The sequence below is a fragment of the Tiliqua scincoides genome, chromosome 5 (assembly GCF_035046505.1).
Source record: "Tiliqua scincoides isolate rTilSci1 chromosome 5, rTilSci1.hap2, whole genome shotgun sequence".
NCBI lineage: Eukaryota > Metazoa > Chordata > Lepidosauria > Squamata > Scincidae > Tiliqua > Tiliqua scincoides.
This window is the reverse complement of record NC_089825.1, coordinates 138,222,399-138,294,026: the sequence shown is the minus strand read 5'-3', so window position 1 is coordinate 138,294,026 and position 71,628 is coordinate 138,222,399. Positions and strand designations below refer to the sequence as shown.

The 71,628-nt window shown below is 45.8% G+C and overlaps 5 protein-coding genes across 5 annotated transcripts; 2 read left to right on the top strand and 3 right to left on the bottom strand.

Annotated features, from left to right (window-relative positions):
* Positions 1–10,518: 10,518 nt before the first annotated feature.
* LOC136653841 (olfactory receptor 4Q3-like) lies at positions 10,519–11,535 on the bottom strand. The gene has a single exon (XM_066630721.1). The coding sequence runs from the start codon at positions 11,533–11,535 to the stop codon at positions 10,519–10,521; it is 1,017 nt and encodes a 338-aa protein (XP_066486818.1).
* A 24,563-nt stretch (positions 11,536–36,098) lies between these two features.
* Positions 36,099–37,025, bottom strand: LOC136653840 (olfactory receptor 4Q3-like). Its single transcript, XM_066630720.1, has one exon. It carries the CDS (start codon positions 37,023–37,025, stop codon positions 36,099–36,101), a length of 927 nt encoding a protein of 308 aa, XP_066486817.1.
* Positions 37,026–42,709: 5,684 nt separating this feature from the next.
* On the bottom strand, positions 42,710–43,648 carry LOC136653839 (olfactory receptor 4Q3-like). Its single transcript, XM_066630719.1, has one exon. It carries the CDS (start codon positions 43,646–43,648, stop codon positions 42,710–42,712), a length of 939 nt encoding a protein of 312 aa, XP_066486816.1.
* Positions 43,649–62,322: 18,674 nt separating this feature from the next.
* Positions 62,323–63,255, top strand: LOC136651976 (olfactory receptor 4D5-like). Its single transcript, XM_066628764.1, has one exon. It carries the CDS (start codon positions 62,323–62,325, stop codon positions 63,253–63,255), a length of 933 nt encoding a protein of 310 aa, XP_066484861.1.
* Positions 63,256–70,103: 6,848 nt separating this feature from the next.
* LOC136653838 (olfactory receptor 4M1-like) lies at positions 70,104–71,090 on the top strand. Its single transcript, XM_066630718.1, has one exon. The coding sequence runs from the start codon at positions 70,104–70,106 to the stop codon at positions 71,088–71,090; it is 987 nt and encodes a 328-aa protein (XP_066486815.1).
* The last annotated feature ends 538 nt before the right edge of the window (positions 71,091–71,628 follow it).

Sequence of the window (71,628 nt, the reverse complement as noted above, 5' to 3'; positions counted from 1 at the left end):
TGCCAGCCTACCTGAGCACCAAGGGGAAATACATGGTGGCTGTGGAGGTCTTCTCCATCTTGGTCTCTAGTGCTGGATTGTTGGGTTTCATCTTTCTCCCCAAATTCTTCATTATTGTGTTGAGGCCCCAGCTGAACACCAAGGATAACTTAGTAAGGAAAAAGAACTTTGTTACCTGACTGAATTGCTTGAGTACCTTCATCCGTAGCCTTGTGCATGAACCCCTTGAGATATGTCCATTGTTTTATAGGAACTTATGTGACTTCCTTCTATAGTCCCAACTGTTCCACTTGGACATAATCCTGAGATTCATTTCAACTTTCACCAATCTGACATTTCAGGGTCCATCTAATTTCTCGTTCCTTCCTTCTCCTCCAAAGTGTAATCATCTACTTTAGTTATCCTAAGCTGTTTGTAACTGCTCAAAAAATAATAAATGATTATGATGATGGTGAACTGCTTCTTTAAATTGATTGATTGATTGACAGCCTTCATGTTCTCCAGCACCAAGGGGAAATACATGGTTACCGTGGAGGACTCCATCTTGGTCTCTTGTGCTGGACTGTTGTGTTTCATCTTTCTCCCCAAATTCTACATTATTGTGGTGAAATCTGAGCTGAGCACCAGGAAGCAGATTATAAGGAAAAATAAATTTGGTACCTGACTGGCCTTCTGTTTTCTTTTCATACTTCTCCTCCTACTCAAGTTTCTGCCTTGCAATTTTGTGCAATATAAACTTATATTTGTATTGCATTTAGCAGGTTGAAACCAGTGAGAATAGATAATAAATGAGGGTGAATTCACTCATTTTCCTCCCAGGTGCAGTAAAATGTGTTCTCTGCTGATCCCTTTTGGAGATGAGACTTAGATATCCTTCTGTCATGCACCTGACACTGACATCTGACCTGACAATAGAGAAAGATATCTCTGTCCAGTAATGCAGGACGCTGAGGAGGTGCAACATTCGTGCCATCCTAATTTCACTTATGGCAGTGGATAGCTAAATGGCACCCATTGAGGACCAGGGATGAGCGATCATGGGCCCACAGGTCACAAACGAAGGTGTCTTGATAAGCTCACTCCACAAAAGTTCTCGCAGGATTCTAGGGGAAGAACAGGCCTAGATTTTGGGTCAAAGGAAACTTGATGTCTTTCCTGTGACAATGAGCTCCAGGTGACATTGGTTCATTCCTTCCCAGTCGGAAATGTGATGTTTTAGTTGACCAACAGCCTCAAAATCTCAATGAGTCATGGATGGCTCCTCTCCACCTGCTTTCTACACCAGTATAACATGTCTGTCAACGCCCCCCCCCCAAAGTTATCTTCAATACTCAGGTTATTCTGAATCCGCTGAATTCCCCATCGGGGGGGACAGATACACAACCACTTGCTACGGATCAGACAAACATATTTTCTTTACCCCTGCAGATAGTCAAAAAAGTTCTGGTCTGCAATGACCTGTCCTATAATCATAATAATCCCTGCCTTCAGCTCTTGAAAGCACCAGGGGCAGACAGCAGCCACTTAAGGATCTTTTAACTAAAACCCTTGAATTCTCCTTGGGAGCTGGTGATCTGCTTCAATCCCTTTATAAAGCCTCTCTCCGAAACAATGTTCATCATTTAGATTGAGGAGGCTAAGCCTGCAAACCTGAGCTCACTCCACAAAATTTCTCACAGGATTCTAGAGGAAGAACAGGTCTAGATTTTGGGTCATAGGAAACTTGATGTCTTTCCTGTGACATTGAGCTCCAGGTGACATTGGTTCATTCCTTCCCAGCCGGAAATGTGATGTTTTAGTTGACCAACAGCCTCAAAATCTCAATGAGTCATGCATGGCTTTTTCCACCTGCTTTCTACACCAGTATAACTTGTCTGTCAACACCCCCCCCCCCAAAAAAAAAAAAAAAAAAAAGTTATCTTCAATACTCAGGTTATTCTGAATCCGCTGAATTCCCCATGGGGGGGAACAGACACACAACCACTTGCTACGGATCAGACAAACATATTTCCTTTACCCCTGCAGATAGTCAAAAAAGTTCTGGTCTGCAATGACCTGTCCTATAATCATAATAATCCCTGCCTTCAGCTCCTGAAAGCACCAGTGGCAGACAGCAGCCACAAAGATCTTTTAACTAAAACCCTTGAATTCTCCTTGGGAGCTGGTGATCTGCTTCAATCCCTTTATAAAGCCTCTCTTCAAAACAATGTGCATCATGTAGATTTAAGAGGCTAAGCCTGCAATCCTAACCACACTTTCCTGAGAGGAAGCCCCATTGAACAAAAGAGAACTTACTTCTGAGTAGACCTGGTTAGGATTGTGCCCTAACTGAAGATAACCTTCCTCAGTGGATGTTTGAGAGTCAGACATGGTGTGAAGGCCCTGTTTCCCTCACCCCTTTGGCTATCAAGGTGGGTTCCATAGTTTTGTTTCTTTGTTTGCAAAGGCCGATGGTTGTGTGGCCCCAGCACTGCAAGTGTCCGTGTCACCTTGAGAGTCTTTGAGCGCAATTGAGACTGAGACCAAGATATGCTCCTGTTCAGGCTGTTCTCGTTGCTGCTGCTGCTGCTTTTGTTTCTGCCTCATGTTGTCAGCAAGAACTCTAAATCCAGTTGGGGTCTGCTGCCCGACATTCAACGCAGCCGCCAAGATTCTTCTTCCGATGTTCTTGTCATTGGCGAATTTGTCCCCCTCCATGTTGCTGAACTGAAGGAGGTTTCTTTCAGCAAAACTCCGGATGTGTCTTCACTGGAGGCTTAGTAAGTAGCTCTCCTCTGCTTGAAAGATATACCAAGGGCCACATTGGCAGTCTGGTTCTCCTGCTTCCCATGTATGGTTGTGTGGTCATAGCGCTGTGAGCATCCATGTCACCACGATTGCCTTTGAGTGCAGTTTGGATGGTGGCCTCCTTTTCTCAGCCCCATCCGTGCAGCTGTGTGTGTTCATTTTAATTCTCCTAGTTGCCCTGATAAGTAGCCTGGAGTCCATGTGGTTTCTCTGAGGTGATGGGGAGAGCTTTGTAACTAATCATAGATTTGAGTCTGGGCTACTGGTATCCAAACACAACCCTGTAGTATCTGCTTCATGCTGGATTCCCAGTTTTTCTCTTTCTTTGAGTGGGAGGCAGAAACATCCCCAATTATTGAGTTGAACTGATAATCTGCTCTTCATTAAAACCAAGGCACAGTTTCCAGTGTGGTAGTGAACCTGTGTCTGGTCAGTTCCAGTGCAGACTGGAGGTTGGAACTGCAAGATAGATTCTTGAGATATTCAAGAGAGTCACACCACATATTGAAATCCGTACGGACATCCTATTAGACCAGATCATCACTTAAATATTTTTCTCCTGACAGGGATGTTTCCAGATCATTTTCTTTCCCCACTGATTTCTGAAGTAAAGAAAAGGTGTAGAAGGGAGGGGGGGACGTCCTATTATTTTATTTTTGTACAGAGGAGCATATGAAGTGGCACCGCCAGGCACAGAATTATTTCTGTACTGAGAAATACATCTGGTCTAAGAGGCAGGAAGGCAGTGAGGATCTGTCAGGCTGCTGTCAGAACAAAAACCACCAACAACCACCCACCCCATAGGTTGGCATCTTGAGTGTGTGTGTGTTTATTGATTTAATCACCTGTTCCTTAATTGTAAAATTTACTGATTCGTTTGGACTCTGGGCAGATTACAGCAGTGACCAACAAATGTACCTGATCAACTGCATCCCTCTAAAGTTCAAAATCTGATTTAGGAAATGGAAAAGATGTGGGGAAACAGTGGCAGACCAAAGTAATATAGTCACCATTTTTGAACATTCAACGCAGCCTCCGAGACTCTAAGACTCTAAGACTCTAAGACATTAAAACTAAGGCACAATCTGGCTTATCAAGTCTGTGCCAGCTATTTTGCTAGTGCAGACCCGAAAAACTCTGTGTCAGGCTTTCCTACTCCATAAGAAAGTCAGGATATGGTGGAGCAGAGCTCTGCCAATCCCGCCCCCGGCCCCAGTTCCTCCTCCCTCCCCATCCTCCCCCACACTTGTTCCTTCCTCTCCCCAGAGGCTGCACTGCCACCCGGTGGTTTCAATCACCCATGGCAGCGGCACGTCCTCCTTCTGCCAGTACTGAGTTGATGCCTGACTGGTGCAGGCCCAGTGCTGGTGCTCCTTAATGGCCAGGTACCATAAACATGCTTTACAGCACGTTTACGGCACCTGGTGCTAAAGTTCAGAGCTGGCGCTGGGCCGTTTCAGGATTGGGCCTGAACTCATATCCCTGTAGCTAACTATTCAACTGGTTAAGCTTCCCTGTCAAGCTATTGGTTCATCCAGCCCATTATAGTCTACTCTGTTTGCTTGCAATTGAGAACCAGAGGCGGTTCTCAGGAGGTGAAGGAGGTGGACTTTGAGCTTTGTGCATCAAAACATGTGGTCAATTTGGAGCAGTGTTCCTTCCCCCTCCAACCCACTTGGATTTCTGTAGAATTTATTTTGAATATCTATCGCTTTTGTCATCAACCATTGCATTATACCCACAGGTATAATGGCAGAGCCTGAGGGGCACATGCCCTGGGTGTTATGGCGGGGGGGCGCATGACTGCCCCTGGGTTCCATGCAGTCATCTCCAGGTTCTCCCAAGGGGGTGAGGAGCCATTAGCTTTGCGTGCTCCATTCTGGCTTCTGTGGTGGCTACCAGTCTCCACAGAAATTGGAATAGAACGCTCAAAGCTGGCTGAGCCTCAACCCCCAGGCAGAACCCTGAAGTGACATCATGACATCACAAGATGTCATGATGTCACTAGGTGTCATGACATCATCATGTCACAACATCACATGGTGTCATGGCGCCATTGCCCCGGGAGCTGGGGTGAATTGTTTTGCCTTTGTCTATGCCCACAATGATGAGAACTCAAGGAACAGGAGAGTACTGCTGAATTCCCCCCTTCCCCTGGAATTGTGTGGAGAGCGTCCCATATTCGGACACCGCATGCAATCAAAACTTTGGATTGTCAGACATCATGCACTCTGATGCTGCTGAATTTGCAAACAGAATGCATGAATTGAACATTCCAACAAATAAAGCACAACACTGTGTAACAAAATTCAATTTCATGTTTATCTGAATATTTTCAAGCTTTTTATGAATTTTGGTGAGGTTTTTTGAAAATGCTACTATTTTGGCACAGCATCAGTAGTTTAGCTCAGTGGTTCCCAGACTTTTGGGCACCACAGTCCTCTTCATGCTTCATGGTGGGTCACAACCCAGTGCTCAGTGCTGCACTGAAGAGCCTTACTTGGAGTCCCTGGAGGCTGCTTGTGGGTTGTGCCTGCCCATGACCCACTCATCTGGCCCCTGCAGGCCTCAGGAAGACTCCTGGATGTGACAGGAAGTCACAGAAGTGAACAGGAAATAAACCAGAAGTGGCTTCTGAGAACTGAAAGTTGCTTCTGATCTCATCCAGGAGGCATTTTGAGGCTGGTGGAGAGAGCTGTGGGTCAGCAGGGTCAGGAATCAAGCTCCAGGGACTCAGTGCAGCACTGAACATTGGGATGCAACCCACCCACGTCCCACAGTTTGAGAAACACTGGTTTAGCCACAGTCTACACTACACAAGTCTACGTAGTTGTAAAATACTGTGTGTATAATACTGCATTTGGCAATAGGATGGGGGATGTAAGAGAACTACAAAAGCTTTGATGATACCAAAAAAACTAAGGGTGAAACCCTAACTTGCACTGGAACTGGCAGGACAGCATACATGCACTGTATCCAGCACAAGTTTCAGGCAGCCAGAGGCTCCGCCAGGGGCAAGGAGAAATATTTCCCTTACCTCAGGGACAGCCACTGCAGTCCGAATGGGGCTACTCGGATCTGCTCCACCTCTGGAAGCAGTGCAAATCCGAGCAACCTGGGACTGCCCTGGGCCATCCGGGAATGGGACTAGGATCTGGCATAACTGCAGGATCCTGGCCCCGCCTCACGTGTCTTGCCCACTGTCCCATCTGCCCTCCCCCTGCCCTCCCACACATCCACCACCCCCAGTTCCACCCTCCCCCACCCCATTACACCCCCTTTCTGCCTCTTTCACTGCCTCTGCGCCACTCAGAGCCTTACCTCTCAGTGCAGGTTTCTGTTAGTTGGAATGCAGCACCAGCCTTTCCATCTGTGCAGACTACGTTAGAGTAGTCGCAACACAGCACATTTATACACAGCATTTATTATTTATTATATGTGTATTTATATACACATTTATTACAGCACTATAGGCTGGAACAGAATTGGCATTGGATTGTGCTCAGAATTGTAAAATAAATATTAAAAATTCCATATAAACAATTTTTTGTGTTACACAGTGTTATTTGTGTATGTTCATAACTATATGATTATGAACAATTTGAAAGAATTTAGTATGACAAACACGTTCAGTAGTAGCCAGTTTCATACTGACTCATGTATTGGCAACCTTCAGTCTCGAAAGACTATGGTATCGCGCTCTGAAAGGTGGTTCTGGCACAGCGTCTAGTGTGGCTGAAAAGGCCAATCCGGGAGTGACAATCCCTTCCACACCGGGAGCAAGTGCAGTCTGTCCCTGGTCTGTCTCCCTGGCTATGGGCCTTCCTTCTTTGCCTCTTAGCCTCAGACTGTTGGCAAAGTGTCTCTTCAAACTGGGAAAGGCCATGCTGCACAGCCTGCCTCCAAGCGGGCCGCTCAGAGGCCAGGGTTTCCCACTTGTTGAGGTCCATCCCTAAGGCCTTCAGATCCCTCTTGCAGATGTCCTTGTATCGCAGCTGTGGTCTACCTGTAGGGCGCTTTCCTTGCATGAGTTCTCCATAGAGGAGATCCTTTGGGATCCGGCCATCATCCATTCTCACGACATGACCAAGCCAACGCAGGCGTCTCTGTTTCAGCAGTGAATACATGCTAGGGATTCCAGCACGTTCCAGGACTGTGTTGTTTGGAACTTTGTCCTGCCAGGTGATGCCGAGGATGCGTCGGAGGCAGCGCATGTGGAAAGCGCTCAGTTTCCTCTCCTGTTGTGGGCGAAGAGTCCATGACTCGCTGCAGTACAGAAGTGTACTCAGGACGCAAGCTCTGTAGACCTGGATCTTGGTATGTTCCGTCAGCTTCTTGTTGGACCAGACTCTCTTTGTGAGTCTGGAAAACGTGGTAGCTGCTTTACCGATGCGCCTGTTTAGCTCGGCATCGAGAGAATGAGTGTCGGAGATCGTTGAGCCAAGGTACACAAAGTCATGGACAACCTCCAGTTCATGCTCAGAGATTGTAATGCAGGGAGGTGAGTCCACATCCTGAACCATGACCTGTGTTTTCTTCAGGCTGATTGTCAGTCCAAAATCTTGGCAGGCCTTGCTAAAACGATCCATGAGCTGCTGGAGATCTTTGGCAGAGTGGGTAGTGACAGCTGCATCGTCGGCAAAGAGGAAGTCACGCAGACATTTCAGCTGGACTTTGGATTTTGCTCTCAGTCTGGAGAGGTTGAAGAGCTTTCCGTCTGATCTGGTCCGGAGATAGATGCCTTCTGTTGCAGTTCCAAAGGCCTGCTTCAGCAGGACAGCGAAGAAAATCCCAAACAAGGTTGGTGCAAGAACACAGCCCTGCTTCACTCCGCTTCGGATGTCAAAAGGGTCTGATGTGGAGCCATCGAAGACAACAGTGCCCTTCATGTCCTTGTGGAAGGATCTGATGATGCTGAGGAGCCTGGGTGGACATCCAATCTTGGGGAGAATCTTGAAGAGGCCGTCTCTGCTGACCAGGTCGAAAGCCTTTGTGAGATCTATGAAGGCTATAAAGAGTGGCTGTCGTTGTTCCCTGCATTTCTCCTGCAGTTGTCTAAGGGAGAATACCATATCAGTGGTGGACCTGTTGGCTCGGAATCCACACTGCGATTCTGGATAGACGCTCTCTGCAAGTACCTGGAGCCTCTTTAGTACAACTCGGGCAAACAGCTTTCCTACAACGCTAAGGAGAGAGATGCCGCGGTAGTTGTTGCAGTCACCCCTGTCACCTTTGTTCTTGTACAGCGTGATGATGTTTGCATCCCTCATGTCTTGAGGTACTCCACCTTCTCTCCAGCAGAGACAGAGGATTTCATGCAGCTCAGTGACGATGATCTCTTTGCAGCATTTTAGGACTTCAGCAGGGATGCTGTCTTTTCCAGGTGCCTTGCCAAAGGCAAGGGAGTCCAGGGCCACGTGAAGTTCTTCTAGGGTTGGTTCACTGTCAAGCTCTTCCAGCACAGGCAGGCACTCAATGTTGTTCAGTGCTTCTTCGGTGACTACATTTTCTCTGGAATATAGCTCAGAGTAGTGCTGCACCCAGCGTTCCATCTGCTGCGCCCGATCCTGGATGACCTCGCCTGTGGCAGACTTCAGAGGGGCAATTTTCTTCTGTGTTGGACCTAGGGCCTGCTTGATACCATCATACATCCCCTTGATGTTGCCCGTGTCAGCTGCTATCTGTATCTCGGAACAGAGCTGGAGCCAGTAGTCGTTAGCACATCTCCTGGCAGTCTGTTGGACTTTGCTGCGAGCAGTTCGGAGGACCTGCAGGTTGCGCTCACTGGGACAGACCTTGTATGCTGCTTGAGCTCTCCTCTTTTCCTCAATGACTGGTGTCAACTCCTCAGAGTGGGCTTCAAACCAGTCTGCCGCCTTGTTGGTCTTCTTGCCGAATATGGACAAGGCGGTGTTGTAAACGGTATTCTTGAAATGTTCCCATCTGCTGGATGCGTTTGCGTCGGCCGGGCCTGGAAGAGATTCCTCAAGCGCTTGTGCAAATTCCTCCACTTTTCTCTGATCCCGGGTCTTGCTGGTATCAATGCGAGGTCTTCCTTCCTTTTTCGTGTGATACAGTCGCTTTGTTTGCAGTTTCACTCTGCTGCACACCAGGGAGTGGTCAGTGTCGCAGGCAGCACCATGATAACTGCGTGTGATCTTGATGCTGGGAAGGCTGGAGCGTCTGGTGAGGATCAGGTCGAGCTGGTGCCAGTGCTTTGATCTTGGATGTCTCCAAGAGACTCTATGTTGGGGCTTTGTGTTGAAGAATGTGTTGCTGACACAGAGACCGTGATGACAGCAAAACTCTAGCAGGCGTTGGCCATTTTCGTTCATCCTCCCAGTGCCAAACTGACCTAAGCAAGTGGGCCATGAACTGTTATCAGCACCAACTCTAGCATTGAAATCGCCGAGGATGAACAATGGCTCTTTTACAGGGATTTTCTTGACAGTGGTGGCCAGGTCATCATAGAATTTGTCTTTGGCTTCTGCTGGAGACGACAGAGTCGGTGCATAAGCACTGATGAGAGTGATAGGTCCTGCTGATGACTGGAGCTGCAGGGACAAAATTCTTTCACTTCCCACAGTAGGTGGGATGATGGATTTCAGCAGGGTATTTCTGACCGCAAAGCCAACGCCATGTTCCCTGGTTTCGTTTGGTGGTTTTCCCTGCCAGAAAAATGAGAAATTTCTCTCCTTGACAGATCCGGAATCTGGCAGCCTAGTCTCTTGAAGGGCGACGATGTCCATCTGCAGTCTGCTCAGCTCCATGTCGATGACAGCTGTTTTGCGTGCGTCGTCTATTTCTTGCAGGTCATCAGAGAAGCCAGGTGTCATTGTCCTAACGTTCCAGGTGCCCAGCTTTAGGGCAGTAGTTTTCTGTTTTCTGTTGCATGGTGCAGAGTTGTCGATCCGCTTGTCGGTTTTCACCCTAAACCCCACGCACCCCATGAGGTTAACGGACCGTGGCGAGGCAACACCTTACTGGCTGGGGACTGCCCAGCTTAAGGCGGGCGGTAGCTGCCCAATGAGATGCAATGATCTCTCCCACCGTCGGAAGCAGCCCCTGGCGTCATGCTCTACGCCAATCGAGCAAAGACTTATAACCGGTAAACTGCTGCTTCCCGTGTTGTGCCAACGCCGTATGGTGAAGTTGGAGTGTCCTCTCCAGTGCGCGAAGCCTGGGTAAAGAAGGTATGGAGGATAGGCTGTTACCCATGCAGCAAATCCCCCCTCTCCACGTCGCTGGAATGGTCCAATGGAAAGGCAGAAGCCAATACGGTTGGTTCCAGCGGCGTCGCAGGAGTTGCCAGAACGTGACTGTGTTCAGCCATGAACTGCCTAAGGGACTCCGGCTCCTGATTTTGCCTCGAGGTTGACTCCTGAAGCCTTTTCCAGAACTGGATGTAGCCACAAGGCAGTGGAGGTTTGGGATCAGAGTTTCCTTCTCTTAGATGAGCTGCCTTCCTAGGCTGACGAGTCCCATCTACCCGGTGGCTGTTTAGTCGCCTCTTACGACAAGTACAGCCAAACTGTACTTACAAACAAGTACAGCCAAACTGTACTTACAAACTGTATTGTACAAACAGCCAAACTACAATATATCCACAAGCAAACAATCAGCGATCAATTTTTACATAACAGAGAAAAAAAATTTAAGTTTTAAAACGATTTTAAAATTGCAAATAATTCACTGGAATGTAGGGTTCATTTGCACAACAATGCAACTCTTTCACTCCCTTTGATCAAGAAAGAGGCGTGTAAACTTTTGTTTCATCTTCCCCATGGCTCCCTTCATTTCTTGGTTTCTCAGAGTGTAGATCAGAGGATTGAGGGCAGGTGTGATGACCGTATAGATAACAGAAGCCATCTTGTCCACCTGGGAGTTGGAGGAGGGCTTCATGTACACAAAGATAACGGGTCCATAGAAGAGGCAAACTACAGTCAGGTGGGAGCTGCAAGTGGACAGAGCCTTCCTACCACCCTTCCCAAAATGGCCACAGAGGGTGGCCAGGATGGTGGCATATGAAACCAGCAAAGTTAGAAAGCCGGGTAGGGTTATCACAGCATCACTAACAACTATGACCATCTCGGCAACATAGACATCTGAACAGGCCAGCTTGATCAACTGTGGAATTTCACAGAAGAAATTATCCAACACATTTGCTCCACAATATGGTAGCTGAGCCATTATTACTGTCTGACAAATGCCATGAATGAGTCCCCCTGCCCAGCAAAGTAGGAGGAGACTGAAGCAACGTTGTGGGTTGATGATGGTTGTGTACCTCAGCGGGTGGCAGATGGCTACATAGCGATCATAGGCCATGACAGCAAGGAGGAATATTTCCGCACTGCCAAAGAAGTGGAGGCCAAATATCTGGGCCATGCAGCCCCTATAAGAAATGGTACTGCCACTGTTCAATAGATCGGTTGCTAGTTTTGGGGCAGCCACTGAGCCCATGGTCATGTCAAGGAGGGATAGATTGGAAAGGAACAAATACATGGGGCACTGGAACAGCCTGGGCTCAGACCACACAGTCACCATAATTAGCAAATTACCCAGAAGAACGGTGGCATAGCAGGTCAACACCAGCATTAAAAGGTAGAACTGAGCAGAGCGGGAGAAGGAAAAGTTCAAGAATACAAACTCTGTAATGGAGGACCCATTCATCTTGATGGCTGGTGCTAGAGGAAAAGCAAATGGGACACTGTTAACACTCCAGGCACTGGTCACATCTTCCCACACCATATTCTCCTCCTGAAACTATTAAGAGAATCAACAAGTTCTTGCTCTTGCAGTCCAAACCTCTGCTGGGCTGGGCTGGCCTGGCCTGCACAGTGCATGGCTGGTGACCCAGAGTCTGGTTCCTCCTGCTTACTAGATGGAAACTAGGCTAGCTGGGAGAGATGAGAAAGGTTTTATTAACTTGTCCCCAAGTTACACTGCCCCCCACTTATGCTGTCTTTCTGGCCTAATTTTTTAGCTTTTTGTTGGATTTGTGATGGGGGCACAGGATCCAGGGGGTACCACTGCCCCTGAGATCTGTCTCTGTTCCATTTCTTTCTATTTGATCAATACCTGTGTTTTGTTTAGGAGTGTGGAAGTGATGCACGGTGAGCCTGGTAGTTATGGTATAGGATGCTTACCTGAAATGTAAACAGCATGGTTTTTGATCTCTCTCTCTCTGAATGTCCAAGCAAGTTCAACTTGAGTAAAAAAAATGGTTCTCCTACAAGTCAAGCGGTGGCTGGATTTGGCAGCATGCCGCGCAGTGTTCTCATTACAGCAGAACAATGTTGATACATTTGAATGAAGTATTTGACTTCAGAGCACAGGAAAAAAAAATCCAGCAGTTTGAATTTGGCTTGAAGTTTTAACATTGCTTTAATGTCCAGTTTGAAGACTTTTGGAGCACTAGGCTGTGCACACACATGCTAGAAAGCAAGTATTCACACCAGCTCTCCTTATTGTTCTTGTTCTTCATTTCAGAAACCAGTTTTGGTGCATTAACACATGTGACTAGCAAGTAGTAATATTTTAAGTTGTAGTAGTCTAACAGCATTAGAGGTTTAAGACAACATATCAAAAGCTACTTCCAGGTTCACAGCAAAGCATTTCCGGATTAACACATTGCAAAGGTCAGATTCCCAGAGAAAATCATTTCACTGCGGTTTTTAGATGAACACACACACCTTGATGTCAATGGCAAGTATGTTGCCTTACGAAGGCCACAGTACATCATCCGATGGTTATGAGGTGAGGTAACTTGTGTGTGCAGTGCCATCGGCTAACTGCTGGGGGTATATTGCATATGATGGATGTATAAGATGGCCTACTATAAAACAACAGATGTTTTAAACCCACCAATGAATTATCTCCAAAGAGAAATCTATGTGTCTCAAGGAGGGAACCCCAGATTGTCATAAAAGTGTGCTGCAGAAGGCACTCTGGGCTTTGCTTCTCTACTTCCACTTCTGACTTGTACACACACACTCTCAAAGCTTTGCATAATGTTGGTGTGATTTCTCTCACTTTGGATTTACAATAAAGGCCTGGATTTGATCACCTTTGCCTCCTGAGTTTGCTTTGGTACCTGGGATATGGTGAACTTTTAGTTGAAAAGCGGTATATAAATACTGTTGATTGATTGATTGATTGATCACAGTGCAACATCTGAGATCTCTTGTAACATCTAGGATCCCTTGCAACATCTTGGTTTTTGCACCTTGCAACAGAAGGAAGACAGTCTTTGTATCTGTTCAGTAAGTTTCTGTTCTATATAGGAAGCAGTGGCATAGCTAGAGGGGTTGAAGTAAAAATATTTTTGCTTACCTCCACCTAAGTCCTAGGCCACCTATGGGTTTCCTCAGACATACAGCACCCATTTTGGAAAAGAGGGGAAATGTTTTATAAGAGGGGGTGATTTGCTACAAATCCACCCTTCCTGCTTCCTCCCAACCCACTGCTTCCTCACCTGCTCTCTTCCTTCCCCGGCCTGCGCATGAACCACTGTGCTGCTGACATACTGACCCTGGGGGATCTGGAGGGGCTGCTGCAGCACAGCCGGTACCACTTGCTTTCTCTGGCAGAGACCCAGTGGAGCACTAGAGAGCACCCTGATTTGCAATGTAGGAAGGCTGCAATCCTAACCACACTTTCCCGAGAGTAAGCCCCATTGAACAAAACAGGACTTACTTCTGAGTAGACCTGGTTAGGATTGTGTTCTGAGTTGGGCTGCTGTGCTGTCAGAACCTGAGTTCCAGCAGCATAGCCTGGTGATAGGATTGGCGGAAAGGCTGCAATCCTATCTACACTTACCTAAGAGTAAGCCTCATTGACGATAATGGGCCTAACTTTTGAGTAGGCATGTGTAAGATTGGGCACGGAGTCCAAAGTTTTTGTTACATTTTGTTTGATCAAGACCTATTTCAGTAACAAATTTGGCCAATGTTTAAAAATTTGGAAAACAGAAATGGAAAGTTTGGTGTGTTTTTTTCCATTACTGTATTAACATACTTAAGGCCCGATCCTATCCATGTTTCCAGCACTGACGTAGCCATGCCAAAGGGGCACACACTGCCTTCTATGTTGGTGGGAACAGTCACGGAGACCTTCCCAAGATATGGGAATGTTTGTTCCCTTTTTCAGGGCTGCATTGTTCCTGCATCGGTGCTGGAAAGTTAGGATTGCTGGATAGGATTGCACCCTGAATTCTTGTAAACAGGTTCATAGTTATATTTATATAGTCTCTCTATTTCTGGAATATATATGTATATATGGTACAGGCATCTTCGTGAATCAACATTCAATTTTCTTCTTAATAAACTCATTAGTTTCTCCTTTATTATATGGATCCACTCAAACGAAACATCTTTGCTTTTCCCCCCTTCATTTAATCCGTAGACTGCAAATTAGATCAACGGTCTCATGAGTGTTTAAGAAAGTATGTTTGAAATGGGGTTGGAATGAAATTTGACAAAGTACAACATTCAGGCATTCAGAAATGCATAAATTGTTGTTAAAATATACCTCCACCCTAGAACATCGCTATGATGCTACGGCAAATGTATGCAAGATATTGGGCAATAATATTCCTTTCTACTACTCAGGTAAATAGAAATAAAATTAACAACTGCTTTCAGTCTTTGTTGGCAGTGCCAAGTTTCTGAAGGAGATTCTTATAATATATGATTGAATTGTCCTGGATCCAAGTGATATCAGAAGAAAAATATAACAATAATTTTTTAAAAAAATTACATTATGGTGCTTTTTTAGTGTTCCCAAGTTGAATTTATATTGGGCTGAGCAATTTGTGTACCAGAATCCTTGGGAGTTACACTGTCTGAGTTAATGATATTATAAATATGCACTGATATCAATAGTGAAAAAGAAAATAAACTCCTTCCTCTACAGCTCAAAATATGTTTAATGAAAACAAAACACAACTTCTAGGGTTAGATTTTTCAGCTATCATTTTTATCAGTTTAAACATTTCAATCATTTTGTTGGTTTAGGATCTATTTAAAAAAAATGAAAATTATGTGAAGTGTTGCAAACAGAAAAGTAGCTTCTAAATGCAATAATTGATCCTTACACCAAAAACAATAATTGATCCTTACACCAAAAACAGCACTCTTAGGGCACAAGCCTAACCAGGTCTACTCAGAAGTAAGTCCTATTGTGTTCAATGGGACTTACTCCCAGGAAAGTGAGGTTAGGATTGCAGCCTTGGTGAGTCATGGACAAACACATACACATTTAGACTTTAAAACAACCTGTAGCTGCAAAAAATGGCTTAAGCAAGAAAACAGAAGCAACAGATTAAAGAGTTTACAAAGTCATAAAAATAACTGCAATACTCACTCTTGTCACAATCTAAGTAGGTTTGGGTCAGGTCCTATCCATCTCAGTGATCATTGCAAAGCAATCCTGCATCCTCCAAATATTGTGGTCTCTCCAGAAGGCTCAGAAATGATGAAGAAAGGGAACTCAAGAAATCCAGGTGAGCAAGGTGAGAGATGGAGGTGGAAGTTAGTGTACTCGAGGATGCTACTCTTAAGAAAAGGAGAAAGCAGAGAACTAGAATAAGACTAAGGACGCAATCCTAACCAACTTTCTAGCACTGACTTAGCCACAATGCAGCCCCAAGGTAAGGTAACACACCTGCCCTTACCTTGAGGAGGCCCCCTTGACAGCCTTCCACTGCAAGATGCACAATGGCACAGCTATGTCAGTGCTGGAAGGTTGGTTAGGATTGAGCCCTTAGTTTCTCCATACAAGGATGCAAAGGGAGAATTAGAGTGAGAATACTCTCACCCCAGTATCTTTCAACACCTCTGGAAAATGGGAGGACGCCGCCCTTCGAGGTTCCCTGGATATAATCCTCCTGCAATCTGAGGACCTTGAATTTCCCACCTTCTATATTCATAGCCTTTTCTAAAGGCCTTTTGCCCTTTTTCTAAAGTTGATGACATCAGCATGATGGACGGTGCTGGCTGCTGTTCAGTCCCCAATGGGATAATTAGAAATGAATGAGATTTTGAAGTTCTTGTAAACAGTAAAAATTTAGAGGGCCTGTTTGCTTTTTTTCCAAGTGCATTTTCTCCTTGCAAGAAGAACCAACATGAGCAGAACTTCACGCGGTTTTTTTATGGGCAGCCTAGCTCTATGCTGACCTCTACCAATGGTATGAGTACATGCACTGTCACAAATGTGCTATATAACCTGTTGCACCAGCAGAAAGGCTTTGCACTGGTCTCCCACTACCATTTGCAGACCAGCGCCTACTGGAGAAGGACAGTGGGAGGGTGGAAGGGCATGGGAAGGGCAAAACTGGGTTGGGGAGGCGTTGTTTCTGGGATGGGGGAGGGCAGGGAGAAGAACTGCTCAGGCCTTTGGAGGAGGGTGGGGATGGCAGAAGAGGCCTCCACCATATCCTATCCCCCTTCCAAACCTGAAGGCCTGACACAGGGCATCCCAGATTTATGCAAGGTATGGAACTGGTGTGGATCCAAGCAGCCCCACTGAGGCTACTGGGGCTTTACCCAGGGTAAGGAATGAAGGTACCCCCGTACTTTGGGGAAACCTCCAGCAGCCAGAGTTCTCCTGCTGGATACTGCAGAGGCTGCACCAGCTCCATTGCATGACATCACAGGAATTTAATTTGAACTGGCCTATTAATCTGTATCCCAACTGTCTTGCACACTTCTGCAGCAGTCCCCATACATACATAAATGGGGGAAATCGTGCTGATGAGTTAGTTTGAATCTTGTTTTTCTACATCACAAAAAGTAAAGCAGATGTAGGGCGCAATTCTAACCCCTTATGTCAGTGCTGTCCAGCATTGGCATAGCAGTGCCAATGGGACACGTGCTGCATCCTGCAATTGGGTGTCACTCACAGAGGCCTCCTCAAAGTAAGGGAATGTTTGTTCCCTTACCTCAGAGCTGCATTGCCCTTATGTCAGTGCTGGAAAGCACTGACATAAGGAGTTAGCATTGCACCAGTAGTATCTTTATATGACCCTCTATATATTATCCTCACTCAATCCATGATCCTTTCATTTCATCCATTGTGAAAACTGATCCCATGCTTCTAATCCTGGGACTGGGGGTTGTTTGGCCAGTCCAGGAATGTGAAATTCCTCCCATGTGGACCTCTAATTTTGCAGGTAGTGCAGGTTCAAAGGCAGGAGCATGACCATTAGTGCGCACCTTGAGGTCAGCGAAGGCAGGGCTGAACCACCCTTCAGTGGCCTAACAGTCTGAGGGGTTGGATGGTTTGTCCCTAACCTGGATTGCAGAAGCTGCCTGCAAGGCTCAGTGACATGGAGTGGCCCTACAAGGTTCGGCAGCCTCAGCCCCTGTGTGAGGTTTTCAAGAATGACCTGACACAGCCTGAACAGGGGTGTGGCTTGGAATCAGGTGGTAAGACTCAGCCCTGGGGCCAGGTGTATTCAGGCAGCTCTCACAGGATCCAGCCTCTGCACTAGAGTTCATTAGCTGCATTAAGAGCTGCAGGTCTCATGATTTCTATGCATCCTTATATGTATTTGCTAATTGATAAAGTGGCCCATTCTCCCGTACCTGTTGTCTCAAGTGCTCATTGGGAGGTGCACAAAGTCTGTGGTCCTATCTTGGCATGGACCAAAATGTCAGGACCCTTGACAGCACTTCCTTCCTTCCCTCTTGCAGGCCTTTTGATTGCCCCTGCCCCAAACATAGTATGCAGCGAGGCATCCAATGTGTGGCTCCATACTTCACCTTGGTGGGGGGCGGGGAATCTGATTGGGTTGTTATGTAAATATTGGTTCTCCTTTGAGTACTGATCCTCTCCCCCCCAGCCCACTTCTACTTCTTTATTTAGAAAAAGCAAAGATATCACTCTGCATACAGAAGGCAGACAAGTTAGAGCAGGGATGTCAAACTCCTCAAACTCTTTTCATAGAGAGGGCCGGTTAGCATTCATGGTGCCTGCTGAGGGCTGGAGGTGACATCACTAAGCATAAAGTGACATCATGAAGCAGATGAAATCCAGAAATAAGTACGTAGGCTATGGTGGAGTGGTGCAATGCCCCACTGGACAGCCAATCAGAGTGGGTCACAAGATGGTCTTGTGACTATGAGGTCACCCTATTCTGATTGGCTGGCCCTGGTATATATGAGGGCAAGAACAGACACCAAATGTGGGTTTGCTGTGGTGGAGTTCTGAGTGTCGTGCTGCTGGTTTTTGTTCTGGCTTTGGCTGCCTTATCGTGACTGTGCTGTGCTGTGTCCCTGACTTCTGGTCCGTTTGACTGACTACTCTTCTGCCTGCTCCTTTTACCAATACATGCTTCTGCAACAAACAAGCCTGGGTCTGTGTCGTTGGCTCTGTTTGGGATTGTCCGCTTCCTGTGCTACCTCCCTACGCTCCGGTGCCTCTCTACTACTGGGAAGGCAAGGGTCATCCTCCCCTGCCATCCTGACAGACACTATCAACACAGATGCAAAGATTAACATCCTGCAATCGAAAGACGTTGTGCTTGACAAGGTGGCATGGAGAGTTCTTGCCAACAAAGTCGCCAAGAGTTGGGCACGACTGAATGGATAAAACAGCAACAATATTTAGAATGCATCCAGTACTACTTTTATCATCAACCATCACATTTTACCCAGGATGAACTCAAGGAAAAACAGAGTACCACTAAAATAGTGTCCTTCCCCAGTCCTGGGAAGAGCTTCCACAATCAAATCAATGAAACTACACACATTTACTCCCTATGAGGCAGTAGGAGGAGCTGACATTTGTTGTTCAACCTTCTCATGGCTCCCTTCATCTCTTGGTTCCTCAGAGTATAGATCAGGGGGTTGAGGGCAGGGGTGACTACCATGTAGAACACAGAAGCTATTATGTCCACCTGAGAATCAGAGAAAGGCTTAAGATACACAAACGCAACAGGCCCGTAAAGGAGGCCAACTACCGTCAGGTGGGAGCTGCAGGTAGACAGAACCTCCCTACCACCCTTCCCAAAGCGGCCACAGAAGGAGGCCAGGATGATGGCATATGAAACCAGCAAGGTCAGGCAGTTTGGTAGAGTTATCAGGCCACCACTGATCAGCATGAGTTTCTCAACCACATAGATTTCTGCACATGATTCTGAATGAGAGTTGAAATTTTCATGATGCTGAATTATATAGAGAGTCGTCTGGCCTGATTCTGTCCTGGGTTAGTACTGGTCTCCTACACACTGCCTGGGAGACAGCCATCACAAACATGCTGTAAGACATGTCACAGTGACCAGGAGAAAGAAGGCACTGATGCAGAACCCAGCACTGGTAGGTGCTGGGCCTTCATGCCGCTCAGAAGACCAGCAGTAGCCTGCAGCAGGAAGTTCCACACCTCTCATGCTCATGCTGTAGCACATGCTCTGCATTCCATGTACTCTTCAATATCCAAGCATAGATTAAAGGGAACTGGAGGCACCGGGGATGTTTGGGCTGTTCAGCCAAGGCAGGTAGGAGTTTCCTGGAAGCCTCTACTCTGTACGGTCACAGATGGAATTGGATCCACTGTTGCAATGCAACTGGACTGAGCGAGAAGTGAGACAACATTTTCAGTTTAGTTTGTCTAAACCCAAGTCCTTTCCATTTGGAAAGGGACTGGCAGCCCAATCCTCTGCATGTCTACTCAGCAGTAAGTCCCATTAGAGTCAATGGGGCTTACTTCTAGGAAAGTGTGGATAGGATTGGGTTGTTAATTGCCTGCAGCATCAACCATGTATTAACCGTTTTTAAGCTCATTATTAACAGTGAGGAACCCAGTTGAGACAGGTTGTCCCTCAGTTCTGCCACTATGTTGATTGCCTCTGAACTGAATGTCACAATGTTAGTATGTCTACAGTGGATTAGCTCGTGGGAGGCAGGCAGTACCATGTGACACACTCGGGGAAGGTGATACTGTGAGTGGCCTAAGCTATGGATACTTTTGTATTTTTGAATCATGCCGTCATGATATATATCCTTCGATAGGTAACTTAATGCAAAATGTAATGAAACAAACCGTGTTATCTGTTTTCTGTCAAACATTCTAGCCAAATAACCAGAAAAGGAAAACAGAACTGCCTTATGTTACAAAAAGTGGATTTCTTTCACTCAAAACCAACCAATGAGACTTGGGGTGCAATCCTAACCAACTTTCCAGCACTGACTTAGCTGTGCCAATGTGGCGTGCAAGGCATCCTGCAGTGGGGAGGCAGTCAAAGGGGCCTCTTCAGCATATGGGCATGTTTGTTACCTTCCCTTGGGGCTGCACTGCAGCTAGGTCAGTGCTGGAAGGTTGGTTAGGATTGTGCCCTAATTGTTCCAAGAGCAAATGAGGTGTGATAAAACAGCATGGAACCCATAAGTGTTAGTCTGGGTCAGCTCTAATTTCCATGGATCAGAAATCACACTAGCACTCCTATTCTTTTGTGTGTGTCAAGTTTGCCACTTGTTCTTTGTTGGTTAGTAAATTGTTGGGTGACCTGGAATGTTTTATAGTAAAATAAATAAATAAATAAAGTTAATGGGGGTGACACTAACCCTAGTCATGTCACTAGTGGGACGTTTGGGTGCTGTTAGTCACTGGCTGAGTTGAAGTTAGTTTGTCATTTTTAAGTTATTCACTCTTAAAGTGGACCCCAGAAGCTGGTGGGGACAGGATCAAAAAGAGGGGGAAATGTGGGGGAAGGGATAACATTGGGGATGGAAAGTTTCTTATCTTGGAAGGACGGAGACGAGTAGAGGAGCAATAGACTGAAGGATTACTATTGGGGGTTATTAAATGAATTGTGAACTCTGGTGGAATGGGGACTGGGAATAAGAGGAGGGGGTGAGAATAACTCTGAGAAAGTTTTACTATGTCAAGTTTATAATAATTACAGATAAAAAAATGTTCTCGTGGGTTTTGCTTGCATGCAAGGTCTTTCAGGTCACATGGAATTCCTGCAGATTCCTGACTAGGAGGAGGGGTTGCAAGTTAATGTGGGGCATTGGGGACTTTGTGTGCTGTTGGTGACTGCCTTAGATGATTTTAAAAGTGGGTTCCAAACATTAATGGTGGACTACAGGTCTATCCATGGTTATTAGCAATTCTGGCTACATTGAACCTCCAGGTGCAGGGGCAGGATATCACAGAGTCTGCAGAGACTTTCACCCCCTGCTTGGGGGGGGGATGTTCAATGCCTTTATTTTCTGCCCTTGATGATTATTCATTTCATGTCATGACTCCTACTGAAAATAATTTTGTCGTATACAGGGGGCAGTGTCAAAAATGTATGGGCCCTGGGTCTCCAATGACCTAGCCATGCATCTGAGAGTATAATCACAGTCTCTGCATTGCCAGAAGGCCAAGGTGGCAGGTTCCAGTGATCTCAAAAGAACTCCTGCTCCACAATTGAACCCAGTGTTTTATTTTTCTTGTCCTCCAATCAGCTTCACCACTTTCTGAGAAACTTTCACTTCAACAATAACGCAGGCGAAGAAATATTCTTTGAAAATGGGGAACTGGCAACAGGTTTCGATATTGTCAACATAGTCACGTTCCTCAATCACTCTTTCCGTAGATTCAGGGTAGGAAAGATGGACCCCTTGGCTCCTGAAGGAAAAGAGTTTGCCGTTAATGGAAGTGTCATTGTGTGGAAAAAGAAGTTCGATCAGGTGGGAAGGATCTGAATGCATTTTCTGAGCTACAGTTGCATAGTTGTAGAAGAACTGAGAAGTACTCTTCAGCAGATGCCTGGGAATGCATATTCCTGTTCATGATGCACTTACTCTGAAGCAAGCCTTATGGTATTCACTGGGATTTACTCTGGATCTGCCAGCCCTCTGTGGTTATAGTGATGCAAGAGTAACACCTAAATGTGGTTGACTTGTTATAATGTTTATGCTTGTAAACTAGGATGAATAACATGGATAATATATGCCAAACTCTCATTTGTGAAGGCGTATGTTATCCATGCTCTTTTGTCCCCTTGTTTGTCCATCTCTTCCCATGAATTTTCAGGCTGAATTGATTATGGTGATGAGAAGAGGCGGTATGTAAAGGAACTATAGGAAAACATCTGGGGGCTGAAGGATTCTATATGTAGAACAATATTGTAAAGACCCTCATTGGAACTAACTAGGACAGCCCAACTATGTAAATCATCTTGAGTAATATCTGATGAGAAGGGCCTTATATAAATACAGGTGTGCGCCACTTAATGACAGGGACACGTTCCCTGATCCCTGTTATGCGATTAGGTCATTAAGCAAACATTCAGTCCAATCTATTGCCTTTGTTGTGTAAAGAGACACCCCCTGCCAGACGGTAGCTGGCTGCACAGGCTACTGGAGACAGATGGCCTCTTCTTTGCATTGAGAGCCTCTCTGTTGTGTAGAAAGACACTCTGCTGCAGGCTACGGGAGATGCGATTGCCTCCTTAAGAGCACCTTCATTGTGCTTTGACCACCATCATATATGCGATCAGTCATGAAGTGAACCGTTGTTAAGCGGTGCATGCCTGTATAGAAGTAAATCAAGACCTATAAGAGGTCAGAGGAGCTCATGAGATTTGTGTCATAACTGTATTCTCGTGCAGAACAAACCAAACCAAACATCACAGCAATGAGAAAACAGTTGATTTCCATGCTAACCCTTTCTCCTTTGGGGTTTTTTGAAGATGCTGCCCCGATCGACATGTACTGAGAGCTGCCATCCTGGACATACAAAGGTGGTACGCCAGGGGGAGCAGATCTGTTGCTATGACTGTGCTCAGTGCTCTGAAGGGAGGATTTCCAGCCAGCTGGGTAAGTGAAGAAGGTGGTGCTCCATCCAATCGGTGTTCCAGAAGTTTGTGGAAATGAGCTGCTCAAAGGTCTTCCAGCCCAATCTTTTCTTTCCCAGCACTCAGAGGAACTGTGGCATCAAGGAACTTTTGTCCCCTTCCCCCGAGGAATGTCTCAGGTCCCGCGATGGGGCTTCTCAAGTTTGCACCAGCTATTCTGCTGGCACAGATGTGAGAACCTTGTGGTTTCTGGAACCCTTTACACTCCTAAAAGGAGTCTCTGCATGTGTAGTGTCTCGGGTAGCCCCTGAGCACCTGTGCATTTACAGAGTGCTGCAGCACCAAAGGCCTTGCAGACATTTGAAAAGGTTTCTCAATGCAATCACCTTCCTGGTAATTATCTAAATCATTGCCTTCCATTAGAGAAGTCCCAGGGATAATCTGAAGCTACTTGCAACATTCATAACAAAAACAGTGGACTGTACCTTGGGAGCTGAGGATAAAATGCTCATTTAAGCTTTTGAAAAGCCAGCTGCACAAGGCAGGTATAGGGTATTCACTGCATACAGCCAGGTGTCTGTTGCTTGAGTATGAAGACCTCATGTGAGAAACTTGGCAGTGGGGATTCGCTCAGCCCCTCTACGGTCACTTCTCCTCGTGACTGATGATTGTGTTCATGGTGCCTCGTGTGTGAAAGTCACTGGAAATTGGTTGAATGCTGTGGGGCTGAGGTTCAGACATGCTGCTGTTCAGATGCTCAACAGTGCTGCTGCTACTGCTGCAGCTGCCTTATGGTGTCATCAACCACTGCCACTACAGGGGGGGATGGCAGAAGAGCACCCACCAGTCTCCAGACATTACTATTGGAGTCTTTGCCTCTCTCACAATTATTGATCAGAAAGTTCTCTCTTTTAAAGAAACTCCAGATGTGTCTTCCCCGAAAGGAATGTAAGTTTGGGTTGTGGTTTGGATTAAAATTCAGTGTTACAAATATAGAAAAATTACTCGGGATTACATACTTTGGGACTGGTGGCAATAGGGGCAGTAGTGGTGGCATGAAGTTCAACTTCACATGTGCAAAAAGACCCCAGCAACTAGAGAACTGGAAGCTCTAGATGAACACTAAATAAATATTGTTATTGTTATTATTATTATTGTTATTATTAACACTGACTAGGCTAAACTCTTTCCATGTGCCCTGCTCATTATCCTTGTGTGGAGAAGTTTTTTTGCAGGAAGGAACATAAGATTTGGTTATGTGAGCTGCAGCCGGTGCTCTAAAGTGGTTTTGCTAGTGGGTGTGCTTTTAAAGACACGTGGAACAGGAACACACATGGAGGAAAGCTAATAGGCATGCAGGTTTGAGTGTGGTGGTCAATGGCACAATTTAGTGGAATGACACAAAAGAGCTATGGGGCACAATGGTGACAGTATAACAATAGATCACTTTTATTGTGGGGATAATAATGCAACAGCAAAAATGTGCAGTCAAAATACAAAGCAATACAGTGTATCGGATATTTTCATCCTTTTTCAGCTCATGGCATACTGTCAGGGGTGTAAAATTGTAAAGACTCACCATGGGTTCTTGGACAAGGCACACCCAGCTGCCAGTTAGAGTGCCCACATCACCCAGTGGCCTAATAAATGACCCTCCACAAACGTCCATGGCACACATGCAGATCATGTGTGGCACACCAATGTGCCACTCACATGGGTTGACAATCGCTGCAGTGTATTCACTACTCACTCATACAACTCGGCATAATCTTAAGAAGTTGCTAGTGCTGCAATCCAATAAACACTTACCACATGTTCATATCATACGTTGAATGCTTGGGGCTGATCTCAGGCCTCCCCCTTAAAAGATTCCAACCTAGACAAGAGTCCTGGACTCAGACATGTCAAGGAGAACATGATGGAGGTGCTAATGGTGTCATCAACTTGGCTGCAAATGTGAGAAGAAGCTAGAGAGGCTTAGTGAGTCACTGGCCAGGCTTGCCAGCCTTATCTGCATCTGCTATAGCAGTTTGAAGAGTTGCAGGAATCATGGGGCTAGTTTGCCAAGACTACTGGCCCAGTGTGATCCGGGCCTTGTGCTGACTGCACTTCAGCCCAATCCTTCAGCCCAAGGCTTGGGCTGCAGTGGTGCACAGGCCCCCAGCACAAATGACTGGAGCCCCTGAACGCGGAAGGAGTGCAGATCCCATTCCAGAGCAGGTGGGTCAGCAGAGGAGGTGCTCCGAGGAAGGGTCAGGCTGGGAGGCATGTCGAGGGTGAGCCTCAGTGACAGTGGTGGTGCCAGGATGCTAAGCCCCCAAACTGGGTCGAATGCAGTTGCTTGGAGCTATTCAGATCTATGACAGCAGCAAAGTTGGTTTCTTAAAAGCCAGAGAAGTTTAAAATGTAGAAGGAAATAGATCAAAAGAGGCAAAATGGATACTTGATTAGAGAGGCGCACAGTCCAATCCCATCCCCTGCCACTCTAAAAGGTGGAGGTGCACACTGCATGCTCTGGGGGGAGTTGAGTTTTCTGGTGGTGCACACGCACGTTCGCCAGCCATTCACGCTCCATTGCATGCACGGTCACTGATTCTATAGTGGAGAGGGATTCCAGTGGTGGAACACTTGCTCCATCAACAGAAGGTGCCCATAGGATTAGGCCTTAGGACTGCATGGCTATTCACATTGACCTGGAAGTAAGCCCCATTGAACACAATGAGGAGAAATGCATACGGTGGCAAAGTAAAGAATCATAGAGCTGGAAAGGACCTAAAGGGTCATCTAGTCCAAACCCCTGCCTGGAAGCAGAAAATCCGCTTAGAGCATCTCCAAAATAAAACAAAACCAGTTTTTAGTGAAACAATCCCTGCACTATAAGGGGATCTGTTTGTCACTTTCTACCCTTGAAGGTCATCTAGGCATGAGCAAAGGGCTCTTCCATGACAGAAACAAAACACACTACCTCTCAAGCCAGCCTTCCCTTCTCAGGAGTTGGGGAACTGAGGCTCCACTTTCCTCATTGGCTTGTTCCAGGAGAAGAAAATGTCATCCTGTTCAACCACCCATAGACTATGGGAAGATGAGTGGACACATCCAGTGGGCCAGGTGACCAGATCGCTTCTGATTTTTGTTCAGAAGGAACTAGTGTGATAGGGTTATGTTATTTTCCATCTCTTTTTCTTGTTGGAAAATCAAAAGATGTTACCAGGAATTCCTTGCCTGTAACTGGGCATAGAGAGAGTTAGAAAGTTCATAAAAGCAGAGCTGCATGTGGGCCCATCAACCTGATTTAAAGCACAAGTAAAGGCTATGCAAAGAGCATGAAGCATTCCCATTCACCATATTGAATATGAACCAGAGCCTAAGACTACATGATTGTCTCATTTCAGCGTAATTCCCAAGTACTACCATTGTTACTTTGCCATGGAGTTTGCCAGGTTTGAAATCGAGAAAGATGTCGACCTCTTGACTAACAAGACAATGAATTTTTTATCGATTGAAAATGCTTACAATGCCAGGGGGTCCTGTTTGGGAACTATGGATCTCCTTTTCACACGTCAGGGGCATCCCTTTAATTACGTCTGTAGCAAGGATAAGGAACTCATTGTCATCATTGGGGGGCTCATTCCTCAAAATTTGAAGCTGATGCCTCACATCTTAAATATCTACAGGATCCCACAGGTATGTATGTTTCATAATCAGGAGAGAGGTACGGCCAATAGGATTGCTAGGAGAGCAGACCATCTGGGCTACAACAAGTGCGGTCAGAAGACTCCGCTCTGCCCATTTAGCGCATAGCTTGGAATCAAATGTTGATCAAGTGTTGTGTGAGGATGTCAAAACCTGATTAAGTTTTTTAAAAACCACTTTAAGGAGGAATAAGTTGTACTGAATTAGCAGCAAATCTATGTGCGCAAGATATTTTCTCTAATACCTTACCTTGAGAAGGCCTCCATGAAAGCCCCACCTTGCAGGATGTAGTGCATAATTCAATGACAGCTGAATCAAAACTGGAAAGTTGGACAGGATTGGGTCCTGACAGCCAAACCTATGCCTGTCTACTCAGAAGTAAGTCCCATGATAGTCAATGACACTTGCTCCCAGGAAAGTGTGGAAAGGATTGTAGGCTGAATGACTAATCCTAATCCTCTTGGTTATCCTGCCCAAAACACTACACCCAAAATTGAGACTTCCACATTTTCCGTACAGGATAAAGTACAAAAAGATCTACTATATAACCTGCCAGGCATGTGAGGGAGGACCTTTTTAATTAGGAATAATGGGAGATGTTTGTCTGCACTAAAAAGCTAATTGCCTTTCCCCTTAGCTCAATTATGGCTTCTTTGACTCTGCACTGAGTGACAGAACTCAGTTCCCTTCTCTGTACCAGATGGTCCCAAATGCAAGATCTCAGTACACTGGGATTCTTCAACTGATTCGACATTTCAAATGGAACTGGATTGGCCTCCTCGTTTCAGACAATGACATTGGAGAAACATTTCTGAGGACTCTCATTCCCACACTTCTCCAGAACAACATTTGTGTGGCTTTTACAGAAGTTCTTTCAGGACCAAAGATGTATGTGGAAGATAACGAAACCTTTTATGACCATTTAGAAGGAGTAGGATCTATTGTCTCTATGTCCAGGAGCAACGTGATTGTTGTTCATGGAGATTCACAATCTATGGAGAGTTTGAAAGTGATTTTAGCAGTGTATGAAAATGCAAAGCAAGACCCAACAGAGAAGGTTTGGATCATGACATCTCATTGGGATTTTGCAACCGTATTACACCCGGTTTTATTCACACCAAAATCCTTCAGTGGTACCTTGTCCTTCACACCCCACACAAAGGACGTGCCTGGATATGAAGACTTCCTTAAGGCAATAAATCAACATCAGCCTGCATTTTCTTTCCCATACGGGTTTTGGTCAGTTGCATTTCGGTGTTCTCTCCCCATGTTCAACTGGTATCTACCAAACACAGGGAACTGCACTGGGGAGGAGAAGCTCAGCAGTCTCCCCAGTTCCATATTTGAAATGAAAATGTCTGGTGAGAGCTACAGTATCTACAATGCTGCTCATGCTGTAGCGCATGCTCTACATTCCATGTACTTTTCAATATCCAGGCATAAGTTAAAGGGAACTGGAGGCACAGGGGATGTTTGGCCTGTTCAGCCATGGCAGGTAGGATTTTCCTGTAAGCCTCTACTGTGTACAGTCACTGATGGACTTGGATCCATTCATGCAAAGCAACTGGACTGAGCAAGAAGTGAGACAATATTTTCACTTTAGTTTATCTAAGCCCGAGTCCTTTCCATTTGGAAAGGGACTTAATTTAGAGGAGCAATAGATTGAAGGATTACTATTGGGGTTATTAAATGAATTGTGAATTCTGGTGGAAATGGGGACTGGGAATAGGAGGAGGGGGTGAGAATAAGTCTCAGAAAGTTTAACTATGTCAAGTTTATAATCATCACATACAAAAAAATGTTCTCGTGGGTTTTGCTTGCATGCAGTCTTTTCAGGAAATGTTCACAGTATTTATTTTCTGGCCCTGATTATTATTCATTTCATGTCATGACTACTACTGAAAATAATTTTGTCATATACAGGGGGAGGTGTCAAAAATGTATGGGCCCCAGGTGTCCAATGACCTAGCCATGCGCCTCCATGTATAATCAGAGTCTCTTCATTGCCAGAAGGTCAAGGTCGCAGATTCCAGTGATTTCAAAAGAACTTCTACTCAACTGTTTACCCCTGAGTATTCTTTTTCTCCAATCAGCTTCACCACTTTCTGAGAAACGTTCGCTTCAGCAATAGTGCGGGCGAAGAAATATTCTTTGATAAAAATGGGGAACTGGCAACAGGTTTTGATATTGTCAACACCATCACATTCCACAATCTGTCTTTCCATAGAGTCAGGGTGGGAAAGGTGGACCCCTGGGCTCCTGAAGGAGAAGAGTTTGCCGTTAATGGAAGCGCCATTGTGTGGAATCAGAAGTTTGAGCAGATGGGAAGGATCTTGTATGTATTTCCTGAGCTATAGTTCCATAATTGCAGAAGAACATGGAAGTACTCTTCAGCAGATGTCTGGGAATTCATATTCCTGTGCATGCTGCACTTACTCTGAAGCAAGCCCTATGGCATTCACTGGGATTTATTCTGGATCTGTCAGACTTCTGTGGTTATCATAACAGTGATGCAAGAATAACACGGACAAATGGGGCAGGCTTGTTATAATGAATAACATTAGAATAGGATGTAGAATAGGATGAATAACCATGGATAATACATGCAAAGCTCATGTATGCCCAGGCATATGATATCTATGCTCTTTTGTCTTTGTGTTTATCCATATCTTCCTATGAATTGTGAGGCTGAATTGAATATGGTGAAGAGGTGGTACGTCAGGTAAGTAACCATGGAAGGAAAACATCTGGATTCATATATAGAACAATATTGTAAAGACACTTATTTGGGTCTACAGCCTGCCTACGTAAACCACCTTGAGTAATATCTGGCAAGAAACATGTATAAATATAAAAGTAAATCAATCAGTATATGAGGTCAGAGGAGCACATGTCAAATATAGATGTGACTTATATGTCATTACTGAATTCTCGTGCAAAACAAAACAAACATCAGAGCAATGAGAAAACAGTTGATTTCCATATTAAACCACTTTCCTTTGGGTTTTTTGAAGATGCTGCCCCGATCGACATGTACTGAGAGCTGCCATCCTGGACAGACAAAGGTGGTATGCCAGGAGGAGCAGATCTGTTGCTACGACTGTGCTCAGTGCTCTGAAGGGAGGATTTCCAGCCAGCTGGGTAAGTGAAGAAGGTGATGTTCCATCCAATCGGTGTTCCAGAAGTTTGTGGAAATGAGCTGCTCAAAGGTCTTCCAGCCCAATCTTTTCTTTCCCAGCACTCAGAGGAACTGTGGCGTCCAGGAACTTTTGTCCCCTTCCCCCGAGGAATGTCTCAGGTCCGCGATGGGGCTTCTCATGTTTGCACCAGCTATTTTGCTGGCACAGATGTGAGAACGTTCATGTCAAGCTATTAGGTCGTACACAGAGGATAGAATCTGGTGGATGAGGCCTCTGCCACTCCCACTCCCCTCCCACCCCATCTCTTCCCCAATTCCCCCACTCAGAATGGAATCCCAAAACCAAAAGGCCATACCACTGTCTGGAGGTCCCACTTGTCTCCACACAGTCACATGGCATTCTTCATCCAGAACTACCTACTCCAAGGGTGCCGTAAATGTGCTTTACGACATGTTTACAGCACCCAGTGCCAGCACTGGAGCTCAGCACCAGTGATATGAACCTTTAGGATTGGACCCTTAGGCCTCAATCCTCAATTCATCATACTGATGCAGTCAGTAAAGCAACAGTTCAGCAGAAAGTATGGCCCAGTCCTATGGGATTGTTATGACAGTGGGTCAGGTGTCTACTGTTGTCAAAGGCCCAGTGATGGCGTGAAGCTGGTGCCACCACTGGGCCAAACCAAGCATCTGCTTCAAAGCAGCTGCAGATCTGGAACCTCATTGCTTCAGGTGCCAGTAAGTCAGAAGTAGGGCATGTTGTGGATGAGGAGAGATCAGGCCAGGGGAGAGAGGAGGTGGATCCTGGTGGCAGCAACATGCACCAGGCTCTAATCCTTGAACCTTGCCTTGGAATACTCCCTGACTCTCCCCGGAAGTGCATCAGCAAAATGCAGGAGGAGACCTACAGGTGACTGGGCAACCCATACGCAACTCTGCTGGTCGGCTGTTTGCCCCCGATGACAGCACACACTTCCTAGGCACAGCACAGCTGACCTTTGGGTAAAGCCTGATGCCAGTTTTACTTAGGGTTGACATTCAAAGGATACCTGAATGTATTACATACATGGATGGGTGCAAAGAAACATTTGAGTGATGGATTTCTTTTGCATGTATTAATTAGCACACTTCATCCTATGATTGAACATCCTATGATTGATTGATCCTATGATTGAACTCCTATGATTGAAAATCACAGCTCTAGACACTGGTCACCTCACCTCCCACACCATATTATCTTCTTGGAACTTTTAATAGAATCCACAAGTTCTTGCTCTTGCAGCCCAGTCTTCTGCTGGGCTGGGCTGCACAGTGCATGGCTGCTGAGTCAGAGTCTGTTTCATTCTGCAGGCTAGCTGGAAAGTAGGCTAGCTGAGAGACCTAAGTAATGAGAGGTCTTATTAGCTTGTTCCCCACTGCCTGGTCTCCTTTGGGTATCCTCAAGATTACACCAGCCATCTTGCTGGCATAGCTTTCTTTAGCCTTTCAGGTGGTGTTGGATCAGTGGTGAGGGCATAGGATTCGGCAGAAACCATTGACCCTGAGATCTGTCCCTGTCCCATCACAATCCTCCCCTGTCCTGTCTCCAAGCTTCTCCTGAACTTCTTTCTTCACTGCCCAGGTTCACAAGAGGCTAATGTGTGTAGCACTGTCAGTGGCATGAGGCCTTCTGGACCTTGCCCTGGCAGCATCATCCTGCAAACCAGCAGAGGTGTTGCCAAGAGAGCAGCTCACATGGTACCCTGGCAGCCTGTGTGTTATGCCACCTTATTGTACATATAGGATTCTAAGGATTCTAGTGAGTCTAATGATCTGATTGGGCCCTTGAGACCGAACACAAGGCTCCTGTCTTGCATTGCTACATACAATTGTTTCTGCACTGTCCAATGAACACTCGAGACAACAGATATGGGAGAAAGGGCCACTTTATTGCACATAAACAAGAGGAGCAAAGGCTGAGACCTGCAGCATCCGAGGCAGCGAAAGCCCCTGTGGTGCGGGAGGGACCTCTGGGTGGTACCAGAAAACTCTGCCCCCAGGCGGGCATGCACCCGACTCAGAGCCACGCCCCGCTGCTGGGACGGCATGCCTCATCCATGTCTATCCCTTAAGGGGAAGGCAGCCGGACCGCAGACTGTGCCACCTCGAGCCGCTGAGCCTCTGAGGTGTGCCCCACGGTCCCGGCCAGGGCCCCGTCTACGTCCTCGTGCCACCAAGCCCCTGAGGACTGAAATAGGGTTCTGCCCTGCCTATGCCGCCTGAAGGTGCATGCCAAAGTCCCATTCACGCCTCCTAACCCGCACCACCTGCCCTCTTAAAGTGACCAATGGCAGCTTGCAAACGGGGGGGTGCAACCCCCTGGCCCATAACAGTCTGGGGTCGGCGAAAAAACGCCTGCCTCTCGGCCAATCTTGGCAGCCAGCAAAAAATTCCTACCCGGCCCCAAACGGTGACCAGTTAAACTCAGACTGCCTCTAGGGCGGGCGGATGGGTATTCCCATGGTGCCCACGTGCACAAAGAGGAAGAGGGCTGGGTCTCGTCCCCTGCCAGCCCAGCCCCCTTTCACCTCCCCTCTGGGGAGGGACTGGCCTCTCGTGTCCTGGTCAGGCAAAACAAACTCCGACCACCTCCTTAAAGGGGGGCGATCGGGATTATTTCAGCCCAACATTCAGGGCAGTGTGGTCTCAGTGTGATACCACTTATCTGATTTGAACATTTGGAAGCTTTGTGTGTTGCACAGAGATTTCTAGCAGATCTCGTTACTGGAGTTCTGAAGGCAGATCCTGCATAGGTTCAGCACTGAGTTTAATGGCTTTTATTACTTTTTGTTTTATCAAAATATATTCCAGTAAAAATCTTTGCCACTGTTTAATTTGGAAATCCTGAACTATGATTGGGCAATGCTGAAAAAATTGAACCATAAACCTCCCAATTGAAAGTTTTGATTTTCACCATTACTGAATTAACTCATTGAATTTCTTGTATAAACATTCATAGTAATATCTATACAGAGATTTTTATAATATATGATGGAGTTGTCTTGTTGCCAAGTGATATCAGAAGGTTGGAAGAATAATGGAAAAGATTTTACTTCCTGTTACTTTTTCACTGTTACCAAGTTGAACTAATATTGTGCTGAGATGTCGTGTACTAAAATCCTTAGGGGTTTCGCTGTCTCAGTTAATAATATTGTAAAAATGCACTGATAGAAATACTGAAAAAGAAAATAAACTCCTTCCTTGATAGCTCAAAAAATATGCAATCAAAACAAAAGAACACAATTTCTATCCTTTATCTAGTTACTGTGTTTAGTTTTTCATGTGTTAATTTTAATATTTTACCCATTTCAATCATTATTTTGGTTGAGCTTCTGTTTTTTAAAATGAAAATCCCTTGGAGTGTTGCAGTTCCTAAATGCAGTGAATTAGTGGTTCTCACACATTTAGCACCGGGACCCACTTTTTAGAATCAGAATCTGCCAGGACCCACCAGAAGTGATGTCATGACTAGAAGTGACATCATCAAGCAGGAACATTTTTAACAATCCTAGGCTGCAATCCAACCCACATTTACCCAAGAGTAAGTCCCACTGACTATCATTGTTAAAAGAATATACATAGTAGCTTGTTCAAAGTACAGGTCTGCAATATTTCCCCAAATGCAGTCACATACCATGAGAGCATCAAGTCTATTAAAAATAAAATAGTGAAATGAATGGGGACCCACCTAAAATTGCCTCGTGACCCAACTAGTGTGTCCCGACCCCCAGTGTGTGAAACACTGCAATAAATGATTCGTACACCAAAAACCGCCCCCTTAGCGAGTCATGACCAAAAACATAGGCACATTTAGAACATATTATTCAACGCTGCAAAAAGAGGCTTAAGCAAGAAAACAGAAGGATCAGATCAGTCTACAAAGTCAAAGAAATAACTGCAATACTCACTCTTGCTGGAATTCGCACTCAAGGGAGAGGTGGGTTTGGTCCCATCTATCTCAGTGATCAAGAATTCAGGACAAGGCAATCCTGCATCCTACAAACTCTGTGTTCCTTCCAGAAGACTCCGAAATGATGGAGGGTGCACGAAATCCAGGCAAGCAAAAGAAGAGATGGAGGCGGAAGGTGGTGCAGTCATGGATGCTACTCATATGAAAATGAGAAAAATGAGAACTAGAATAAGTTTCTCCATGTAACAATGCAAAAGGAGAGTAGGAGTGAGAATACTCACTTCCCCCCCCCCCATATCTTTCACCACCTCTGGGAACTGGGAGGGCACAGCCAGTTTCCCAGGATATAATCCTCCTGCAATATGAGGACCTTTGCTTTCTCACCCTCTGTATTCAAAGCTGGTGCTCTTTTTTCCTAAAACTGACAAAGACATCAGCATGCTGGATGGTGCTGCCTGCTCTTGTCCCCCAAGTGGCTTAATTAATTGCAAAGGAAAAAGTTTTTGAAATTCTCTTAAACAGCAGAACTTGCTGCATCAAGTTCTACTGATATAGGCTCATCTTGCATGGGGAAAAAGCACTTGAAAAAAGCACGCAGTCCTCTGCTTGATAAAGTTCATTTATTTAATTTGTGCCCCATCTGTCCGCAGTGTGGCAAACATGGTGCCCTTCCCCAGAAAGCTAAGCTAGCTGAAGAAAGCAACCAGCCCAAAGTCACTTAGTTGAGCAAGAATGGACTCTAATAGACCAATCCTCATAAATCCTTGCCCTGGGCTGCCTTTGCAACATCAGAACACAGTTCTACTGTCATTAACCCATTTTTGCCCAGCCCATAGATGTACACTTCCAAATGGGCTTCTGTTTGATCCCTGTTGCATACATGCAACGTTGGGCAGAAATGGCTTAAAGCTCATACAGTGTTGTGCACGATGCACAGCTGATTTCAGCATCTTCTTGGATTACCAGGTTACTGCGAAAGAGTTTAAGAGGTTAATTCGGAGCTTCCTGGTGCCCAGAGGAGCAACGGTGCAAAAATGGCTGCTGCTGTATCCAGCGAGGGCTGGGAAGCAGCTGGAGGGCTCTTCGGGGGAAGGGGATTTTCATCCCCTTCCCCTGGGGAAAGCCCCAAGCCCTGCAGTGGGGCTTCTCAAATCTGCGCTGACTAAATAGTTGGCGCAGACCTGAGAAGCTCCAGGTTGGGCTCCCAAGTGACATGTTTGCACCACCCAGAGTCAGCGTACGAGCGAACCACCGGCACTAGAGCCCAAAGAATTGAGCTGTTGGGCTAAGATCCAATCCACATTTGCTTGGGAGTAAGCTCCATTCAGGGCCTCTGAGACGAATTTTATCAGGGGGTACGAAGTTTTCTTTGGGGCCCCTTTGCAAAGGGAGAGGGGTGAAACAGAGCAGGGCAGGTTAATGCTGGGCAAGCAGAATGGGGGCAGGGAAGGGCAAAACAGGACGGAGGGTGGAGACAACTGGAAAAGTCTTCTGAGCCCTGGTCTACCCACCCATGTGGCATCGGCAGATAGATGCAGTAGTACGGAAAACCAAACACACTCCTAAGCGTATATGGTTTGCCAGTGACTGCAGCTGCAATGCTTGTGGTAGTGTCCCCAGCATCCCATGAAGGCTACAAGTCTGAATAGACTGGAAAAAATAAGACCCTAGGAAATTTCTGGGGCCCCTCCTCTGGCTCCTGGGCCCCCTTTTTGACCCTGGGCCCGGGTACAAATTATCCCCTTTACTCCCCTCTCCTAGGCCCTGGCTCCATTGACTACAATGGGATTTATTTCTGAGTGACATGCCCAGGATTGGGCTGCCAGTCTTCATTTAGGTTAAGGGTTGATTGACAGCTACTGGTTACTACTGCATGTACTCTTGAACTCATCCCAAACACCCTGCCCTAATGTATTCTGTGTGGAGGGGACAGAACTTTGTTAAAGCATCTGAGAGCTATTAGAGCTACCCTTAACAAACTACAGTCTCCAGAATGTATTGGGGTAACAGAAATGCATTGGAAGTGAATTAAAAATGTAGTGGAAATGCAACTCTGAATAAATTTGATTTATATTATTTTAGTGCCAAAATCCTGGTGGGTCCCTGACAGAGAATCTGGAGGTTTTTTTCTGGAGGTAGAACATTTTTAAAAATCACAATACTCTGCCATTAATAAAATATTAAAAGAAGGGGAGACAAGTACTTGATCACATTAGCTCAGATCAAGGTATGTGCTTTCTCATTGCCAAAACATTTTTATTTCCAAGTGTAGATTTTGATAAGAGACAAGGACCCAGTGAGAAGTTTCAACCTCAGCCCTCATCTTTGCATGTAGAGTCTTCCAGACAAAAAGATGGTTGGTGTGACAAGTCAAGGCAAGACAAGGCAACAGGAGGTTTGTGGAGTCATCTCCCTTTAGTCAGCCATTCAACCTATTAAGCTTCCCTGTCAAGCTAATGGTATGTCTATGATTGCTTGCAACTGTGGAGCCTTGCTATTTTAGATCCTTTCACTGTACACGGAAGGAGGTGCACTTTGAGCTTTTCCTAACATGTGTCCTAGCATTTCATACTTAAGGGTATTATAACAAAATATCCACTGGCAAACTATCAACAGTCAGTGAAAAAATAAATAATTACCAAAAAAAAATAATAATAATAGTTCTACAATAGTGTAAGAATGGCAAACAATTCATTGAAATCTACGGCTCAAACGCACAACATCTTTGCTAGGAAAAGGAAAATTCACTCCCTCTGAGGAACCAGAATGCATTGACACTTGTTTTTCAACTTCCCTATGGCTCTCTTCACCTCTTGGTTCCTCAGAGTGTAGATCAGAGGATTGAGTGCAGGAGTGACCACCATGTAGAACACAGAGGCCATTTTGTCCACCCGGGAGTAGGAGGAGGGCTTCAGATACACAAAGATACTGGGTCCAAAGAAAAGGCCAACTACTGTCAGGTGGGAACTGCAGGTGGACAGAGCCTTACTACCATCCTTCCCAAAACGGCCACAGACGGTGGCATATGAAACCAGCAAGGCCAGAAGGGAGGGTACAATTACTAGGCCATCACTGACTATCAAGAGTATTTCATCAACAGAGGTTTCTGAACAGGCCAGCTTGATCAACTGTGTGATGTCACAATAGAAATTATCTAACACATTCACTCCACAATATGGTAGTAGGGTCATGACTGCTACCTGGAAAATGCCATGAATGAGTCCCCCTATCCAGCAAAATATGAGGAGACTGAAGCAATGTTGTCGGTTCATGATAGTTGTGTATCTCAGTGGGTGGCAGATGGCCACATAGCGATCGTAGGCCATGACAGCAAGGAGGAACATTTCTGAACCACCAAAAAAGTGTTGGCTACATATCTGGGCCATGCATTCTCCATAAGAAATGGTTCCACCACTGTTCAACAGGTGAGTCACTAGTTTGGGAGATGCTATAGAGCCCAATGTCATATCATGGAGGGACAGATTAGCCAGGAACAAGTACATGGGGCACTGAAAGAGTTTGGGCTCAGTCCGCACCGTCACCATGATAAGCGTGTTTCCCAGAAGGATAGTGATGTAGCAGGTCAAGACCAGAGTTAAAAGGATGAACCGAGCAGAGCGAGAGCAGGAGAAGTCCAGGAAGACAAACTCTGCAACTGTTGACCCATTCATCCCGATAGCTGGGTCTAGTCAGAGAAAGAAAGAGAATATCATTAACCCTTTCAGGCCTTACTCACCTCTCCAAACCCAGTAGCTTCTCCGTCCTGGTACCATGAATAGAATCCAAAACCTCCTGCTTTTATTTTTAAGAGCAAGGTTCTTATTTCCAGGTTCAAATCTTTGCTTAGCCATGAGGCATCCTTGGTGAACTGCAGCCTGTCCTGTAGCCTGACCTACCTCACAGGGTTGGTTGGAGTACAAATGGTGGGAAGAAACCATGGCTACCACCCTGTGGCCCTTAGAGGAAAGGTGGAATAAACACATGAAAAATTAAATTAATGCCCCAATCCTATCCCTCTCCATTCTATGCCATGCAGCTGTGCCTACTGTACTGCATTCAATGGTGGGGGGTGACCAGACCCAGGAAACATAAGTAAAACATTTCTTCCTTACCTCCCTGTAGGCTGCCTGGTTGCCAGTGTGTTTTGTTGGACTTACACCAGCTATGTTGCTGACTGAGGAGCCTCAGGGGGTTGGTCTGGGCTGGGAAAGGTGGAGAGAATCAGGCATGTGTGTCCGCCTCTGAAATCCACTCCCTCCTGCTCCTGAACTGCCTCCCCCACACTTTGGCCCGCTCCCCTCTGCCACCTTCGCGCATGGTGGCAATGCATCATTTACAGCAGCGCAGCAGTATTTACAACCTGCTGTCCTAAATGCCCAATAGGATTGGGTGGTAAATTAACATTTCACGATTAAACTCCAGGCCCCCTTATCATTTTATTGCATGCAAAGGAAAATTTCAGACCAATATTCAAGACTCTCCTTGAATGACTTCAAATAGCCATGTTGTGGCTGGCTCTACATTCTTCAGGTTCTTCCCACCAGACTCATGCAGCCCCCCCAAAAAACAACTTAAGCCTTCCTCCTCCCCTCCACCCCCCAGCCCAACCTACCCGGCTCCTACCATGTCTTCTACTGCTGTCGATATGAACACCAGCTTTCAGATGATCCACAAGGTCTTTGACACAACACAGAGGTGGCAAGCAAGCAAGCAAGCAAGCACACACACACACACACACACACACACACACACACACACACACACAAGTTGCAAGCCCGCACAAAAGTGAGTCAGGACTCAAGTCAATTTGGGTCCAAACACTTTTCTAAGTCACTGGCACCAAGTCACAGGTTGATTGCGATTCAATGCCATCCATGACATGAGTTAACTCAAGTGGCCATCCCTGGCTTTCTCTGTTCCTGCTGGGGACTAAGATTGAGCTAATACCACTCAGTTTCCACTTGGTATTTCACTAGACATTGAGTAGGCATTCAGAAACTTGAGGACTAGAAACCATGTTTTGTTAATTTGTTTCTTAAGGAAGTTGAGATGATCAAATGTCCCTATTCTGACATCTTTGCGTAGTACGTATTTGTGTGCCAAAGTGGAATAAGTGCAGAATTTTTAAATACATACAGTTAATACCTTCCACAGTAACTGGCAGGGTAATGACACATAAAGACAAGTTGTAGTTCATTGGCAGAGCACAGGCTTTCCATGCAGAATTCCCTGTTCCACTCCTGCCATTGCCAGTAAAGAAGACCTCAGGTAGCAGAGCTGGGCAGTGCTACCCACTACAGAGCCACAGTGATGGAGTAGCCAGAGTGTTGCGCAGGGATGAGGAAGACCTAGGTTCAGGTTCCTATTCAACCATGGAACTCACTGAGGATGGAACTCACCTAAGGATGAGGAGCACTGCCGCTGGATGTCATAAACGTGATGTAAAGCATGTTTATGGCACCCTCCGAGTAGGGAGTGCTGGCACCAGCCCAGCGCCAATCGGTGCTGAGCCCAGTGATGGACTAATACTGCCCGGAGCAAGGGAAGAGTGCTGGGTGGCAGTAAGGACTTTCAGGGTGAGGTGTTCTGGGGTAGAGTGGGGGGAACAGGGACGAGAGCGGGGTGGGACCAGCAGATCCCTGGCCTCCTCAAGGTAAGGGTATATTCCCTCCCTTACCTCAGGACTGCATTGAGGCTGGAAAATTGGTTCGGACCGGGCTGTCAATCATGGCTTCGGAAGGTCTGTTTTTACAATGCAAGTCACTCGGAGTGCTGCAAACTGCAATGCAAGTCCAAAATGCAACAAATGGGACATTACCCCAATGACAACAGTAGCAACATCCTTAGGGACTTCTTCCAAAATTAAAAAAGAAGAAGAAGCCTCAACAAGGAAACAAAAGGATCAAACTCCAGAGTCTGCGAAATTGTAGCAAAAACAGCAAAACTCACACTGATTTCAGTTTGCAGTCAGAAGGTATCTGGGACTGGCACCATCCATCTCAGCGATCGAGACTTCATTGCAAGGCAATCTGTCATCCTCCACACATTGTGGTCTTTCAAGAAGGCTCAGATATGATGGAAAAAAGACATGCAAGAAACCCAGGTGAGCAAAAAGAGACCGATGGAGGGGAAAGATGGTGTCGTCCAGGATAACACTTGAATGAAAATGAGAGAGCTGAGAACAAGAATCTAAATAACCTTCTCCATACAATTATACAAAGGGGGGATTTGAATGAAATCACCCATTTCCCCCCTCAACAATATCATCTGAAAATGAAGAGGATGGAGTCCTTCCAGTTCCTTGAGATAAAATCCTGCTGCAATCTGAGGTCCTTGGATTCCACCCCCTGTGTTCAAATCCTGTGCTCTTTTTTTGAGCTGATGAAGATGTCAGCATCCCGGGGAGTGCTGGCTACTGCTCAGTCCCAAATGGGACAATTACAAATGAAAAAAAGGTTTTGCAGTTCTTGTAAACAGCAGAACTTCCGAAGGCATGTGTACTTTTTCCCCCCAATATTTTTTCTCCCTTGGAAGAAGAGCCTACCTCAGCAAAAACTGAGCAGGTCATTGATGGCATTTGCATTGTGCCCATCTTCAGTGTGGCAAACATGGTTCCCTCCCCCTCTAAGGCACACTGCTAACAGAGAACAACTGGCCCCAAATCACCTAGGGCAGCAAGAATGACAACTTCAGGTCTCTCCCCCACCCAGACACTGCCCCCTTCCTCCCTTCCCTGCCCCATTTCTCCCACCGCCCACCTCCACCGCCAACTTATTGGCACTCTCCCAGGACGCCTCTCCACCATCCTGCACATTGATGCGCGCTGGCAGCCTTGTTGCACAAACTAGGCTCACAAATCACTTACATGACACTGCCCCACTGCCATAAATCAGATATTAGGATTAAGCCATTCAACTCCAACAGCCCTAGCCTATCACACTGCCGCACCGGGAGAACACACATGCCACCAGTGCCAACTGCTGAAAAGCACCCATAGTAAAGCACAGGTCACCAGACACATAGAATCAGTCGTAAATCAGTGGTAGCTGCTGTTACCTCTTGAGCAGCAAGGCCCATCAGATAGTTTGTGGCATCTCAGTAAGCAATGGCGATAATTTCTTAGAGCAGACCAAGCAAAAATTGAATGACTTCCTGGATCTTCAGCACTTCCTGCTGCCATTCCTCCGTCTTTCTCACACTTACCATCCTACTTGCAGTCAGCTCCTTTCACATATTAGCCTCGAGTGCTTCTTTCCTGTTGTGTTATGCTGTTGTGTTATGTCTAACATCAGATTCACCTGGCTGGTGTTAGACATATGGGGGATTTTCCTGCGATGATGGCAGGTGTTTTGAATTTGGCTGGCCCCTTTTACAATTTTTCACAAGCCCCCCCGATCTCTGTGTGTGTGTGGGGGGGCTAAATCGCAAGTGAACACAACATGTGAGGTCCTCGACTGTGATTACTGCTTACATGGCATTGAAGGTAAACTGGGTTAATGTTGCCACAGTGCTCAAATTATTTATTTAGGGCGCAATCCTAATCCCTTATGTCAGTGCTTTCCTTCACTGGCTTAGCGGTGCCAATGGGACATGTGCTGCATCCTGCAGTTGGGTGTCACTCACAGAGGCCTCCTCAAAGTAAGGGAATGTTTGTTCCCTTCCCTCAGAGCTGCATTGCCCTTTTGTCAGTGCTGGAAAGTACTGACATAAGGGGTTAGGATTGCACCCTCAGGGAATTAACAAAGAATGCAGGGTTGGTTTCCTGAGGATCAGAGTAGCTCATTCTCTCCAGCTTTGACCTTCCCTGTTGGAGCAGCCCATGGAACAAGGGATCTTCGGGGATAGGGGTGAAGACCAGCATCATTAAGAATCAATTCAACAGATTGACAAGAGAGTGTGCCCAAAGATACAAGTGATTTATTGGAGAAAAGAGTTGCTACAGGAAAGGATACAAATAAAGCGATAGATTAGGCAGGAGGTCTGGTCTAGAGGGTTGAGCCTCCATTTGCCTGAAGATAACATCCGAAGGTCGCCAGTTCGAGGCCACCGGCACCATGCGACCTTGAAGCAGCTGACAAGCTGAGCTGAGCTATTCCATCTGCTCTGAGCGTGGGAGGATGGAGGCCAGAATGTGCGACCAGATCAAGAAAGAAACATCTGAATGTTGTGGTTTCTTAAAAGATAGAAACCTTCTTTCAAATTGTAAAAATCCCTACGGGAATTTTATTTGCCTGCCTATGTAAACCGCCTTGAATAAAGTCTAAGGAGAAATCTGAGGACCAAGAAAGGCGGTATAGAAATACCTGTATTTATTATTATTATTATTATTATTATTATTATTATTATTAACCATATTTTGTGAAATGTACCTAACAGAGAAGTAGAAAAGCAATTGATTTTTTGGGGAAGAAGCTTTTGAGAAACTCTAAATTTTTAGCCCAGTCCTTAAACTGAGATGAGAGAAAGAAGGGTGAGTGGAAAGGAAAAGAAAGCATATTCATAAGTACCCAAAGATGATATGGTTGGGGGAAGCCTTGCAGGGACCTGAACAGATTTGGAAATTCTGATTTCATGCAACATGGGGTGACCATCGGCTGGTCAGAACCCTTCACTATTTATGGGGTTTTGGAGTTGCTGCTTATGTACAGCTCTCAAAATAAGCATGTTCACCTGGTTATTGGGGTGTAAAAGGGGTTCTGGATGTTTCTGCGCTAGTGTGTTTATGTGCAAACTGGTGTTTGGATGGATTCAGAGCAGGTGCTGATGTGCCTCTTTCTGGCACACAATCAATGGGAACACTTCGACTCAAAATGCAGGTGCGCAGGGCACATTACACAATGGGCACCTTTGAAATGCAGGCACAGCTTCAAAACAAAGAGGTGACAAGAGGATACCAGAAAGACACTGATGGAAGGTGAAAGATGCATCACACGCATATTGCAAAGGCTGCATTCAATAAACAGATACACTGAAAGGGAGCGTTCAGGGGTGGCTTGAAATCTTCCCTCTGAATCTGGTGGTAGCCATGATGGCCATGCCTGCATGAATCTTTCTCTATAACCATCTCTGAAACAGTAGCCCTCATCCTCCCATCACATTCCCTAATGTATAGTGCAACCCCATAGAAATGGCAACATCCCAAAAACACAGGAGAAAGATAAGAAGACAATTCAATAAAAATGTCATAATACAAACAATGTATATCAATTATTATAATAAAAAACATTTAATCCTCATCAATCTCATCTATTATAATAATATTACAAAATAGTAATACAGAATTGGTGAAACTTAGGTCTCACATGGAGAACAGCAGACAAAGTTCTAGGAGCCTATGAAATGAAACTTCATACATCTACTCCCTTTGAGGCAGCAGCAGGAGTTTACACTTGTGATTCAACTTCCCCATGGCTCCCTTCATCTCTTGGTTCCTCAGAGTGTAGATCAGAGGATTTAGGGCAGGGGTGACCACCATGTAGAACACAGAAGCCATTTTGTCCACCTGAGAGTGGGAGAAGGGTTTAAGGTAGACAAAAACCATGGGTCCATAGAAGAGGCCAACCACTGTCAGGTGGGAGCTGCAGGTAGACAGAGCCTTCCTACCACCCTTCCCAAAACGGCCACAGAAGGAGGCCAAGATGATGACATATGAAACCAGTACAGCCAGACAGTTGGGTAGAGTTATTAAGCCACCACTGATCAGCATCAGTATCTCAACCACATAGATTTCTGCACACGCCAGCTTGATTACCTGTGGGATGTCACAGAAGAAATTGTCCAACACATTCGGTCCACAGAATGGTAGCTGGGCTAAGACCACTATCTGGACAGTGGAATGAATGAAGGCTCCTGTCCAGCAAAATATCAGTAGACTGAAGCAGCGTTGCCGGTCCATGATGGATGTATATCTCAGTGGGTGGCATATGGCCACATAACGGTCGTAGGCCATGAGAGTGAGGACAAACATCTCTGCACCCCCAAAGAGGTGGAGACCAAACAGCTGGACCATACAGCCACCATAAGAGATGATAGAGAAACTGTTCAATAGGTCGGTCACTAATTTTGGGGCAGCCAATGAACCCAAAGACATGTCGATAAAGGACAGATTGGCAAGGAAGAAATACATGGGACTTTGAAGGAGCTTGGACTCAGACCACACGGTCACCATAATTACGAAGTTTCCCAGAAGGGCAGTGGTGTAGCAGGCCAAGACCAGGACAAAAAGAAAGAGCTGTGCAATGTGGGAACAGGAGAAGCCCAGCAAAATGAACTTTGAGATGGTGGATCCATTCATGTTGATGGTTGGTTCTAGTGCAATTTTTAAAAAATGAAGTATGTGAGCGATATTTCAACCCAGACACAAATTTTTTAAATCATTTTATTCCTGTAATTTATAACCTGACTTTCTATATAACATACTCTTTTACCCTCCTGGAATTATGAATAAAATCAAGGTGATTTCACTCCTCTTTCTTTAGTTCTCAACTTCTAGACCTTTTCCAGGCTCTTTCCTTATGACTATATACACACAATGGTTTTCAGGCAATATTCATTGTTGTGTGTGAGCATGTCAAGGTAGAAATACAATAAATCAGTCACTGGAAAGAGCATGAATCTTTTGAAATAATCGTGTGAATAGACCAATTAATTATATCTGCATCTAGTTCCTTATGAGGACTTATTTCAGTTTTTCTGTTTGTTTTAATTTTAGAACACATTGACCCCAATCTCCAACCCGTACAAGAGGTCAAGTTGGCCTAAACTTTGAATAAAAGCAGTACAATAAAAATACTGAAAACGTAAAACAATAAGCAAGAATAAAATAAACTGAGCGATAGATAAAAGTTTTTTAAAATAGTTTCTGCTAAAATTTGCATCTGCTAAACAGGAGTACAGAAGGATTTTGTAGGCTATGTAATTCACTGAAGTCCCTGATTGATGGAAATGCTTCTACTGTAACTTCTGAGATTCAACCAGGAATTTCTTAGCCCTGTGATTCTTAATGACCGTTGAGATTTTCATGATGCTGAATTCTATAAAGAGTCCTAACTCCTGTCTCTGTGCAGGAAGAATTCAGAACTGGCATACAGACAGGTAACTCTTCCTGCAGTGGCTTAGAGATGGGACTTGATCTCAGGAAAGTGTGCAGGCTTACCATGCAGAAGGTCATAGTTCAATCTGTGGCAGCTCAGGGGGTTCTATCGGGCCAGTTGCTACAATGCTGCATGTGACATCCTGAACTCTTTGGAGGAAGGGAGGTGAAAATATTATTCATAATATGGAGCAATCCCTATACATTCATGGTGCTAATCGTGATGATGACTGGTACTACTTAAACAACCCAGTTCTATCCTTTTCCCCACTATAGCATGCAGACGCACCAAAACTGCATGCTGGATGGGAGGAGGGGGTGATCAGGAGGCTTGGGAGAGGTAAGGAAAATTCTTTTACCCCTCTCTAAGCCCCTTGAGCCAATGGGTCTCCTTGGACCTGCACAAGCTATATAGCTCTATTCCAAGAAGAGCTTGGCTTTATTCCAAGAAGACAGTGGGGATTGTCAGGAGGCTCCAGAGGGCATAACATCTGGTGCTTGTCAGGCTGGGAGACATCCTCTTCCATCTCCAACATATCCCCTTCCCCCTTCCAATTCATCCCAATCTGCTCAGCTCCCCACTCCATTCTCTCTGTCCTCCCTAGTTAGGGGCCAGTCCTATGCAACTTTCCAGCACTGATGCAGCTGTGCCAATGGGGCATGTGCTGCATCCTGTGATGAGGGAGGGCAATGGTGTAGCTAGAGGGGGTGCAAAGCACTAAGTTGGGCAGGGGGCCTCACAGTGGTGTGCAGGTGGCCCCTCCCCGTCCGCTTGGGAGCCATTTTGGGTAATGGGAGCATTCCGCCTCCATTTTGCTCCCAGCACCCAGAATGGCTCGGAAGAGGAAGGGGAGGGGCCGTGTGCACTTTGCGATGAGGCTCCCTGCAAAACCTTGTGCTTTGCCCCCCTCTAGCTACACCACTGTGGAAGGGCAGTCACAAAGACCTCCTCAAGGTAAAGGAGCATTTGTTCCCTTACCTTGGGACCATAAAGCAAGTTCCACAGCAGAAAAGCTGATTCCAGCAGACAAACCTCTTGACAGGATTGAGCGGCGATTTTTTCCCCCCCAGAACTGCACAGAAAACAAAGTAGTTGCAGTGTAAGTACAGGGAAGGCAGTGTAATGGAAGATCAGAAGATCGATCATCAGGTGGATGATGTGGTGTTGACAGCTGGTTGACAGCTCTGGGAAGGGCAGGGCTGGCTCCACAGCTGTAATCAATCAAGGCCAATGGAGACCTGGTTGGACACCTGAGCTTCATTTGACCTTGATGGGACCCGAGCTAACGAGGTAGCTCACAGCTGAGCTGCATTTGGACTTAACAAGGGGCTGCAGGATAAAAGGCAGCTTCAGAAGGAGCAAAGGGCTGACCAGAGGGAGGACCCTGACCCAGAGGGACACCCGGACGGACTCACACTGGGAGAAGGGGACTACCAGAACTCTGCTGGAGGACACACAGAGGAGAGGACTGCCAGAACCCTGCTGGAGGAGACACTCTTCTGGAGAAGATAGAGGAAGGGACTGCTGAGACTCTGCTGGACACACACTATGCTGCATTGGACTGCTACTGGGAAGATTGGACTGGGAATACTGGACTGGGAAGATTGGACTGCTTTGGAGATTGAACTGTGGACTTGGACTGGAGGCGTCAAACCTTCACCCACTGAGTTAAGTGGAGTTTTGGGGAGGGAAAGCCTCTGGACAAGAGGACTTGCAGGGAGTGTCTATGTTTGTAGCAATAAATTATTGTTAATTGCACAAACTGATAAGGAGTTCTGTGTTCATTCCTTTGCACACCACAGCTGTTGTTTCTTGGAAAAGGAGGGTGTTAATTAGCCAAAAAGTGGGCATTAGAAGGGAGTTGGGATATTTGGACCGGATAAATTGGCGTAGTCGGCAGGATTTGAAAATTAGGGTAGGACAGGCAGAATCTGCACACCCCTTAGCAGGCAGTGCTTAAGAAGCCATTGAATTGTATTCATAACAATTATCAAATCACCCTCAAATGACTTTCAAGACATGACTGTGATCGCTGGCAATTCAGAATTTGAATTGTGGTTGCAACAATTCAGAACTGCAATTGCATAGCAAAAGAAACAGAGCAAGCATCAATAACACCACTTAGGTGGTGGTTATAGTGTTCAATGAAGGCACTGGACACTCTGTTCCAATCACGCAAAGCAGATCCCCTGCAGAAGCCTTCAGTGTCAATCAACCATTCCTAAGCCACCCTCCAGCTTCTCAAACTACTGTACTCACCAGCATGAGAAAGGAAGCAAAAAATATCAGGTAAGCAAAAGGAAGGAAACAGGAATAGAAGGTGTTGTGACCCAGAAGATCCTTGTGAAAATAAATGTTACTGAGGCACAAAAATGAAAAATGTCCCTCCATGCAAATATGCAAATTGATATTTTCACGGACAAGTATTGTTTCCCCCAAACTGATTTCAACCTCCCTTGAAAGTAAGAGGAAGACTCCTGTTGAAATCCCCTTTATAGTATCCTCCTTTGATCCACAGCCTTTTGATTCCACCCACTGTGAACAATGCCTGAGGTCCCATCTTGGCACTGACACAGTTGTCAGTACCCTGGAGAGAGCTGCCTGCTGTTTGGTCCCACATGGGGTGATTAAAATCTAAGAAGATCTGGAACTTGTTGTATGCAATAGATATTATGCGGCCTGGGTGCTGTCAAGGGTTTTTTCCCCCTGGGTGTTGAGCTGAAGCCAGCAAAATCAGTAGTTTGTGTGTATAATTTTAACCCCACCATTCCTTCAAGAAATTCAGTGACGCATACAACCTCCCTGTAAGGTGGGTTGAGGATTCAAGGATGCAAACACCCCGTAAGATACAGAGGTGTAATGGATACCAAGTTGCCTAAGGTAACCTATGGACTCCATGACTGAGCAAAGATCTCAACATCAATATTACTTCGTCAAACTGCAAGACATTAGCCTCTACACTACCCTGGCTCTCTGTTAAGGTTGTCACATGGCCAGTTTCGTCTCTTTTGCAGTGTCACACATGAATGCTCAGGACTTGCAAATGAGGTATCTTGTGTCGGCACAGAAAGTTCCCTAGGGGAAACTCCAGAGCTCTCCAGGAAGAATTATCAGGCTATAGCATGAATATCATGTAAGAGTATCATGAGCGACTTGGAACAAGGCTGGTTAAAAGTCAAGTTTCTCACTCCTGAGGGGAGATTGAGGATGGTTTGAGTGCTTCTTTGGGATAGGACTCTGGGGATGGGATTCACAAGAAGCAACTTTACAGGCACTGTGTTACTGTTAGGGCAGCCATTCTTGTGGTTCTGCTGAGGTCCTGTGCTAAATGTTAGCATTTTCAGGTAAGTGCCAGGGACTCCTTCAGTCCATCAGCCAGCCTGGCTGCATTGCCACCCTTCTTGCTGGTGCTCCCACTCTTGCTATACAGGTCAGCTTGGTAGTAGAAATTGTTCAGCATGTTAGGTCCATAGAATGGTATATGGGCACCATCTACCCTCTGTTCTATGCTTTCCCTCTAATGTGCAGATGTAGTAAACCAATGGTTGTGTTCTAGGTTGTGCTCTCAGTTTCCATTCATTGACAGTGACAATATCCCTGCTCAGTGGCCCACTTGAGGTGTGTATGCACCTAATAATAATAATAATACAGGTATTTATATACCGCCTTTCTAAGTCCTCAGATTTCTCCTCAGACTTTATTCAAGGCGGTTTACATAGGCAGGCTAATTTAAATCCCAGTAGGGATTTTTACAATTGAATGAAGGCTCTATCTTTCAAGAGCCACAACAAATTCAGATGTTTCGTTCTGATCTGGCCTCCATCCTGGCCTCCATCCTCCCACGCCCAGAGCAGATGGAATAACTCGGCTCAGCTTGTCAGCTGCTTCAAGGTCGCACGGTGCTGGTGGCCTTGAACTGGCAACCTTCGGATGTTATCTTCAGGCAAACGGAGGCTCAACCCTCTAGACCAGACCTCCTGCCTACAATGTGTTCAGGTATCATTTGCACTGCATGAAGTTCTTGTGTCAAAATGACAGTGGGGCCCTGACATTCAGTCTGAAAGCTACTTTTCTGGACACAGAACATTTTAAAGACTTACAGTATGGAGTCTCCACTTTCTGGGCAAGGCAATCAAGTAGATGGTGGAGTCTCAGCTTCAACCTATTAAGCACCCCTATATCAAGACAGGTTATTCGTCCATCTAGCCCAGCACAGTCTACTCTGATTGCCAGAAATTGTGAAGCAGAGGCCTTATCCAGCCTCGATCCCCATGACCTACCTGCTCATTGTTCACAGCAGGAACCAGATTCGTGAAACATCTGCTGTGCTTTCCAACAATGGTCCCACAAGCAGTGACTTGTGCCAGGATCCTATTCCCTTTTTGAACCCTCCATACCCCTTTCCTTGAACTTACACCAGCAAAATGGCTGGCATAGGTCCAAAAATACCCAGAGGTGATTAGGCAGCTATCAAGGGGTAAGTGCAAAATGCTTTTGCAGGCTGTCTGATTCCCCACCACCACCACCAGAGAACACAGTGCAGCCTCCATTGGCAAAGCTGCATGTTATAATGTGGCAGGGGATATGCTCAGTTGCAGTGGTGTCACTAGGACTTGCACCACCCAGTGTGGAAGGCCAGTGCATCACCCCGCAGATGGACCTCTTCCCATACAGTGGTGTTTTGTGTTTTTTTGGCTATAGCTTTTGACAATGCATTTTTTGTAAATTATACACACACACACACACACACACACACATATAAATAAATAAATAAAGTGCAGGAACTCACAACTTGTTAATCTTTTATTTATTTATTTTTAAACCATTTTTTATTGGAGAAATAAAATATTTTTTATGTGCTTCCCCCCTAAAGATGAACTTTCTTCTGAGTAGACATGCATAGGATTGGGCTGTCAATCTCCACCTCCCCTTCCCCCTAGCTACTTTTTCTACACATGGGGAAAAATACTGTACAGGTGCACTTGTAGTATGGCACTACTTCAAGGAAAGGAAGCAGTGAATGGATTCCGAAAAATGGCTTACATGAGTTCCATGTAGTAAAATTACTCTAAGCAACTGTGGGAGTAAGAACAAAAAAGGAATTCTTACATGACTGGGGTCCTTAGGTGCACATAGAAACAGCTATGTTTGCAAACAAGCAATTAAATATGGTTTAATTCAGGTGTCAGAATACTATGTGTCTTTGGGAAGGCACTTGGCATGCAATTGTATGTTCTCTGCTGCCCTGAGCAGCTGCTGTGCATTGCTGGAAAGGAGCTGCAAATGCTGACTGGTGGAGGGCATGCTTGTGGGGGAAGGATGAGGAGGATCTCTGGCAAGGCTGGACAGCATGTTGTACACATGTAGAATCCCTTTTCACCTGCCCTTAACATGTGAAAATGGGTGCAGCTATATATCTCTGCCAGGATTAAGAGCCCAATCCTAGGTATGTCTACTCTGAAATAAGTCTCGTTCTAGTCAATGGAGCTTACTCCCAGGAAAGTGCCTAGGATTTTGGCCTAAGAGCCCAATCCTATGCATGTCTACTCAGAAGTCTACTTTAGTGAATGGGGCTTACTGTGGATAGGATGGCAGCCTCAGGGCCCAATCCTGTGCCTGTCTACTCAGAAGTCAGTCCCATCAGAGGCAGTGGGGCTTCCTCCCAGGAAAGTGTGGAGAGCACTGCAGCCTCAGACCCCTTCCTCTGTCTGTCTACTCAATAGTCAGTCCCAGTAGAGGCAGTGGGGCTTCCTCCCAGGAAAGTGTGGAGAGGACTGCAGCCTCAGACCCCTTCCTCTGCCTGTCTACTCAGAAGTCAGTCCCACTAGAAGCAGTGGGGCTTCCTCCCAGGAAGGTGTGGAGAGGACTGCAGCCTCAGAGCCCCTCCTCAGCCTGTCTACTCAGGCTGCAAGGATAAGACACTTTCCCGGGAGTAAGCCCCATTGAACACAATGGAACTTACTTCTGAGTAGACATGCATAGGCTTGGGCTCTCAGGCTGCAAGGCTATGCACCCTTTTCCAGGAGCAAGCCCCATTGAGCACAATGAGACTTACTTCTGAGTAGACACACCTACCAGAATGTAATTGTCATTTCCATCTGAAACAAAGTCCAAAGCTACAATGCAATGAACCATTACTTGAGAAGAACACTGATGGAAAGCAATGGGTCTACTTCTGAGTAAATCAGGTTGCAACTATGTGTAGCGAGCTTGCTCATGCTCACTGCTTGTTGCTTGTCTCTCCACTGTGAATTGAATTGCACACTCCCAGTTATGTGTTATAAGTTGTATATGTTGAGCCTCTGCCTTGACACACTAGGCACCTTAAAGGATTAGATTAATGGTCCTACTGGTATGTTTATAGTGCACTTATTCTGATAGTGTTTAGAAAAAGGTTGCGAAGACAAGAATTAAAAAAGTTAATAAAAATGTATCATATTTTTTTGACCTTTAAAGCCCTATACTGCTCTGGGCCAGGATATCTTAGAGACCACCTACTCCCGTACAATCAGGCTCGCCATCTCAGGTCATCAGAGAAGGCCTTTTTGCAAGTGCCGCCACCCAAGGAGGTCCGGGGGGTGGCTGCAAGAAATAGGGCCTTCTCGGTAGTGGCACCAACATTATGGAACTCCCTTCCCCTTGACTTGAGAATGGCTCCCTCTCTTGAGAGCTTTCGGCGAGGCCTGAAAACACTGTTGTTTAAACAAGCCTTCTGATTTCTGGCCTTCTTAACTTTTTATACATCTTTTAGTTTTACAGGCTTGATTCCTCGGTGATCTGCTCTTTTACTCTTTTAATCTGACTACTGTTTTTATGGCCCTGTAGTGTGTTTTTAAATGTTTTTATCTGTTTGTATTAATGTTTTTTAAATTCTATTGTTTTTTAATATGTTGTTAGCCGCCCTGGGTCCCGTTAGGGAGAAGGGCGGGATAAAAATAAAGTTTTATTATTATTTATTATTATTATATGATCTTTTACTATATTTTTATTAAATTAGAGACTATACAATTCTTAGGTAACAATTACTGATAGGTTATTTTTCAGGATCTGGCTTTGGGTAAAATCAGACAAAATTATAGTCAGACACCCACTCTAAGTTTAAACCCCCCCCCACCTGACTTATCCAATGGTCATAGGAAATGCCATTAGTTTTGCTCAAAATCTGCTCTCAACTTATCTGTGAGATCAGCTTGTGCTTGAGTTGCTGCAGAAAGTGCAAATAATCCATTGAAGTTTAGGGCTCACGTATACAACAATGTAATTGATAGGGAAAGGAAATCTTGCACTGAGGAAACAGGAGGTGTCTACACTTGTTTTTCAATTTCCTCATGGATTCCTTCACCTCTTTGATTGAAAGCAGGCGTGACTACCATGTAGAACATGGAGGCCATTTTGTCCACTTGGGAGCTGGAGGAGGTCTTCAGCTACACAAAAACAATGGGCCCATAGAAGAGGCCAACCACTGTGAGGTGCGAGCCACAAGTGGACAGAGCCTTCCTACCACCCTTCCCAAAATGGCCACAGAGGGTGGCCAGGATGGTGGCATATGAAAGCAGCAAGGTCAGAAAGCAAGGTGGAGTTACTAGGCCATCACTGACTACCATGAGTATCTTAGCAACATAGGTTTCTGAACAGGACAGCTTGATTACCTGTGGGACGTCACAGAAGAAATTATCCAACACATTCACTCCACAATATGGTAGCTGAGACATCACCACTGTCTGAAAAACACTGTGAATAAGTGCTCCCATCCAACAAAATACGATGAGACTGAAGCAACATTGTCGGTTCATGATGGTTGTGTATCTCAGTGGGTGGCAGATGGCCACATAGCCATCATAGCCCATGACAGTGAGGAGGAACATTTCTGCACCTCCAAAGAAGTGGAGACCAAATATCTGGGCCATGCAACCGCTAAAGGAAATAGTTCCACCACGGTTCAATAGGTCAGTTGCTAGTTTGGGGGTTGCTACAGAGCCCAATGACATATCGAGGAGGGACAGATTGACAAGAAACAAATACATGGGGCACTGAAAGAGCCTGGGCTCAGACCACACAGTTACCATGATTAGTAAGTTTCCTACAAGGATGGTGATGTAGCAGGTCAAGACCAGAGTTAAAAGGATGAACTGAGCACAGCGAGAGCAGGAGAAGTCCAGGAAGACAAACTCTGTAATAGTAGACCCATTCATCTTGATGGCTGGTTCAAGGCACAGAAACAAATGGAACACTGTTAATCTGCAGGCCCTGCAATTGGCTTCTGCTGGACATAAGTGGAATAAGTGTGGATTTCTGGCATACACTAAGAGCCCAATCCTATCCAACAATCCAGTGATGGTGCAGCCACAATGCAGCCACAAGGTGAAGCAACAAACATTCCCTTACATTGAGTAGACCTCCATGACTGCTGCCCCACCACCACCACAGGATGCTGTGCACACCATAGTGACCCAGTTGCATCAGCAGCCAATAGTTGGATAGGACTGGGTTCTTAGCTAATACCTCCCACAGTAACTAGCATAGCAGTGACAACTGAGGACAGGCTGTAATTCAGTAGTAGAGTGCTGGTTTTGCATGAAGTTCCCAAGTTCCGCTCTACTATTGCACTTAAAAATACTGCAAGTTGCAGGGCTGGACAGTTCAGGGCTATGAAGACATCGTGATGCAGTAGCCAGAGTGTTGTGCAGAGATTGGGGAGACTTGGGTTCAAACCATTACTCAGCCATGAAGATCACTGGGTGACCATGTCCAGTCAAACTGTCTCAATTCAGCCTATCTCACAGGATTGTTGTGAGGAAAAAAGGAGGAACATGCATGCTGCCTGAGCCCCTTGGAGGAAGAATGGGATATAAATGAAGTATGACACATACCTCTGGTCTGATCAGGACATTTGCATATTCCACAAGGATTTGCTCTTCTTCATTACTGGAGTTCTGAAGGCAGAAAAAATATGGATTTAGGCTGTGTCCTACCTTGAAACTATTCATTCCAGGGAGAGTCATCCCATGTAACCGATTTTTAATTTCAGCATAAGAGAGTTCAACTGTGCAAAAAGATTCTCTTCAATATCTGTAGCAATTGCTTGCTTTCCATGCAATAATAATTTTATGCTCAGAACAAGTAGATCTGTTGCTTTCTCTCATCATAAAGTACTGGAGAACTGAGTCTAAACGGAGTCTAAAAATGTGTAGGGCCCAATCCCAATCAGCCCTTGGGCCGGTGCAAATTCCTTGTGCCAACCCGGAGGGGTCCCCAAAGTGCTGCAAAGCACTTTTGCGTCACGAGGAGAGGAGGAAGGCTGGCACACATCCATCCACTGCCCTTTGGAGGCCAACAAGGGCCTTGCAGAGCTGGCGCAAGGGTAGGTTCACGCAACCATGTCAGACTAACGCAGAGGCTTGGGGATGGCTGGGCCCAGGAGGGGGCATTCCAGGGCAGGGGGAGCCATAGGCAACCCCATAGGCAACCCCAACCCTGCTCTGGATATGGGGCAAGCCAGCTGGCCTGCCTGTTCCATCAAGGGTTAGGCTTAGGCTGCTAGTGTTTTTGTTTGCTTTGGTCAAGACACATTTCATTAACATTCTTTGAATGTTTAATTTGGGGATACTCAGTTGTGAGCGGTAAATACAGAAACAAAAAAGTAGAGATAATCTATTATTGATATTGCATCAGGAAATGAAAGCTTTGAATTTTCACATTGCTTTATTAACAAATTAAATTCCTTATATAAAGGCTCGTAATTATATTTATACAGAATTTACACTGTGTTTTTTAATTGTATACCTATGTATCATATAGGCTTCTCTGTCCATCGAAATTAAAATCTCATCTGAACAAACAATTTAGATTATCTTTTACTATACATTTGAAAGGGGGGAATATTTTGCATACATTTTTTCAGCTGCCTGAATATTCCATGCAAAATACTGGAGACTTATTACTATCAATGAGTGGGTGGGAGGAAGGTGGAAATATTAGACAATGACAAAACTAACAGCTTTTGTAGGTGTAAAAGCAGAGAGACAAAATGAAATGACTCTAACTTTAAATGCTGTCCATACTGTATATTTGGCACTCTGTTACATTCCTTTTTCAGTGTTACTATGTGGAATCGATGTTGCATTGAGCAATTTGTATATCAGAATTTTTGGAGAGATACGGCCTGATTTTAAAGTATTGTAAATATGCGCTGGTATTAACAGTAAAATTTTAAATAAATCTTTTTCAGCTGCAATCCTAACCACATTTTCCTGAGAGTAAGCCCCATTGAACAAAATAGGACTTACTTCAGAGTAGACCTGGTTAGGATTGCACCCAATATCTATAGCGCAAAATTTTTTAATTTTTATAAAGTGCTTTCCATACTTTGATTAATTGTCTGGTAATGTTCTGTTCTTTTTTTAGCTGTTGCAATTCATCATATCATTTTAATCTCTCCTTTTTTTTTTTTAATGAAAACCACTTGGGTACAATCCTAACCTACTGAAACAAGCAGGCCTACTAGCCTATGCTGTATTCAGTGCAGGTTTGGTGTGGCCCAGGGTGTAACTCAAAGGGATTTTAGGCATAAATCCTAACCAATTTTTCAGCACTGACACAGCTGCGCAATTGGGGCATTTGCTGCATCAAGGAGGCCTCCTCAAGGTAAGGGAACATTTGTTCTCTTACCTTAGAGCCATATTGCCCTTACCTCAATGCTGGAAAGTTGGTTATGATTGTGCCCTTAGTCCCCTTTCTCCAAGCCACGCCACAGGCTGCCCTATGGGAGTTTCTTGGAACTGAGCGCATTATTTCATGGGCGCAAATCCGAGCAGTCTGAGTTACACCGCTCAGGCCACAGCCAGGGGTTGGGATCTAGCCTGCGCTGCCACAGCCAGCCCCACCCCCCCTCCAGGGCCTGAGCCTCCCCACAGACCACTCTCCCCCTGCACTGGAATGCCCCCCTGCCTCTGTTCCTCCGTCTTCTCCTACCCCCTATGCTGGCCTACCCAGGCCGGCACAAACTCACCCTGTCCCAGCACAGCTCTGGCTCTGCTGGGTCAGAGCACTTTGGTGCACTAGCCCAGCCTGCTCCCGAGTAGTGGCAAACATGCTTTATGGCATGTTCATGACAGTCAGGAGCTGGCACAAGGGACTTGTGCTGGCTCAGGGCAGAGGTAGAATTGGGCTGCCCAAGTGTTGCAAAATGGGGAACCCAAAATGTGATAATTATTCCATTTACACAAGTAGCAATGACAGTAGCACCCTTAATGAGTCACAGTCAAACATATATATGAATTTAGATTTTGAAACAACCTGTAGCTGCAAATAGAGACTTAACCAAGGAAAGAAAAGGAGCAGATTTAGAAGTCTACACAGAAATAGAAAGAACTGCAATACTCACAGTTGTTGCAATTCACACTCAAAGGAGATTTTGGGCTAGCACCTTCCATCTCAGTGATCAAAGCTTCACTGCTCAGTAACCCTTCATTCTCTGTGATCTTTCAAGAATGGTCAAAATGATGGGAGAGAGAGATGCAAGAAATCCAGTGCAAAAGGAAACAGAGGGAGGGATATGGTGGGGTCCAGAATGATGCTCTTATGAAAATGAGGGAACTGTGGTTGCAAATGTAAATAAGTTTCTCAATGCAACTATACAAATAGGGGATTTGAATGAAAACACTCGTACCAATACTCATTCCCTGCTTCCCAAGATCTTGTATTTTGAAAATTACTGAAAATTTTGAAAAGATCTGAAAATTAAGAGAGCCTCTCATGTTTCCCTTGATATAATCTTCTAGCAATCTGAGGTCCTTGGATTTTACCCTCTGTATTCAAAGCCTCTTCCTAAGGCTGGCAAAGACATCCACATCCTGGACACTGCTGACTGCTGCTCAATCCCCAAAGGGGTAATTATGAGACTGGTTTTGAAGTTCTTGTAAACAGCAGAACTTTTGAGGGCTTGTGTGCTTTTTCCAAGTATTTATTCCCCCATGGATGAAGAGCTTCTGTCAGCAAAAGTCGCTGCATGTCATTTATTTAATTTCTACCCCACTTTTCCTCAGGATGGTGAACATGGTTCCTTTCCCCTTTTATCTTCATAACAACCCTCAAATGTTGACTAGGCTAAGAGAAAGCAGTTGGCCCACCATCACTCAACTGAGCAAGAAACCAGTAACTCTCTCTAGGCTAACTGCCCAACCCTATCCCCGACCACATCATAGTATTCGTGCTGATAAAACACATATTGCATGCTTTGGTGGGTGGGGGGTGGCCATTGGACAGCCTGCAAGGGGTAAGAAATTAGCCTGTCTGATCACCTATGGGTCTCCTCAAACCTAGGCCAGCCTAGGACCTTGCTGGCCCAAGTCTGAGGAGAGCCAGAAGGGTGGGGTAGGCAGAAAAGTGGAATATAAATTCTGATGTGCACAACTGCTGCTGAATCCACCCCCTCCCTCCCCCAACACAACCCTGGTTCCTCCCCTACATGCCCTACTTCTCTCCCTGCCCGTGGATTGTCCCTGCTGCCAACTTACCAGCCTTTTTGGAGCCTCCTGGAGCCATTTCCATATACATCAAACCTCTTATCATTTGTGGCAGTGGCCTGGCAGCATCCCACAGTAGCCTGGCTTTTTCATCACCATAAAGGATGTTGCACTGCAGAAACACTAGTTCTGGCACAAGGCCCTAATAAAATCAGGGCCTCAGGGTTCGATTCAGATCTTTGTGCGCTGGCTCATCAATGGTGAGCACTTCACCAGATCCAGAGCCCTCACAGCCTGACACGGGGGCTTCTTGATTCTGAGCCAGCTAAACAGCCACCGCAGAATTGAGTAGCTCCACTGAGGGATGACTTCCCTTTCTCAGGGGAAGTGGACAAATGTCCCCTTCTCCCAAAGAGCTGCCACCGACTGTTCAGCACACTCAGGATGCTGTGGTAGCCATTTAGGTGCCAGGGCAGCTCCACATGCAACTAAGGATTGGGCTGCCCGTTGACTAATTTAACATGCAAAGATTCTCCCTCATAGTTTTCCCTGGACAAATGTGCTTTTTGCAATGAACACATGCATGCAAAGACATGTCCTAGATCTTCTGGAACCTGGTGGGACAGCAAATGATACCACCTGCTGCTTTAAAAATTCCAGTCTAACCACAGAGCTAAAGAACATATGAGAGTCTGCACTGTCTCAGTGCCATCTGCTGTTGGTTTGAACGATTGCATTAACCATTTTTCAGCCAAGTACAACTCTGATACTTATTGATTCAGGCAGGAACATTCAGCATTTGATAGCCGCAATATCTTCCCTACATTTTTTTGTATGGCAACCATGAAGCCAAGAGTTGCTCAGGTGGAATTGCCCTACAACTGTCCAAAGAAACAGAGAGGGTTTTAGCAGCCATCTCACTCCTTTTGAGCTCTAGCTATGCTAAGCAGGCCCTACTGATAATTGGCAGTAATTCAAGTTGATATCTTTATTAATTCTACTATTATCACCATCATAATTATTTTGCACAAAGAGAGTCTGGTCCAACAAGAAGCTGACGGAACATACCAAGATCCAGGTCTACAGAGCTTGTGTCCTGAGTACACTTCTGTACTGCAGCGAGTCATGGACTCTACGCTCACAACAGGAGAGGAAACTGAACGCTTTCCACATGCGCTGCCTCCAACGCATTCTCGGCATCACCTGGCAGGACAAAGTTCCTAACAACACAGTCTTGGAACGTGCTGGAATCCCTAGCATGTATGCACTGCTGAAACAGAGACGCTTGCGTTGGCTCGGTCATGTCATGAGAATGGATGATGGCTGGATCCCAAAGGATCTCCTCTATGGAGAACTCGTGCAAGGAAAGCGCCCTACAGGTAGACCACAGCTGCGATACAAGGACATCTGCAAGAGGGATCTGAAGGCCTTAGGAATGGACCTCAGCAAGTGGGAAACCCTGGCCTGTGAGCGGCCCGCTTGGAGGCAGGCTGTGCAGCATGGCCTTTCCCAGTTTGAAGAGACACTTGGCCAACAGTCTGAGACAAAGAAGGAAGGCCCATAGCCAGGGAGACAGACCAGGGACAGACTGCACTTGCTCCCAGTGTGGAAGGGATTGTCACTCCCAAATCGGCCTTTTCAGCCACACTAGACGCTGTTCCAGAACCACCTTTCAGAGCACGATACCATAGTCTTTCGAGACTGAAGGTTGCCAATACTAATTATTTTGCTTATTTTGTGTGGTTAGTCCAAAGGCTTTCAAATGTCTGACAAGGATTTTAAAAAACAAAAACCAAAAGATTTCAAGGACAGCAAAACAATGGCCATTTCAAAAAGCAGCATGCAGAGCCTCTGCATAGAAAGCAAGTTGAAAGCCAGCAACTGGTCAGTCTAAACATCTAGAAGGTTGCAACAAATGTTAAGGTCTTTACATCAGTCAGCAATGTTGTGAGGCTTCCTGAGGCTAGCATTCCATAATAGAGGCACCTAAATGCAAGGTGACCATGTCTTGTCACAGCTCCTCCCCACTGGGCCTCATACCTGCTTAAGGCTGATTAGTTTCCCTTGGTTGACTCACCAGTACAGCAAGCAAAAGCCAGAGTCAGTTCCCAGTCCAATCAACAAAAGTTGCCAAATCAGAGTCCAAAGTCAATACGCTGGGTCACAGTCCAAGGTCAGACTCCAGGTAAGCCAGTTAGTCAATGCAAGGTGCCAAATCAGAGTCCAGAAATGATATGCCAGGTCACAGTCTGCTCCTGTCCTCCAAACATTCACTCCTCCTACAACCCACACCACTAGTTCCTCCAGGTGTTGTTTATATGCTGGCAGGTTCACTTTAGCCTCTAGTGGCTGCAGCTGTGCAGCATACCTCCAGCCACCACCTGGGCTTTAACCCTGCATTTACTTAGAGCAAGGGGCACTGTGGACACCACACCCTATCTCCTCCATGATGTAATATCTTCCATGATGTCACTACAGACCAGATGTCCTCTTTTTCCAGGACATGTCCTCCTTTTTAGCTTCATGTCCTGGAAAATCTTTAATGCCCTTCTTTTCCCTGTGAGCAGGTAACACAGAGCCTTCTTGGAATTAATAAATTATGGCTGCAATCCTAACCACACTTTCCTGAGAGTAAGCCCCATTGAACACAATAGGACGTACTTCTGAGTAGACCTGTTTAGGCTTGTGCCATATATGGAATAAATTATATGTAATATAGTTTTAAATTTAATAATAAGTAATACAGTGTTTAAATTAACCACATGAGGTCAATGAGTGTTTTTAGCTTTTATTTTGTCATGTCCTACATTTTTGGATGTCCTACATTTTGGGGGTATCTTGTCCTCTTTTGCAGTTAGGACATCTAGTCACCCTGCCTAAATGGGAACTACCTCCATTGATAGCCAAGGTGTTCAAAGTGAGAGAGAAAGCTCTGTCCATGGTGCTGGAATTCCGATGGGGCGGTTGTTTCTTTTTGCACTCAGGTGTATAAGCAGTTTATGTAGCAGTCTCTTAGTGATTGGGTACCTATGTACACATTCACCCTTTAGGGCAGGGATTTCCAAACCCCGGCCCGGGGGCCAGATATGGCCCACGATGAGCTTCTATCCGGCCCGTGGCCAGCCTGAAAGTCTCTGGCCCACTTGGCCGAACATGACTGGAACTGTGCTCTGGTTGCATCTGCAGGGTGTTCTAAGGGCTAGAGAGTTTGAATGAATGAGCCCGTTCATTCATTTATTCACTCATCTAAGTTCCATCTTATTTATATAAATTTTATATTTAAATTTTTTTCTGGCCCCAACACCATGCCAGATATTTGATGAGGCCCTCTGGCCAAAAAGTTTGGAGACCCCTGCTTCAGGGTAACTTGGCTTCCACAAGGAGCCTCTTAAATCACCCATCAGTGCAGACTGGTGGGATCCAATGATGCGCATGAGCAAAGTATTTGCGCGCATACGTGGGCTTGCACTGTGCAATCTTTCCTGTAAAATACGTAATATATTTTTTGTTCTCATCTTGTACGCTGGAAGAAAAAACCTTGAAAGACACTTGAATTATTCCTGGCTTGTCAAATTCTGGAACTGGATACTCAGTGGATTTTCAGTGGATACTGATCCACTGAGAAGCTAGTAAGAATTCTTTATTCATGACACATTCGAATTATCCCTTCATGGGGCTTTATAGCACCTAAAGTTCTCTGCTTAGGAGATAAGGTGGTTTAACAGCTATGAAATTGATTTATATATTCATCGTAGACACATCAACTTCCCCATATCCTAATTTCTGCATCCTCTCCACAAGCAATGTTGGAATGTCAACACTCACTCCCTGTGCTCTGGAGGTTTAGTCCACTTTCCACTACAGATGAGCAGTGAGTCATCACATTTTAACCCATTTATGCCCAGCACACAGGCGTACACATTTGATCCCTGTTGCATATATGCATTGGGCAGAAATGGCTTTTAATAACTCCCTTTGCAGCACAGCCTAAGAGCATCATATCACCAGTTTATCAAGAACCATTGATTCATTCACTGTTTTTTGCCCCTTCCTCTTCCAGCCTCAGATCTGATATATCATCCTGCTGACAAACCCTGGCGGCAGTGCAGTCTCTGTGTGCCTAGACTGGATGCAACCTTGGGAGGTATGACTATACTGTTCTATGCTTTTGTTTGGGATGGTGGAAGTTAGACAGAAGTCCACCACTACTTCTGTGAAGGCAAATGGCTATAATGCAAGAGGAAGATCTTTTGATGAAACATGCTGGAGGCTGAAATCTTGCAAAGAAAATTTGACTAGAGGAACTTGAATCTAATCTAGCAAGGCATTTTTCAAGTTCCGTGTACTCCTTAAGCCCTACTGCAGAAGAATTAATGTTAAGAGAGCATGGATGTGCACTTTGCTTTGCAAATTTAAATTAAGACACTGATGGGCATCCTCAAGGACAGAAGATCACACATGACTGAAGTTAATCTGTAAGGTAATGGGTATATTTAAATGGACACTGATCAGCGCAAAATAAACACAGCAAGGTGAAGTGATCAGCCAAAGAAAAATAGCAGTGATTATTTTTTTTAATGTTGCCTGTGATTTCAAAAGCTTGACAGACAGATGTGACCAGAAACAGGGAGACCTCTGAATTTCCAGTTAAGCCATCCATCTAATCTAACTGTCCAGTCAACTGTTAAAATACTTTTTGGGCTGCAATCCTATCTACACTTTCCAGAGAGTAAGACCCACTGAGCGCAATGGCACTTACATCTGAGTAGACATGTATAGGACTGCATCATCAGTCAATTGCAGGTAGTCAATTAACTCCCTGCCTGTGAATGAATGAATTGATTAAATGGCAATAGATTGGAATTCAATTGGAAATTATGATTTCCTAAGTCCCTTTTGGTTCCTATTTTACTTGTTTTTCTCCATTTTAACAAAACAGAGTTAACTATTTAGGACCTTATCTTGAAGTCAGTTGAATGACTGACCTACTTTGTATCACTAATGCCTCTACCTATTATAGTTATTTCTGAATTTCTCTGTGACATTACGCTTGAGGCAGCTGATAGGTTAGGTTTCTGGATGTCATTTTCTTGAACTCCAGGTGATTTGGGGAGACAGATCATCAAGAACAGTTACTGTGAATGTCAGTTTTATATAACTAAATTGGGGGGAGGGGGGAGCAGTGTGCATGCTTACTTCTATATAACAGTTAAATTGCTAAATAAGGCAGTAGGGAGGCTGATTTCAGTGTTGTGGCTAGAGGGGGTTTGTGTGTGTTGTGTGTGTTTGTTTTAATTCCCACAGGATCATTTGGAGATGTAGAAAAAGAAAATGTGTTTTCTTTCCAGTGTCTGCTCCCATTCCATGGGTAAATCTTCTTCCAGCATCCATCAGTGAGGCCTAAGCGAACAATGGACAGAGAGAACCACACTATGGTGGCGGAATTCATTTTCCTGGGACTGGCCAAGGAGCCAGAGGTGAAGTTGCTCTTGTTTGCTGTGTTCTTGGCTGTGTATAGTGCAACTGTACTTGGCAACCTTTTCATAGTGGCCCTGGTGACACGTGAGCCTGTCCTCCATACTCCTATGTACTTCCTATTGGGGAATCTCTCCTTTCTGGATTTCTGCTACTCCACCATCACAGCTCCAAAGATGCTGATTGGTTTCCTGGCCAGGGTCAACACCATCACTTATGGCGTGTGCCTTTCTCAGATCTTCTTCTTCCACTTGATTGGGGGCATCAAGATCTTCCTTCTCACCATCATGGCCTATGACCGCTATGTCGCCATCTTCCACCCATTGCGCTATGTAGTCATCATGAGCAGGGCCGTGTGTGGTGGGCTGTTGTGGGCCTCCTGGATTGGGGGCTTCATCCACTCCATTGTGCAAGTGAGCATCATCATGAGGCTGCCCTTCTGTGGTCCCAATAAGCTAGATAATTTCTACTGTGATGTGCCCCAGGTGGTCAAACTGGCATGCACCAATACCTTTGTGGTGGAATTGCTCATGGTGTCCAACAGCGGCCTGGTGACCTTGATGTGCTTTGTTGTATTGCTTGTGTCATACTCCATCCTCCTGGCCAAACTTAGAGCAGGGTCTGGAGTAGGCCAGAGCAAGGCTCTCTGCACTTGCATCTCCCACATCACAGTGGTGACCCTGATTTTTGGACCTTGCATCTACATCTACATGCACCCCTTCCACAGCTTCCCCACAGACAAAGCTGTCTCTGTCCTCTACACTGTCATCACTCCCATTTTGAACCCTTTTATTTATACTCTGAGGAACAAAGATTTCCACACTGCCCTGGAAAAATTCAAGAGAAGAAAGGTGAAATTAACTCCTTGACACCAGTCAATGCAATATTCATTGCTCATTATGACTATGGGTTGTTCACAGTTTCACACAGATGATGTGCAAATCCAGTGGCAGGGAGCAAATGCCCCCAGTGCTGCTTCCACACAGTGCTCCAGACCTTGTGAGAAGCTTTGTAAAGCCTTCCAGTTTTCTGAAAGTATTGTTTAAGATCGTGCGGAAGTCTCAGAATGTTTTCCCAGTTGGTCTAAACGTTGCACGAGGCTCCATGGTGCTGGGTAAGCAGGGGGGCCACATGGTGCAGGGGCTGGTATCATGGACCTTTGCCCCATAGTAGGGCAGGTCCATTACTGTTTAAATTAAGATTTGCTGCTTTTAGAGGAATCAGTTCCGTTTCATTAGTGTCTGCCTTTCTTCTAGGAAGGTCAAGGCATTGCAGTATACATGGGCTTTCTTGGAGATTTCCCATCTAGTCACTAATCAGATCCAAAACAGCTTGCCTTCAGATCTCACCCAGAATCTGTGTGATTGGTGGATAAGCTTCTGTTCATTTTGCAGTAACTTCATTGCCATCATCAATACCACATCACTTTATGCAGTCTTGCCATATAGGAAAATTTCCCTTGGCTCTTGGAGGCCAAATTTGTACAAGGGGGGGGGGGGAATCTGAACCACTCCCCCCCCCCACAGTTGCCATTATTGGAACACAATAACATTGGAAAAAGGTTTTCTAACTCCATATTTAATTATTATTATAACGCTGTGATTGGATTCAAAGGAGGCCATTTGACCATATGTTGGTAGCAGCTGTTTTGTACCAGTGATGTAGAGTGGGTACAAAGCACTAAGTTTGGAAGGGCCTGGAATGGCTCCAAAGGGGAGTGGGAGGGGCCACTTGCATGCTGCGGTGGGGCTCCCTGCAAAACTTAGTGCTTTTCACTCCCTCTAGCTATGCCACTGTTCTCTATAATCTATCCTGGGTTATCGATGGGTTATCGGAAGACACAACAAGTGGAGCCTTTTTATCCACATTAGTTCCATTCCATGACTTGTCGCAATTAACAAAAAACATGTTGTGCTAAATTCCATAGAGTTAAGCAAATACACTGCAGCCTGACACTTGGGGCTGGAAGGAAACTAAGGATGCTGAGCTTTTAAGAGTCCAGTCCTATGTGTTTCTACTCAGAAGTAAGTCCCGTTCCAGTCAATGGGGCTTACTCCCAGGAAAGTGTGGATTGGATTGTAGCCTAAATCTCATGCTTTGCTTGCTGGGCTGTTTTGTTTTGTGTAGGCTGGAGCAGGAGAGCCTGCACCATCTCAGTGGGGGGGGGGGGGAATTCAGCAAACACTCCCTGGGTTTTTTAAAGCAATCCCCTCTATTGCTACTGCCCCTGCCCATGTGTGTGTGTGTGTGTGTGTGTGTGTGTGAGAGAGAGAGAGAGAGAGAGAGAGAGAGAGAGAGAGAGAGCTCCACCTTGCTGCTTGTGCTCTGGCTACAGAGGTTTTCTGCCCCCCTTCCCCTCTTTAGCCTCTTTGCTGGCTCAGGGGCTCCAAGAGTGTTACTCTTCCTTTGAAAGAGGAGCCTTTGCATGGCTCCAGGGCTATTTCCCTGCCTGTGCAAGGCGGAGCCTTTTTGCAGTGTTTTGGGCTGCCTGGAAATCGATTGAGAAGCCAGCACAGGGCAAAGGAGGCAAAAGTGTGTGTACTTTCAGTTCCCCCCACCCCATTTGCTTTGAGACAAATTCGCCAATAAAAAATCTGTGGATAAATAGGTTGCACCTGTATATGCCTATAGTGTATTATTCCTGCTAGGGGTTGTGTGTATTCTGTGATTTCATCATTATATGAACATAGAAATTGGGACAGGGTGTACCACTGAGCACACCAAAAATATCAGTTTTTTTAAACCCCGGAGCACTGAACCCTGCAAAAACAATTTTGTTTAGGGTGATTTTTTTGGAAGTTCATACAGCACAGTCCTATGCATGTCTTCTCAGAAGTAAATAAGTATTCAGTGGAGCTTACTCCCAGGAGAATATGCAAAAGATTGCAGCCTTACTCACTAAGCCTGCAACCATTGTTTTCAAAGGCTGCGGGTGCAACTAAATTGCAGGTGAAAACTAGTGAAATTGCTGAAGCCAGGGAGAGGGCTCTGCAGAACATCTGTAGGTGATAGGGAAAGGGCACCCATGCCCTGCCTTGGTCTCTAACCAGATAATCCCATCCAAATTCTGCACCTAGAAAAACAGAATTCTGTAACCTGAAGAAATTGTGCAAATACAGCACTCTGCCTATAAGTAACATGGTTTACAACATCCTATATTGTTGCTTCTGCTTCCCAAGGACAGGGGTCAAAAGCTGTACAAACCAATGAAACCTAACCTCACTGCCACTGGAAATCCTGTGAGCATCTGGGGTTTTACCAGATATTGGTGATCCAATTTGAAGTCTATCTTCACTGCCTTAAAAATGGGGGAGGCGGGAGAAGGAGCTTTCTTAAAGGCTTGGGCATCCTGAGCCTAAGCCGGGTCAGTGCTGGTAACCCAAGTGCTGCTTGGCAATTGCCACCCTGTGAGTGCCATAAGGCATTTTGCTGCCAGCAGGGATCATACTGAGCCAGTGGAAAGGCCAGCACCAGGCGGCCCAGGGCCTCTTCACCAGCAGGGTGCTGCAAAAAAGAACCCGGCAGTAGGTATCTCCATCAGGTGGCAAGGAGGATTCTCAGGGTGGGGAGAATGTGGGGAGGGGGCACACAGAATGTGGGGAGGGGTGGAGGAAAGATCGGGTCTGCAAGGGGGCAGAGGAGGTGGCAGAGCCAAGTTACTGACACAAACCTCCTGTTTTGCACCAAATATTTTTGGCTATTTTTCAGGGTTGGGAATGACTGCGGCAAATTTGCCACTAGTGTCCCATTGTGGTCCTAGGAACCCTGGTGAGTGGCAGCCACTAGCATTTTCCACCAGCAGTCCACAGAGCAAGGTTTTACTGACAGTGATTTTTTTTAAAAAATGCATGTAACATGCACATATAAGGGGGAAGAAATCATGTGCTGGGATTCTGTATTGAAACTAATGGCACAGCCATATATTTCAGGCATGAAAGTTAGTGACCTTGGGCCAGCTGCAGTCTCAGGTACCTCACAGGGTTGTTATGAGGACAAAAGGAGGGAAGGAAGCCTGTCCAGCACGCTGAGCTTCTTGGAGAAAGGACCGTAGAAAAATGGGGAAAATAAATTTTTACTTGAAATGGCTCGACAACCAAAAGAGGGGTGTTGAAATGCAACTCGCGACATTTGCACACCTGCTTTTTAAACTATAGAGGGGAGAACCCTATCACTATTATGCACACATGGAGAAACCCTAAAGATAGCCATTAGGGGCAGAAGAGAGGGTGTTTTGCCAGATTCCCGGTCCAAGTTTCACTTAGAGAATTTATGCCCACTCTAAGCTAATTAGCTCCCCTTCTTTCCCCAACAATGATCCTAGTTCTGCACTGCTGGCCCCCACCACCAGGGTAGCTCGCCTGTTCAACCTGCCACTGGCATAGCTAGAGGGGGGTGACGCACTAAGTTTTTCAGGGAGCCTTCCTGCAGCATGCAAGTGGCTCCTCCCCCTCCCCTTGGGAGCCGTTGGCCTCAGTTTCCCCCTACCCACATGGCTCCCAAGGGGAGGGGGAGGAGCCACTTGCACATTGCAGGGAAGCTCCCTGCAAAACTTAGTGTGCCACCCCCCCCAGCTACACCAGTGCAACCTGCAGAGGTCCTCCTTCTTCCTCTCTCCTGCCACTACAGCAGCATCTTGGTCCTCAGCAGGTCTTGGGTGTGGCAGCCACACACCTATCTCCAAAGTCCATCTGTCCTTTAGTCAGCTAGTCCATCAGCAGTTCCAGTAGTCCATCAGCCATTAGTTCCTCAGTCTATTAATCCTGTCTCCCTTTCTCAAGCTTTCTTCCTTCTACTACCCACACCCCTCTCCTTCCTGCAGGTGCTGTTCTTATCCCTGAGGGCCCTATTGCCTTTGAGTAGCTGCAGTTGTGCAGCACACTCACTGCAATCTCAGGCCCTGCTGTGAACCCCATGCTTGCCTGCCAGAGCAAGGGGTCCCTGTCGACACCACACCCTATCTCCTTGAGGGATCTTGCACAGTTCCATTACAGAGGACAGGAGAGAAGAATGACTTCTAAGGAGAAGCCAAGAGGGGGAAAAACATGAGAGCAGGTCGGACATAGCCAGATTTGTTGCCATCATTGGGTTTGTCTGGGGAACCCAAAGACAGAAAGGGAACACTTTGGGGTACAGGGAAGGAAGGAAGAAGGAAGAATTTGTGGGGAAGAAAGGGGCAGGGTGCAGCAGATCAGGCTTCAGCTGGCAATGGTTGCCTGAATTGAGGGCTATAGACAAGAGTGAGCCCAGGAACAGGTGATAGAACACTTCACCCACTCACAGAGGGGGAGTTAATCACTATTAGCCAGTGCCACAGAGGCCAAACCCTTTTAACCCATGTCACAGAGGCCTCCAAAGAAGATCCACCTTGAAGGACCCAATGGATCAGTCGGGGGGTGGTGGTTTTAGGAAAACTTTGCTTCTTTGGAGGCCCCCATTTTGGCCAGAAAAATGAGTTACAGGGCTCCTTACTGGAATTTGTTAGTTAAGTTATTAACTAACAAATACAAATATAATTGCATGACATCACCCACTCCGCTGCTGGCTTCGGAAATGCTGGAAGTATAATTGGAAGGCTGGAGGACGCGGTATTTGTAATTGGCAGGATAATGCTTATTTCTGTGCTCTGGTGAAAACCTGCCTGGGAACAATGACCTTGGGCCAGTCACTCTCACTCATCCTTGCCCTACCTCACAGGGTTGTTGTGAGGGCAAAAGGAGGGAAGGAATTGTGTGAGGGACTGTCTAAAAATGTGAAAAATAACTAAATAATAACCTAACTTCAAGCACCTTCCTAATGCTTTTCATGAAAACTGATAACTTCGTAGGCTAGAAGAATCAGCTGGCTACATTCTGGTGCCTGAAGGAGAAAGTCACAAGGATGCCCCCCTGAAATATGATAATAATAACCTAATGACTTAATTTCCTGCCCTTGAAGAATCCCACCACCCTCTGCTTGTTGAAGGGCAAAGCAAAGGAACACATTTCAATCCTCAAGTTTCTAATGCTAAGGCTCCCTCTTGTGGTCAAAGGTTGCTATGTGCTCTCTTCACCCATCATAAAGTCAAAAACATGGGGAAAGATCAGGCAGGAAATTCTGAGAAGAGCAGGCCAAAAGGCATGCTGTTGTAATGATTCTGGCTGCAGGCCCATTGCCGTTGCCATATCTTGCTGTGACTTCCAGTTGCCTGGGGATCTTCTCCTTCGGTGCCCCACTGGGAAACCCAAGCTGTCATTTTAATAATTTCCCTTGCAACCTACCTCTTGCCTGGTGGCTTCTCATGCTCTCTTGGGTCCTGGCAGATCCAGAACTTCCAAACCCATTAAGCCATTCCTTAAGCGCAATGTTGCATATAGGCAACAGGGACCAAATGTGTACACCTGCGGGCCAGACAGAAATGGGTTTTAAGATCCTTGCATTTTTTAGAGTAAATTATATGTCCTGGGGAAGGTGTTCTGCTAAGCAGAGCAAGCATTTAGGTGGCAGAAAGAGGCTGCTTTCCCTTCACAATCCATTGTAGCTGGTAGGTGCTAACTCAGGCTTTGCTATTTTAAGATAACGCAACTGGCTCCAGGGAGTATGCTTTCTGCAAACCATTTCAGAACTCCCTCCCTCTACTACTCTGTGGAAAATACACTGAGATGGTGTCTGTTTTTATTTTTAACTTTGAGTTTTGCATCTTTACTCCGACAGTGGAAGTTGGGCTTTAAAAACAAAGAAAAGCGTGACTATAGCGTGAGTATTCTGAGAGTAAAGTGTGATTAAATAACGGCTTCAGCAGGAATTTCCAAGCAGTTGCTGTGCAATTTATTTCACGGATCAACTGTAAATTTGGTTTGGATGTGCTGCCTTTCTCCCCCTGGTCATTTTCATCTTAAGCCAGCCCCAAAGTCTCATCTAGTCTCATCTAAGCCTCCTGAAAGCTTGCTGTCTTTTAATGTATGGGGGTTCTGTGCTTTTAACAGCCTCACAACAAGGAGAAACCTAACAGGTGCAGCTCTTCTCAGCATGGAGAGACTCAGGTGTATCTAGAAATGGGAACATTGAAGGACATTCATATTAGAAGAGCATACATTTGAGGCTCTCTCTCTCTCTCTCTCTCTCTCTCCCTCCCTCTCCTGTCCACCTTCCTACTTCTTCTACTGGTCCTCTCTCTTTTGAGCCTGTCACTAGATGGATGAGTATGGGCCCAATCCTCCCCAACTTTCCAGCACAGATGTAGCTGTGCCAACAGGGCGTGAGCTTCATTCTGCTGAGGAAGGACAGGTGCTTAGGCCTCTTCAAGGTAAGGGAATGTTTGCTCGCTTACCATGGGGCTGCATTCTGGCTGCATCAGCACTGGAAAGTTGGACAGGATTGCACCCTAAGTGGATAAGGGCGCAATCCTAACCCCTTATGTCAGTGCTTTCCAGCATTGACATAAGGGCAGTGCAGCTCTGAGGAAAGGAAACAAACCTTCCCTTACTCTGAGGAGGCCTCCATGAGTGACACCCAACTGCAGGATGCAGCACCTGTGCCATTGGCACCGCTATGCCAGTGCTGGAAAGCACTGACATAAGGGGTTAGGATTGTGCCCAAAGTAGATGAAAGTACACCATTCTTTCATGCCCATTTTCCCACTATTAATCTGATATTTATCTCCTCTTCTACCATTTCGTCCTTCTTTCCATCCAAACCCCTTTTCCCATCAAGGTCCACCCACTTAAACCTTACTCCAGGGATGGACAGTGGCACAGGCAGAGCCATACCGGTAGATTCACCACCCCCAAAGTCGGAGGGTGAGAGAAACAGTTCCGAAGTGACAGAGTTCATCCTGATGGGGCTGTCTCATGAACGGGGAGTTCAGCTTTTCCTCTTTGCCCTTTTCCTGATCTTCTACTTGATCGTTCTTCCAAGCAACGTGCTGATCATTATCACCATCCGGAGTGACCCACACCTGAACTCACCCATGTATTTCCTGTTGGCCAACCTGGCATTCTTGGACATCTGGTACTCCTCCATCACTGCCCCCAAGATGCTAATCGACTTCTTGTCTGAGCGCAAGATCATATCCTTTGGAGGCTGCATCGCTCAGCTCTTCTTCCTCCATTTTGTGGGCGCCTCCGAGATGTTCCTGCTCACCGTCATGGCCTACGACCGCTATGTTGCCATCTGCCGTCCCTTATACTACACCACTATGATGAGCCGGCGACTGTGTATCATACTGGTGCTCATCTCCTGGGCTGGTGGCTTTGTCCATTCCTTCATCCAAGTCGTGCTGATTGTCCGCCTCCCTTTCTGCGGCCCCAATGAACTGGACAACTACTTCTGCGACATCACCCAGGTGCTGAGGATCACCTGCGCAAATACTTTTGCTGAGGAGATGGTGATGATTTTCAGCAGTGGACTCATCTCTGTGGTCTGCTTCGTGGCCCTCTTGGTTTCCTATGCCTTCCTGCTCACCGTGCTGAAGAAGAACACCGGTGAGTCGGCCAGCAAGGCCCTTTCCACCTGCTATTCCCACATCGTTATCGTCATTTTCATGTTTGGCCCTGCGATCTACATCTATGCCCGACCCTTTGACGAGTATGCCCCTGACAAGGTGGTCTCTGTCTTCCATACCATCATCTTCCCACTCCTGAACCCCATCATTTATACCCTCAGAAACAAGGAGATCACAACTGCAATGAAGAAGGTGGTCCTCAGATACCGTCTCTGCAGGAAGTGAAGACAGCAGAAAGCAGATGTCCCAGGTTTTCCCTTATGGCTGAGCCATTTTGGGTTCATCCTCATAACCAAGGGTGAGCAAATGCAATCTATTTTAATAGGGAAACGTCACCAGGAGTTCCAGTGATTACTTGTACTTAATATTGATCTTCCTTTCCCCTACAAATACAGCTGCTCTCTTACACACATGCACGTATTATATACCGTATTTTTCACTCCATAAGATGCACTTTTCCCCCCCAAAAAAAGTGGGGGGAAAAGTGTGTGTGTCTTATGGAGCAAATACTGCAAAAAAAAAAAAAAAACTCCGCCCCCAGCCCTGCCCCCTGCCCGCTCTGCTCTGCGCGCCTTCCCAGGAAAGTGTGAGTGGGGTGGCAGTCTTGCTGAGCAAGCCCTCCTGTCTACTCAGAAGTAAGTCTCAGAGTCACTGGGTGGCAGTCTTGCTGAGCAAGCCCCTAGAGCAGGGGTGCTCATTATGTCGATTGAGAGCTACCAGTCGATCTCCAGGCAAAATGAGTCAATCACAGGCTTCTCTCCCA

What these genes read in the sequence shown, in the direction of transcription:
- LOC136653841 (XM_066630721.1), bottom strand. Translation starts at nt 11,535, where the DNA reads ATGGTGTGGGAAGATGTGACCAGTGCCTGGAGTGTTAACAGTGTCCCA.
- LOC136653840 (XM_066630720.1), bottom strand. Translation starts at nt 37,025, where the DNA reads ATGAATGGGTCAACAGTTGCAGAGTTTGTCTTCCTGGACTTCTCCTGC.
- LOC136653839 (XM_066630719.1), bottom strand. Translation starts at nt 43,648, where the DNA reads ATGAATGGATCCACCATCTCAAAGTTCATTTTGCTGGGCTTCTCCTGT.
- LOC136651976 (XM_066628764.1), top strand. Translation starts at nt 62,323, where the DNA reads ATGGACAGAGAGAACCACACTATGGTGGCGGAATTCATTTTCCTGGGA.
- LOC136653838 (XM_066630718.1), top strand. Translation starts at nt 70,104, where the DNA reads ATGGACAGTGGCACAGGCAGAGCCATACCGGTAGATTCACCACCCCCA.